This window comes from Accipiter gentilis, chromosome 18, assembly GCF_929443795.1.
Source record: "Accipiter gentilis chromosome 18, bAccGen1.1, whole genome shotgun sequence".
NCBI lineage: Eukaryota > Metazoa > Chordata > Aves > Accipitriformes > Accipitridae > Astur > Astur gentilis.
Window position 1 is genome coordinate 3,537,606 of NC_064897.1, and position 72,089 is coordinate 3,609,694.

The window sequence follows — 72,089 nt, forward strand, 5'->3', positions numbered from 1 at the left end:
TTGTTGGGGGAAGGGGGGATTGTTTAATTTTCTTACAAATAAATGACGGAAGTAATGTGGGCTCTAGATGACAACTCTGATTTTGGTATTTGGCTTCAAAAGTTTTTGAAAAGCAGATGTATTTCTAATTGAGTCAGGGAGAGTTCTCTATTTTGAACCAACTCTCACTGTCCTGTTGCCAAGAGGCAAAAAGTCTCTCTGTCTTCTTTTCCCCGCACAATTTTCTTATTAAGTTACTTGTCTGCACTGGAAAAAACACTGTGCAGTTTTCTTGAAATTTTTGGTGGACCAAGAAAAATTCATTGCATTACACTTCTGTCTATAACATTTTCTGGGAATATGAATTTTAAGAGTTGACCTTTAACATTTCAGTGCTTTTATCATCTATCTAAAATCTCCAGTGAAACACGCTTACGCCCCAGGAAAAAATGGTTGAATTTGAAACTTGAAATTTCCATGGATTAGTCACTGATATCCCCTGGGAATTTTCAGTATTCTGAAAAGGAAGTGTTTTTAAACAGCTGAAAAACATAGTTCACTGAATAAGTCTGGAAGCAGCTTTTCAGTTCTCCATTTATTTATTTTTTTTTTTTTTTTTTGGTGATGCCAGTGTTATCTTTCATACTGTACTTTTTTAGTGTAGACAGTACATAGTAAAAACTCCACTGAATGTTTTCCTTGTAAGAGTGTTTATATTTGTTTTGTCAGGTTGTAATAAACTTCATTAAAATAACCTTTATTAGATTATGGCACACATTTAATCTGCATAGATGCTGATTCATCTTTTAAAAAGCAAAATGGGAAATCATAAAAAAAAAGATCTTTTGCAATAAACTTCTGGTCTGCAGGCAACACCGAAATTACCCTCTCTTTTTAAAAACCATTTTACGTGCCATGTAACGTAACGTAGTGAAACGTAAAGGTCTCTTCTTCCTACACGGACAGAAACGGTTCCTTTCAGAGCGCGATGCTCTGAGTTGAGGCCTTGCTGCTGCTGCTGCATCTGCTTTGGAGTCCCAGAGCCGTCACTCCACCGCTGCAGCTGCTGGTAGTGGACCCAGTTCGAACTTCTACTGGTGCACCCTGCCTAATGCCGTGCCTTGCTCACAGGCTGTATTTGGGAGCTGGGCAGTTGTCCCTTCGCATTCGCTAACGTCCGTTCTGCGTGTTCTGTTGTTTTTGTCAAATGTGAACTGCGTGTGTATAGATCACGGAATGCTTAAATGGATCTCTCTGTAGGAACACGTCTTTCTGGACAAAGGAAATACAGAATCCCGTGCGCGTGTGACATTTTGTTTACTAAAACTGAGAAGTAGCAGAATGCTGTTAAAGCTGAATATGTAGATTTAGGCATCCCTTCAAAATGTAAGAAATTTAATAATGCAAGTGTGACAACTTTAGTAAGTATAACATGACAGACGGGAAGAAAAACAGTTCATGAAACACAAATTCTATCAAGTATTGAATTGAAGATGGTGTTCTTTTTTCACAACTGTAATTTATACCTGCAACTGATACAAAGAATGTAGAAGCCTGTATTATCTGTCCAGATAAATACATGAATACTTTCAGTAGGCTCATTATTCTCTTGATGTTATATTTTATGATAATAACAATAATGTGTCAATATTGTTCATGTTAGGAATTCTGCTTTTGGTGGGGTTTTGGGTTTTTTTTTTCCAAGAAGAGGGATTTAAATTTACCAGTGCCAATATGCTCTGTTACATTGTGAGGTTCCAGTGGTATTTTAGATAGCCAAGCTAGATAGACCAATGTAAGGTGCACCTTATGTACCATATATTTTATCTTTAATGGGCTAAAGAGAAATATTAACTTGAACTGTAAAACTGAAGTTGGATACATAAAACAGATACGATGCTAATATTCAGCTCATTAAACAGGTCCCATCCCTGTGAATTCTGTATCTACAACCATTTTGGATTAAGTGTCTCTGCGTGTACTAAATAATTGCAATTATACTACGAGTATGTTACCATAATGGACATCCCTTTTTATTTTCTTACGATTTATGCAAACTTTTCATCTTTGCTAACATTTCACTACCAAAAAACCACTAAGGAATTTCTGTATGTCTTGCCATTTCAGTTCACTTTGTTTGGGATTGTAGCACTCTGTTGTAATTAAAAAATAGATACTCTTAGTATCAGAGAACTTGGTCACTGGATGACTCTTGACTAGTTTAAAAGCCTCTAAGTAATTTACAATATGAAGGTATTATAATCCCCTTTTAGACCTAAGAAATTTCAAGTTTTCATTGCAGATTTCATCATGTACATTTGCTTGCTTTTTGCAGCTTATCGTTCTCTAAAAATTAACATTTTCTTTTTTTACAATGTGTTGTTTACCATTCTTTTTCTTCTTTTTATTTTTTAAAGTTATCTCACTGTTGGTTTTTTTTTCCGCCTCCAGTGAGGCATCCGCTTTTAAGCAGTCGCGTCCATTTAAATAAACAGAGGGCTGCGTTTTAAAATCCAATAGCTTGTTTCAACTCTGTGCTCCTAGTGATAACCAGGACAAGAGTATTACCAGGACAGAGCCTTTACGGCGGGAGACCTAGACCTGTCAGTCACTGCTGAAGGTACAGAAATGCTGGATGGTAAAAACCTCTTAGTATTTGAGCTTGTCAGCTTTTTGCCAGCACAGTGCAGCCTTCGCGCCGTCGTGTCCCCCCCCCCGAGCCCCGTCTCCAGGCAGAGGTAGAACCGCTGCAGCTTTTTGCTGTGCTCACCGTGGAACGGTTCGGAGCCTTCCCGGCCCCCGGGACCTGGAAAGGTGCTGGATGGAGCCCGGAGGACCGAGGCCGGCGGGGCAGCCCCTCACCGGCCAGGGTCTGGGGGGGTAGCGGCGTGGTGTGGGCTAGCGGGAAAGAACAAGAGAGAGTGATCCGGAGCGTGGAGCTGTATTGTCTGCTCTCTGCGTGAAGAATAAATTACAGTCTGTCAGAGCATGACTTAACAGCGCCAGGGGAAGCTGGGCATATTGTAAAGTTTAGTTACTTTTTCAGTAAAATAAAATTGTGGTGTTTTACAGCTGAGGAGCTTGCTGCTTAGCTGGCCATAAAACTAGACGTGAAAACTATGCCATGGCTTGGTTTCCAGCTTGCGCCTCCTTTGCAAAGAGGTATCTGCAGGATCCAGGATCTGTGCGGCGTATTTGGGATAAATAGGTAGCAGCCAGTAAATAAAATCTTGTGTTGGGCTTTGATTTGCTGCTGATGATGTAAATTTTCATCAGCAAGAATGGTATATAAGCAAAATATTAATACCATCAGTTTCAAGCATACAGCTCTGTACAGTAAAAAAAAGAAAAAAAATAGTCGCAAGATAAACAAAATCGTGTTGGTAACACCATTAAAAAAACTGCTAATGCAATGCACTGTTTAATGCCTCCTTTCTTTAAAAAAAATAAACTAAAAAACAAAACACTTGTCCTACTGCCAGAGTTTCATTTACGTTGATACCAGTTTAATGCCAAGTTTGCTATAAAACATTACTGTTAAAATACAGCGTACTGAAAGAAGTGTTTTTGCAAAATGCTTCATTATGTTTTGAAGGGGAGAATGTGGAAATACATCCTTGTTCAGCTTGCCTTTACAGTTCAAATCACTTACTTCAAAATTGTCTTTATTTGCTATTTAAATGTTTTTCTCCCATAATTTAATATGCCACTGATCCATTGGAGTTAATGCGAGTTATTCAACAGTAGAATAGAACTTTCCCAAGTAACATGTACAATGTGTAATTACTGTCCTTTCTATGAAGCGTACACCAGCTATAATCTCACAGAGCACCTTCAGTTCCTTTAGGGAATGGTGGACAAGACTGCTTTGCTTTTATGTTTGGGGTTTTTTTTAATTATTATTTTTAATCCCCGGAGAGTGTCTTTAAAAAGAAAAGCTCTCTAAATGTTAAGTAAGGCTATTCTTGGTGATGGTTTTTATAACATGTACTGGAATTATTTTAATGATACGATTAAAAAAAATCCAGAAATGTGAATTCACACTTTCCTGAATAGCTTAATCCTGAAAAAAGAAATATGTCTGATTGGATTATTTTTTTAAAAATCATGTACCTGATCATTTTTTATTAAACATTTCTGGAGGTTGTTAGATTAGAAACCACCCCATATTGAAAATGAGCTGCATTATTTAGAAAGAAAAAAAACGACGATCCATTTAGAGCTGACCTTAGTGTTGATGTCTGTATCACACAAAACTGAGATGAAAGAACAAGAGATACCACTCTGAGTTAAAATGTAAGCAAATGAATTAGTGTATAGTAGGAGTATCTATAATGAGTTTCCAATAGACATAACTTGCGATAAGGGGAAAGAGAGAGGTTATAAAATTATGTAACTGTATAAACTGCAGTTGAAAATATTGGCTTACGACTATTTACATAATTTGAATTTATTCAGGCATGAGGAATCTTAAAATAATTCCTCCACTTCCCTTTTTGGAATTCCATTTCTGTTAAGTGAAGCTTACAAGTTGGACTTCACGTAATTGTTTTCCTCTTTCCTGAATCCTTATTTTTTAGTACTGTGGTAACCTAAAGTCAGATGACTTTCAATCATATTTTACAACTGTGGTGACAGATATAATGCATTTATATATCTCCTTGAAGAAGGATAACATTCAATGAATGAATCTGAGCTGTAATTGTGTAAAGGCGATGCACTTTTAACCCTCCAAATACACCAGAATTATCCCAGTTATGAGGCAGGCAAAAGCAGAGGTGAAACTCAGCTGTTTCCACATTTATACAAAAGGTGAGAAAGGAATGGATAGGTATGGAGGGTAAAGAACAAGGAGATCTATTTTTTTATATGGAAAGTACAAAAATAAATAAGGAGCTAAACGTGGTGTCTTAGGGGAAAAAAAAGGAGAAAGTCATTCAGAAAACCGATTAAATGCAAGCAAAACACTATCAGCTAAGCTATTCATATACTTGAGTCTGATCCTTCCCTAAAAAACAGGTCTGTCTTTTACATTACGCTGGCATTAAAAATTGTTGAATGCACTATTGCATATAATGTCTTTTTTTCTGGGTTAACATTCTCATCTGTGCGTGTTCTGTTAAAATAAATACTATCACAAATGTCATGCCATTATTTTTAAACGAAAATGATAACAGTTTTAGCTGGACATTATGGCTGGCTGCTGCTAAGTCTCTTATCCAGAAATTTTGCTTGCTTTTACTTTGTAACCACCCAGAATTTATGCATACACATCCTCTGCATCCACAGTCTGTATGCAATAGATACCAAAGTTATTAGAATAGGTCAGAATTACTAGGTGTCATTTTACTGAAATAAAAATTTGTGGGAAAGTAAATGTTTAAATATCTTGTCAGCTGTGTCCTGATAATGTCTAGTATGCTTTTATTATAATTCCCTAAAAATAAATATTAAAAAAATTTTGTGGTTTCACACCATTAAAAAAAAAAAAAAAAGAGTTGGTAAGGGTAAACCATAAAACATATATTTGGCTTACAAAAGAAATGTTTATTCTCCTCAGAATGCCAGCGGTTGAGCATTTTCTTGAGATTTGAGGGTGGATAAAAATGTGTAACAGAGGTTCCTTAAATATTCCACTGCAGTAGTCATTCAAGATGTGGCACAGCCAGCCAGTTCCGAGAAAGCCACATGTGCCACCCTGTACTTTTTAGATTTGGCTAATACTCTGCATTTTAATAGAGCAAATGTGATTGAAGTCAGGCCTGAAAACAATGGGATGGGTTTTCCTATACTTGACGATGTATAGGTAGAAGGTGTGTTCCATCACAGACAGTACGTACTATTCTTAGTGGTGCTCGCTTTTGCCAGTCTTACCAGTTAGGCAGAGTACATACAGCTCTTGGAATGGCTGTATTACAACCTATAGTATATTGTAAATAGTATTAAGTCTTTGTCACTATCAGTACCACAGCTGATCATTTAAATACTGCATTTTTAAAAATTATGTGAGTTTACGTAAGGAGGAAATGCATCTTGGAAAAACCCTCTGTGATTCTGAAGACCTCTGCTCCATTTTGCAGGATAGTGTGTTTTTAAGCAGAGGTTGGAGAGCAGCCTCTTTGGATGGGATCTGAGAGTTGCAAGGGACAGAAACTCACATCTACCCGTTTTCTTTTTCCATTGCATTTTTTTCTATCACCTTATGATCAATTTTTAGAGGAATACACCATCAATTAATATCTTTTTTTCCTGAAGAATATTGTACAAAGTCTTAGAAACGCCTGGTATTGACTTTTCCAATTAGTTGAAACTGCCTAGCTGTTTTAAAAGTACATCAGGAAAGTAATGATAGCATAAGCAAAGTAAATATTAAATGAGAGGGACAACTATGACTTCCCTTAAGTAGCCATGTAATCCCTTTTTTCTTATGGTAACATATTTTCCACAAAGACGACTCTTCAAGGTTGAATCCTGTACAGCCCCCCCACCCCCCACCCCCCCCCCGCACCCCCCCTCCCCAGGCAAATCAAATGCTTTGACAACGTTTTTTGTTAGGAAGGCACATAAAAATTTTTTTTGAATATACCAATAACAGAAAAAGTATATATATTTTTATTGCAACAAGGAGATTTCATTGGTTGAGTGAAATGGCGAGATGTGACGCAAAAGGACACTTGGACGGGTAGAAATGCTGATGTATGCCAAAGCAGGCGTACCAAGAAATGCTGTTGCTATGAGAGAAACAGAGGGAGAGAGAGGGAGAAGGAGAGAGAGATCGTGAGAGAGCAAGTTGTGGAGGCCTTATTTTTTCCTTTTTGGCTTACAGCAGAGAGACTGCAACATCTCCCGTTTCTAGCAGGGAGGATTTAGAAGCTTTCGGTGGGTATTTTCAGTAGACTGAGCATTTAGAGGAGGGGAGGAAGACGAGCGAGATGCGGGTCACCTTAGAGTACAAAAGCGATTGGGAAGTAGGAGGCTGTATATACTGAGCCAATGATCTGTGCTATGATAGATACACAAATTAGTACGACAGATGAAGCAGCTTAGCTCATTATCTACCTGATGGTATTAAGACTTACGATTCAAAATTACAAAATTAAAATGCACGCACACACGGACACAGACAGACATATATTTGTAATGACCCCACCTTTTCAGCTTATGAATTATCCAGCTGGGATGCCGACGTCTCTTGTGTAACATTCTTAAAGAGCTGCAATCAATTCACCTCGTGAGTCCATTAGCCAGAAAAGGGGGAAAATAATTTGCAGGAAATTTTTTTTTGTCTTTCTTCTTCGGCAAGGGGGAAAAAAGTTTGTGCTATGAACTTAGCCTAGCAGCTTCTGGAACGTGAGCCAAAAGGGGCAGGAAGTTGTTTTACAATAGCGTTACAGTGATCTGCCACAAATGGAAAAAGCCAAATGTTGGACTCGGCAAAGAGAAAAAACATCCTTCTCCCCCTCGTTTCCCTCCTTTTTGCCCCTTAAGAGAGAAAAAGAGAAAGGAACGTGGAGCTAGGAGTTCTTTTTCTTTTTTAATTACTTCTCGTAAGTAATGGAAAGATTATCTTACTTGCATATTCCATGGCAAGCACGAGGGAAAGAAGTATCAAAGGGACGTTTAAAAAAATGCACTTGGTAACTAGCAACGGGACTTTTGGCACAATTCCTTGAGTTTGCTTGAGGTTATGGAGGGGGGATGGGAAGAAGAAAAGCAAGTCAACGCAGTACGTTTTCTTTAAAAAAGGGGAGGAGGAATGGAGGAGAAACTATATAAAACTTCTTTTTTTTTTTTTTTTTTTTAAAGGAAATGTGTGTTGATCCTCTGAAGCTGAATCCTCAGGCATTTGTGGCCCGTCTTTGCAGTCCGATATGTTTTTTTGTGAGTGTGTGTAAGCGCTCTCAATCAAACAGCAATCATGGCAGCTGTTTTTCTTCCAGCACAGCAGTTGAGCTGTCTCGCCCAAATGCTTATCAGCTTTTGACTCGGTGCCAAGATAGTTATAAGGGCCAAGCAGCCTGAGCTTGGCTGTGCAGCTGGTTTAGAAGTAAGGGCATGAGAAAACAAAATCACGAAGTTTTTTTGTCACACGCAGTATTTACTTTTTCAAATATCCATTTTCAGCCCTGTGGGTTTGGGGGTTTTGTGTGTGCGTGCTGCAGTTTCGTGGTCCTTGCGGGCTGCTTTGCTACAGAGAGACGTCTAGGTATGTGTCAATACAAAGAGGAGCCCTCTTCTCTCCGTTTTAATCCCGGAAGATATTTCCATAGGACCTTCCTCCCCCCCCCCCCCCCCCCCCCCAGTTAAAACCTTCATTAGCCGCCCTGCACTGTCAAGCACTATTGCCACAGCGTGGGTGCATTTACATTCCTGCGCAGCGCCTTTCCTCCCAGTTGCTCTTTTTTTTTTTTTCCTCCCTCTGAGTCCCCTCCCGGCGGGACCGTCCCCATCCGAACCCCCGGCCGGAGACCGACCCCCCCCCGCCCCTTCCCGGGCCGGGGCCGGGGCCGGCCGGGCGGTGTGTGCCGGGCAGGGCGGTGGGTTCATTGCGGTGTGCAGGCGTGCGGGGTGCCCGGCTCTGTACGTGTGTGTGTGTGTGTGTGTCTGCGTATGATGAAAACGAGCCTGCTCACGCAGGGCCGTGCCTCTCTTTCATCATCAGCTCTAGCCCTCTGCGTTTCGCTAGCTCACGTCCTCCTCCTCCTCCTCCTCCTCCTCCTCTTCCTTAGCCAGATTGCTCCAGTCGCTCACAAGGGGGAGGCTGGGCTCTGAAGAAAAAAAAAAAAAAAAAAAAAAAAAAAAGGTTGCTGCTGCTGCCGCTGCTCGCATTCCTGCTGCAAGGGCCTCCCCTTCAGACGGCCTTTGCCAGAGCAGAACTTTTAAAAATGCTGCAAATAGGCTCTTCTTTTTTCCTCTGCTTTATTTAACCCTCCTCTTCCAGCGTTTAAGGACCGGGCTCTTTTTCCGTCTCTCCTGCGCTGTGCTCGGCTGTACTGTATATCGCAGTGTTGAGGTTAAAGCTCCAAGTATTTTCCCCTCCGCTGATCCTTTTTTTCTCTCTCTCCTCTCTCTCTCTTTTTCCTCCCTTAAAGAAATTGATTTCTTTGACTGAGCAATGAATCGGGCTTTGCTAGTTTGTATGCTGGGAGAACGAAGGCTTTTATTTGTGATTTTTCTCCCCCGAGTATCAGTGCACAGGGCTGCTTATGGAACAAGCCTCTTGCTCTCGCGGCTTTCTCTTTCTCTTTAATAGAAATATATTTTTAATGGCTCTAGGTATCTGCGCCATGTGAAATAGGGCGGATGATAGCACTCCAAACCCCATGTAATTTGACCATGGCTGAAATGGAAATATTGGGGGGGGACGGACAGACGGACGGGAGGCTGGGGGGGGGGGGCTGCACAGGCTGTTTCGTCCTTGCAAACCTCTCCCCCCTCTTTCTCTGCTGAGGAGGGAAAAGGGGATGTGCAGTAAAATGCCGTCTCTGGGACAGGTGCCAGCTCCTAGACAAAAGAAGTAAAATAGGCGGTAAAGAGGGGAGGGGGGGGGGTGGTGAAATTAATAGCCAACAAAAATAGGAATCGAAAATCTCCGAGAGGCAGCACTGGCGAAAGCGATGGTGCCTAACCGGCCTTTTTGCCGAATATTTTCTTAGCGATGGGTGGAAAGGAGAAAGTTGCGGCATACTTTTTATTCTCGTCTTCTCTGCAGACGTTTGAAAGCGTGAAGGGAGGGTGGAGGGTGCCTTTCCCCCCCCCCCCCCCCCCTTCTTTTCCCTCCTTTCTACTGAATTATTCATAGTGTCAGTGGTGAAGCCAGGACTATTAGCATGCATCAGACATGCTGTTTGTCTGTTTGCTAACATTCTTCATTCAAGACTTGTTAACTACCAGACAAGCTTAACACGCTTCTCTTTTTCCCCTCCCCTCCTCTCCCTCTGTCCCTCCGTCTCTCTCTCCCTTGCCTTCCCTCCCTCCCTCGCCTCGCCTCGCCTCGCCTTCCCTCGCCCCTTCCCTTCTTCCCTTCCCTTCCCTTCCCTTCCCTCCCTGCCACCCCTCGCAGCCGCCCATTGTTGCCGCCGGGCGCTGGCAGCCGGGGGCAGTTGTGGCAGGGGAGCGGGCGGAGGAGCAGCCGGCGCCGGTTGCTAGGTAAGGACCGCCTTCCCCTCCTCTCCCAGGCCTGCATGCACTTGCAAGGGCGAGAAATGCCACAGAGCTCTCGCTCAGTGCCTTCTGCCTGCTTTTCCAGGAGACTGCAGAGCTGCAAGGTGAACCACCACCACCACCACCACCACCACCACCACCACATCGGCGGCTCCCCGAGGCTGTGGCTCCCACTCCCGCGCAGGGTAAGCTGCTTTCCCTGCTCCCCCCTTGACGCGCGCCAGCCTTTCGTGTTTGTGCACCGCTACGATGGATGGCACGGGCGGCGAGCGATTGCCAAGTAGGAAAATTAAGTTTTAGAAAACTGCCCGGGTATCGGCAAATTGGCTCGCCGTCTGCCTGTTAATTTGTTATTAACCGGTAGTACGTTAGTAGCCCGGCGATGTTTAGGCTCCTTCAGGATGGTCGCTTGCTGGCTATTAGGGATGGGATATACTAATATTTGCCATTGTTGCTGGTTTTTAGGTTCTCTTCTCCCTCTCTATCAAGTCTGCCCCTCCCTTCGCTAGTCTGTTTAAAACCAGCAAGCTTCATTTTCTTAGCAGACAAAGGTCGATCACAGCTTTTATTTCTGAATGCAAATGTTCTAGGACTTGTGCCAGTCTTGCCTTCATTGATTACAATATAGCTCCTTTCTTGAATGGCATTCCCCCCTTCCCTTTTTTTTTTTTTTTTTTTTTTTTTTTTAAATAAATAGAAGCAAGCTCGAGAAAAGAAACAAAGTTGGGTGGTGCAAGTTTTCATATTTATTTAATATTTCGGTACGTTTGAAACATTATTAAACATCCGTGTGCAGAGCAGTTCTAACGCAGCTGCTAACAAGTACGTAGGGTTTTATGCCATTTGTGTGTGTATGCACGAGGGTACGTGTTCACGTTTCTGGACTAATATTTTTTCAGGTAACTATGTGATGATCTTCAGTAATTGTATCTCATTACAATTACGTTTCCTGATTGTCTTAGCAACGTGAATTTGGACATAAATATTTCCAGGCTTCGTATTTAAATTTCATAATACCTGGAATTCGTCAGGATTAGTTTATAATTACCATTTTTATCATCTATTTTAAAAATAGTATTTTTCGTGGCCTTTAAAGGTCCATAAGTGCCGTAAGTGTATTTTCTTCTTTATCTTTTACGTGCACGCACCGGCACATGCTCACGCACACTCCCACTCTCTTTCTCTTGCTCTTCGGGTGTTAATGAAGGAATTTATTTTAAGTATAATACTTAAATATTAGAGTAATGCCATTTATAGATCAAAGTAGCGTGTGGATATAGATGTACCGAGTTAGGCACGATTTGGCAGACTGTTATACACTTAAGATTTACTACTACTATGGAACTGCCAGACCTATTATAATACTTACTTTGTATTCTTTATATAGACAAGTGCATGTGCAAATTAAAGTATCTGGAAATAAATATATTTTAAAGACACTTTATGAGGAAACTAGTCCTTTCATATGTTTTTTTAAAACAAAATGCTTTCCTCTACACTGAAAAAAAATGGGACACTTATGTAAAATATTTTAATCTTTTCCCTTTAATTTTATTTATATCCAGGAATTAAATAACAAAACAAATCCAAACAGGTTTGGGGTTTTTTTCTCCACAAAAAAACCCTCATAAAATAATTAGAAAATACCTAGTGACTTGTACAAAAATACTTTTAAATTCAGGCCATTGACAGCATTGTATCAAAACCATCTCCGTATTGGCATTGCATTTGAACTGTTTTATGGCAACATAAACTGAAAAACAACTCATAACTTTAAGTAGTAAAGCAGTATTTATTGGCCGATCAAGCTTAAAGTAAGTAGAGAATGTTTCAGTGAACTGTGTAGACTAAGAAAGGAATTTAGGAACATATGGCTTGGTGATAGTTAAAATTAATTTCTTCAAACTACTTTTTAGAGGCCTGTAGTAGCTGCATGGTACAATGCAAATACAGTATTAGTTGAGGGGTTTAACTTGGAGTTGGTGTTACAAAATCACAAACTGCTAAACACTCCTCACTGAGAAATTTCAGAGTACTCAGTGATACTGCTCCTAATGATGCTGTTTATCTAAAGAGGATTTTTTTTTCTTAGGTTGTAATACTTGTTGGGGTTGGTTTGTTGCTGAGGTCTAGCACTTAAAGGAATAGAAGATTGCTTCTGGTGTATTAGTTCATTATTTTGTGGTGGCTTGCTAGAAATGATCTCTGTGAAAGTAAAAGAAGCGGAATTGCCTTATTACTGGTTTATTTCACAGTGAGGATTTCTATAAGCATGCTGAAAATGAACATAGCAGTGCATAAGATCACGTGTATGTTAATTGAAGAAGGATTAAAATCTGTTCATTAGATTGGTGAATTCCAGGTTTTGGATTTAAAATTATTTTTAGTCTGTAACTTGAAATATAACTGCTGATAGAAGTATTCAGCCCCTCAGATGAATGCCTTCAGGAATTATGCACATGAGCTAGGGCATTTACATTTTGAAAGTGTTTTGTGTTGGACTGCCAAGATTCTCGTACAAAATGTTTGGTGCGTGGAATGAAAAATTAAAAGCGTAGATGATACTTTGCTTAATTAAAAGAATTCTTTTAAAGCTGGCTAGGATGAAGTTTTCTGTATTTTCAGATAGTAATAATAGAGTGAAACACAGTGAAAATAATCTGAGATGCACCGATTTTGCTCCAAACTCCCTCTCCTCCTCCCCCCCCCGAAATGGATTTTTATCCTCCAAAAGGATATGTTAGCCATTGCTGATAAATGAACAGTTTATTCTTAAACTCCCACCTGTCTCGACTAAAAATATGGCTTTTACCAAATGATACTACCGCCAAGAAAGCGGGGAACACGAAGGAAAGGTACATATGTCCTAGGCCCGTGAGTCATACGAAGTGCTCAACAGAGAGCAGTGTTACGTGCAAGGCAGGGAGCAGCCTGCGGTGAGACGAGGAGCGTGGTCCACAGCCTTGTGCACAGGGAGGGGGGTTACGCTGGGGTGGTCGCTTTCAGAGATAATAAACGGGGTGCGTGGCGTCCTAATTCGGGCTAAACTTTTTGAAATGAAGTGGAATTTTTCCTGGTTGAAAGCTGCCAGGTTTGGATCAGGTTAAGGGAGATTTTATTGTGGGTAAAGGAGAGGGAAGAGGGAGGAGGTGGAGAGAAGAAAGGGGAAGGGAATGGAGCAGGAGTCACCACTTTCGGATGTGGGTGCAGTCCGGAGTTCTTGTCTTCACTGAACGTAGGAGATAACGTAAGACTCTGGGGCTGGATTATATTTTGTGTGGCTGTATTGGTACAGCGCTGCCTTCTCCTCGTGTGTGCCAAGTATCCACAAACATTTTGTAGCAGCTGAGGAGAAATAAAAGGAGGAGTGGAAGGAATGCCTTGTTTCATCCAGTTTTCTTTTGCAAAAAAAAATTTTTTTGGTGGGGGGGGGAGGTGGCTGTAATTCATATCCACCCAGTGTTGCAGTAGCTCCCTTGCAGGCAGAACGGTTTCGCTGTTATCGGCCTCCGTCCGTGTGCCACATATTCCTGTGGCACGATAACCCACGGCAGGGCCTTGCACCTCGCACGGCAGCGTTCAAAGTCTCCTGTGCGCACGGGTGCTCGGGGCACGGGCAGGCCTGCGATCGTGACACCTTCCCTCAAGAAAATGGAAATGTGCTCTAATTAGGCGTTTTTCCTACTAACTGCATCAGTTGCTCTCAGCTTGAAACAGGTGCAGGTAATCAGCCCTCCCTCCTCCTCCCCCCGCAGTGGTGGTGGTTGTTGTGGAGGTCTAATCTATATAACAAAGCAATACTGCCATACGGTTTTAATTTTGATTTATGGTGCCCGTACCTGTCTGAGAAGGAAAAAAATAATTTAGAAATATGATTGCACGTCTTTGTTTTTCAAATAAGACATGCTGTAGAACCTTTCTTCATAGCTACATACACGTTCATACAGTGTGTGTGCTTCTACAATGCATTTGATTTTTGCAAAGATAGGTATTCATTTATTCAGTATGCATGCAGCTAGCTAGATTTATGATTGCAGCCAGAAGACAAAAAGTTGAAATCCCTGTAGCCAGCACAATAGACATTCATAAGTAGAGTGATCCCAGTAGATATAAAATGGCGGGGTAGATGTTTTCAAGTGCACGCACACTTTTGCAAGTCCTGAGTTTATACTACTGTAAACTGTACTGGCTGTGCAAATCTGTACTTGTTTATTCATTTGACTCTGTGCCTGATCCACGATAGGGTGAATTCTGTTGCCTTTGCTAGGCTTTGGAGCAATCCCCCTCTACCCAGATATTCACTAACGTAGTATGTATACATATTTGTGGAATCACTAATAAATCTGGCCTATAACTTCTCACTAGTGAGCAAACCAATTTGTGATTTTCCTAGGAATGATGCAGAAATTTGTCCACAGGTATTCCTGCACTCACACAGAATATTTTAAATCTCCTAGTGACCCCAGTACAAATAGGATTTCATTAAAATTTGACTCACGATCTCCAAAACAGAACGTAATTCTGTTTAAGACGCCTTGATTTGTAGGTGGATAGGCAGGAATAAAATGCCCAGAATCAGGCCCTTTGCAGCTTGTCATTTAAAAATGTATACCGTCAAATGTAAGAGCTCGTGATTTTGAGTTGCCCTTTGTAAAAACAGTCTTCTTCCACAGCAGATTAGCATTACCAGTTGTTTAGTAGTTGTACACTCTTCCCTCTTGCATACATTTGAAATTTGCTATGCCGTACCTCTGGAAACAAAGGATCTGATCCAAAGGCCTCTGAAGGCGACGGGGCTTTTTCCATCGACTTCAAATGGCATTTGGATTAAGCCTATAAACACAATAGTTTGCAATAATGATCTGACTTCTATAGTGGTTTTCAGGGTCTTCCACAAAACTTTTCAAAACTCATGAAAATTGTCCAGGCATGATAGTCCAAAATACATGTCTAAGCATTGATCGTGTTTTGTTGTTTTGTTTTAAAAAAAAGGAGGGGGTCTCCAGAGAGCTTCATCTCACTGATGCTCCAAATGAGGGTTTTATGAATAAAAAAAGAGTGAATGTTGGTTCCGTATTTGGTATGTACTTGATGCATTACCTTATGCATTCTCTTTTTTAAATTAGGGCAGTCTTTTTGGAGGTAGTCTATAGATTTAAGATGGCAATGTACTTATTTATCCTTACGCATGTAAATTTAAATTAACCTCACCGTTGTATCCTGTTATCTGCCAAGGAAAACATTTAGCTCCTGTCCAATCTCTCTGAGTTTCAAAGTGATTTGCTCTTTTCAAAGTTGTTAAAACACAAATAGAAAAGTAAATTGCTTTGAATACCGATTGAAGATTTTGCAAAGGGGAAGGAAGAGGAGCTAAGGAAAAATGAATTTATTATTATAATAACCAATATACCTTTATTAAATATTAATTTAGTCATCATTTTCTATAGCCTTTGATTGATTGTGTTTGAATTGCTGACTGATATTTTGCAACACTTCAAATCTGAGGTACACTTAGCATGTTGCCCATGTATTCAGATACCTGCATACAGATATGTTTACTGTGGCATTCATTCAGCTCCTGAAATTCTTTTGTCAATGTAAGTGGACATTTCCAGAAGGAGAAGGCAGCTTCAATTTTAATAATAAAAGAGTGCACGTGGTTTTATAACTACAGACACAAATATTTTTAGAATGCCAAATTAGAAAAAATAGCATTATTTGAAACTGGTCTTGTTTTCTTTATTTTACTCTATTTTATTTTTGCTTGGTTTAGGTAATTTCAAATATAGAAAAGTACAGTGGAAACAGTTGATCTCAGGAGCTAGAAAACAAGAAGCAGCACCATCAAGTCTATTTATTTTAATGCTGGGGGAGGCCGGCAGTGGCACTGAGTAGCTTAGAGAAATACGTGATAGCATTTTTGTGTTTTACAACCATGGTAGGCCAAGATACTTCACACTGAAGTTAATTCATCAGAGAGAGAGGTCAGTTTGGGGTTTCTGTAAAGGCAATACACTTAATACTGATTTTTTGACACAAGTTACATTATTCTTTCTAATACATTGCTCACACTAACTGGTCTTACAGAATCACAGTAGGATAGGTGATAGAAAAGATTTTGTTCTGGCCAGAAGATAAAGCTGGAGAAGAATTCATTTACATTATCATCTGCAAGATGTAATAACCATAAAGAAGTTACAAATATTTACAGTGTTTTAGATGGACAGTTACTTGTTCTAGTTCGGGAAGTAACGAGTTGGTGAACAAAAACCTTTGACACGGACTTTTAAATGCATTGGCAATCTTTTCAGAATTAGTCTTGCTTTTTATTGGAATTCAGTGTGCAAAAGGGTGGGAAAGCTATTTGACTGCATCCAAGAGGTTTTGATCACGGTATTTGTTTTGCTGCCCATACACAAAGAGCTCTGGTATATTTACTTCTACATCTGTATATACACCAAGTATGATTTTCAGAAGATTTTACTCTTTGATAAATCATTCCTTTCTTTTTTCTCTTTTTTTGATATTTATTTTTCTCTCTGGCTGCAGATTTTTTTAATGTTGTTTTTTTTTTTTTTTTTTTTTTTTTTTTTAAAGAAAGGAGAGTTCTCATGATATTCTTGTTACCTTTGGCAGACGAGATGTATTGTCTTATTTGTCTATAGGAAACTAAATAGTATATCCAGTCCTGAGTCAGTGGAAAGTCTCCCACAGATAGCAGAAAGTTTTGGATTATACTCTCAAACCAAAGTAACACTAATTTAAAAACCTGATACAGGAAGCCTGAACTCGAATGACTCTTAAAGTGCATTTAAAGAATGCTACATTCTGCATGACCTTATGGACTCAAGCAGTTAGCTTTTTTACCTTCTTACTTTGCCTAATTTAAACCAAGGAGTGTCAGAGTCTTGCTTTCTTGTTTTAAGGGACACAGCATTGGTATTCTTCCTACTCCGGCAGACATTTATGAATTGCAGAGTGCATGGGAAGGAATTGATCATATTATCCCAAAATGGATGGAAGCTCTGTTCCAGGCCCAAAGGGCACGCACGTATAAATTTTGCTGCCAGGGTTCATCATGGGGTTTGGTTTTGTTTTTAATGCAGTGTGAAATATGGGGGGGGGGGGGGGGTGGTGGTGTTGCTTAGTTATTACGTGAATAAACCATTTACATCTTTAAATCTATTTTTATTAGAAACCATTTTTTAAAATAGTTTTCCAACTCAGTCTGTTATGAAGATAGTTAGTTACCAGTTTTTTAATGGAAGGTTATAGATTTCTCATTCTATAATTATTATAGAAGGAGGAATTAACATGATCATATGGAAATTTTGTTTCTTAAATGGAGATTTACATTGATGGATTGAAGGTTTAAGGTGCAGATTTACATTTAAATTACATATTACATGACATTTACATTTTAAATTATACTAAAACAATTATTTCTACTGTCTCCTTGGTGCCTTCGAATGTCTATAAAATTATTTCATTTAAAGTATAACCCACTCTACAATAGATATGTTTCACCTATGAGATCAGAATATTTTCTGTATGGATGCACTCCTATCTGGTGTAAATAAAAATGAAGTTGAACATGTAATATTCATGTGTACACATCGGAGATGCTATTTAGTACTTTATTTAGAGTGGCAATTGCTTTCTTCTCTGTAACATAAAATGCTCTCGGGGGGTTGTGTTTAACAGGATAAAAATGGTATCCATCAGGTGCTTGTATTTTTTGCCCAAAAATGCTTTCAGGAGTCAAAACTTACAGTGTTGCTTAAGGCAAGTGGGTAAGGAATAGCACTTGGCAGCAAGTAACAGCCAGCAAGGAGCAAGGTGGTCTAGAGTTTCTAGAAAAAGAGGACTGATTTGGGAGAGAAAAGCAAACTGAAAGGTAGTTGTGCCTGTTGCAAAGAGTGGGCCAGTGTTCAAGTCAGGAGTGACAACAAAATAGTTACAACTTTGTGAAGATACTTACCATGATTGTGGAAGGTACCGTAGGTGCAGTCGACGTCTTGCCATCAGTTTTAGCAAGTTTGAAGGAGCTTAAAGTATGAGCATATTTCTCTTCCCAAAATAGATTTCTTTACACTGTCAGTTGGATATGGCTGTTTTGTACCCATATAAGGTTCTGGGTTGGACACAGAAGCACTAAAATGCCATTATTGTCAAAATAATTGCTGCAAGCCTTTTAACTTTCGATGCCTGCCGAGCTGAACACATGAAAGAGTACATACCCGCCTGGGGGGGGATTGAAGTTCAGGGTGGAAAAGGGGGGTGAGCGAGCCAGTATCAAACCCCTGAGTTTTGTAACTCTTCTTGTCATCCCTGTGTTCCTCCTGAGATACAATCTAACCTAAAACACATACTAATTGCAGGCTCAGCAGAAAGAACTAACAGGCTTTCCTGAAGATCAATTTGTGAAAAATCAGGCCTGTGCCTTAACTGTGTATATTAAAGTTGCAAATAGTGGAAGAACAAATAGAAGAGTCTCACAATTCAATGAACATCAAAAGATCAAGCTGAAAAATTACTTTGGCAGTGCACTTGCAGACTTCATTACAGCTCTGTATGAGTATTTTTGAAAAACGCTTATAATGAAAAGGTTTATCCAGGTAATCAATGGCTGTTCTTCACATCGCTGTCTAGTGGGTATTACTTCTAATGGCAATTAAAAAAAGTTAAGGCATTCTTCACAGAGGGAATTTCACCTCTTTGCAGGTGACTAGTTCAAGGCCTGCATAGAGTTTAAGTCCCACTCAAACCACTTCAGATAGCACAAAGCTTTTGTCTGTCCTTTATGTACCGCGAGCTACTACTGTAGAAGCCACTGGTAGAAATGCTGGGTACAAAGAATAGTTTTTATTGTGCCATCAAAATCAATGGGGTTAACTCTTCCTGATTAAAATAATCTGCGGTCCTGAGAGTTTATCTAGTCATTCCTCTACCATTCAAAATAATATCCTTCAATTTGTAAAATATGTGTCTTCGACATGCTATTGTCCAGAAATTAGGCCTTGATGAAGTATTCATATGTGGGAGTCGTGGTGCCCTTGTCTGGAAAAAACGAGTAAGAAGTTGGGAGATTCTTTTGCACTCAACCTTGAGTGTAACAGTAAGAGCCTCTTCAAGTTTCCTCCTCCTTCTCTGCCTCAGCACCTCCCCTTGAAAGTTGGAGATAACTCTGACATTGCCCGTGAGATTTCTTCTGTGAGAAATGGTTGATGTCTGAATAAACCACGTACAACATATGCGTGGAGAACGCAGAGCTGAGAATGGAGAAGTTGTGAACAGTTTTGAAACGCAGTGCCTGCAGAATTCACGGGGTTAAATACTGCTTTGCGCAAGGCGGCATCTCGTAGTCCAGATCTGTGTTGCAGCTGCTATTCTAGTCCTCGACTTCCTTTGCATGGAGACTTTCACTCATAGCGTTAGGAGGTGACTCCTCTGCCTCCCAAAATTCAGTAGTGTTCTCTGCTGAAGTGGAAGGTTATGTGCTCCCTTGCTTACTTGCCATGAGGTTTGTTTCATCACCACTGTCTTGTAAATTAGTTGCTCTGTTTTATGCATTCTTAACTAATAGGAGAGATTGCAACACACAGAGCATCTGCATAGATATGCGCCAAATCAAAGTCTAAGTCTGATCAGAGCAGCTCAATAGAAAGACGCTGTGAAATTGCCTGGTCTGTTGCCCTTCCAGTTTACAATTCTGCTGTACAAGTAATTAAAATCCAATATGTTGATAGCATCTTAAGGTTGCAGGGGGAAGTTAATTAGATCATTGAAAAAAAAAAAAAAAAAAAAAAAGGCAAAAACCCAAACCTTTATAGAATACTAAACACCGACCATGGAAACTAAAACTTACAAATCATAACATTTTATGTGCTCCCTGCAGAATAGCAAACTGGGAGGGAACTTTTTCAAATAAAGGCACTGGCATAATTTAAATCTTTTGTTAACTGACTTTTTTCTCGGATAATTCCATTCTTTTTACCCTACTGCTTGCCTGAATGTAGTTGAGTTTAGGATTTATTTCTTTTTACACCAACCTATCCTCTGTTCGTACTAAAAGAGTTTAGTTTCTGGAAGACAGGCAAGCATGCCTGGTTCGTGCAGCATTGGCATTGTGTGGCAAATTACAGTCGGCTCAAGTGAGCAGGCTTTCTCAGTCACCCCGTCTACAATTTTCATTCTCATCAAGAGCAGAGCTACACTGGAGAGTGCCCCAGACACACACGTGATGCACAGAGTTTGGGAAGCAGGCGAGGGTTTGACTGAGCACAGAGAGCCACACTGGTTCCACCATGTGGACAGCTTCAAGCCAGCTAAAGCTGTACTGCCTTAGTTACTGTGGAAGGCCAACTGTGTTTTAATAAATACTGTAAAAACGTGGGGTTGGTTTTTTTTTTTTTCCTTCCTTTTCTAATAAGCGTGCCTGCGATGATCAAATCCTGCAGATGCTCATGCGTAGGACTTACTTTGCTCCCACTGGTAGTCCAGTGAAGTTCATAAGCAGGATTATCATCACATTTCCCAGACTGTGTTGCTTCCATGTCCTCTCCCTGTCCTACCACCGCTTCCCCTCTCATCTGCAGCTGGTAAGGGGCTCTGTGAAAAACAGTGCTTTGAACCCAAAGTGACACTACAGGAGACCTACAGCCAGAGTTTTCTGAAATGTTTCCTCTGCCCAATTTGAGAGCTTTACAGCCTGTTTATTAATGGTTCTGAAAACTTTCAGGTGAGTGCTGCTGGGCCCCACGTGTGTTCTAGCGCTTGCATTTAGGCGTCTCTAACTGGCCCGTGAGTGCTTCTGGTAGCCGGTCTTGTTCTATTCTCCTGACCTGCGGTGTGAGAGCACTCCTGGTCCCAGCTGTTTGTAGGCGTCCTGAGCACCAAGGAGTGTAAGCTAGCCAGGGCAGGCCGTTTCCCCCTTCGGTTTACAGTATCGTTGGAGGTCAAATGGGAGAAATTCATGTGATAAACCCGAGGAGAAAAAGAGAAGGGACAAATGTCCTAGTTTGGACTGTTGAGCAGGGCTTGTAACTGTCTAAATGGAGTAAGTGCTCCATTTTTTTCATGCTATTTGCACAAGATTTCAAACCTTCTGTGTTTGATTTTTGGATTTTCACCACTTTTTCTTTCTTTACCCTTCAGGTCAATTCACATCCAGTTTTTCCAAAATTACTGGTAGGCAAGGCTATGGTTGTAGGAATTGTTTTGGCTTGTGCATCTCCTGTGTAGTCAGCACCTGCCTTTGGCTGATGCTCAGATCAGAGAGTAAGACAAAATGAGAAGTTTCCCCTTTCCTTCAGCTCGGTAAACAGTACGCCTAAAATGATGAGCAAGTCTCAGCAAACTGAAGCAAAGATCTGGGAACTCATTGTGTCACAGATGAACTGACATGTTTTGAATGCACTTTTTGAGAAACAGAGGTGTTGATTGCTCCAGGAGTTCATTGTCAGAGATAATGAGATCTGCAAGTACATTAGAAATTTTCTTTAGGAAGAAAATCAATAGTAAAACAATGTTTCAATCTGTAGTCTAAGTCATTTAGTTTTTTAAATCTAATTCTTCTCAGAGGTGAAAACTTTTCTGTTGGTGTTTTATTGAAATAATTTGAATAGTAAGTATTTGAATAGTAAGTCAATGTTGGGAAGATTTTTGTTTTGTTTTCATAAGAAGCCCTTGCAATATCTCCCAAAACTCTTCACAGCTGTTTTCTTTGTGTCTGATTTAAAAAAAAGAAAGGGGGGGGGGGGGGTGGATTTTTATAAGATACATTTTCATTTTACCTCGCAATCAGTAAAAGGTTCCTCTTTAGCATGGACTATACACATTACAGACTGTGTTTAACTGGAAGCCAATTTTTATTTTGACTATATATTTTATGAATAAATTGCTATTATTGGTTATTCTTACTGTGGATGTACTGCTGCAAATGATGTGGTGACTTGTACCTCTGTAGGAGTTTTGCAAAGAGTAACACCATGAGGCATTAAACCTCTCCCTAAAAATATCTGGACACTGAAAAACAGTAATGACATAGAAAATTTTTTTTGGAGAAAGAGACAGAGGAAAAAAAATAAAGATAGCTGGGTGAGACGTGTCTTTCTGTTGATTTAAGAGTTCATATTTTATTTTGTGTAGCAATCAAGATGCATTTTTTAGGAAATAAAAATGCATCATTTTGAGTTCCAATTTGAAAAAACAGAAGCCCTAACTTTACCTATTCCACACGGTTTCATTTTTCACTAGTACTTTAATTTTGCATTTGTATGTCATATTTTAAATTTAAATTTTAATGTTGAAATCAATTACTTTTGTAAATTATTATTTAAAAAGGAGAAAAAGATATATTTCATTTCAGATATGTAAAGTAAAAGACGTGACTCCATGGCTTCCTCTGGTGAAAGAAAAAGCACGATAGCTTCTGTAATTGCAGCATCAGACCCAGAGTAGCTGTCTCTGTAGTAGCATTGTGATGGTGCAAACTTTGCCAGTGCTGTACTTTTTAGCAGGTTTCTGTTGTGTCAGAAGGTGAGAGAGGCTGCTATAAATAACCATGATTGATTGTATTGTAGCTAGTGATTTTCTTGGAGTTACTGCAGAAGTCGGTATGCTTTGGTTTTTTTCTTCCATCTTAAATAGCATGCAATGCTATACCATTTAGTATACCTTTATTTAATTTGTCTCATCTGTGACACAGTCTCTTCTAAAGAGCTCAAGCTTTAGATTAAAATGTAGTTCTCCGGCAGAAAGAAACTGCAGTAAAAGTAGTTGTACTACTAGTTCATCCTATGATTAATAGCAAGACTTGCTTAGAAGTTAGTCTTTGATTTCCTCTGTTTAATTGTAGCCCTAAGTGAAATGGGTTTTTGATTTATAGAAAATGCAAAATTGGGTACAGAAAGTTTTAAATTACAGTAACAGTAAAAAATTTCCCACAATAATCATCCCATATTGTTTCAATTCAAAAGAGCTAAGGCTTGATTTGTGTGGGAAAGAACCCATAGCAGCCAAGTTCCACATTTGAAACTAGGGAGAGGGGAGGATCAATTGCCCTCTTTTGAGGGTATAAAAATATGTCTGAACTTCACTATGTAATACTTCTAGCATCTATTCCCTCTCTGGAAGGGTGCCTGCTAATTAATTAATTTAGAATAGCTATTTTCTTACATGGATACCATGTAAAGGTAAGTAGAAAAATTGTGTTAGGACATACAAGAACATTGGCAAAAAAAGCAGAAGCTTTAGGAAAAGCAATGGTTGAAAACGAATATATTTTGGGGGTAATATTTGCATTATACAGATTGGCTCAGTATACTGCTAAAGTTTTAATAACCATAGTTTAGTAACAGTAGCTTTAGTAACAGTAGTCTAATTCCTGAACTACTTTTGGGAAGTTCTGCATGGCTGATCTTGCTTTTGCTTCACCACGTTTATGTTGACTTTTTCCTTCATTAGACTGCAATCGCTATGTATGCTTACAGCACTAATCCTAGATGTTGGAATTCTAGATAGTTAAAAGATATTCAGTATCATTGAAGCTATTCTGAGGGAAAAAAACCCACTTTGCTTTAATGGGGCAAGACCAAATTCTGCTCTGTTTATAGGGGTAAATGCTGAAGAACACTATTCTGACCCATGGAGGTTTACATCTCCTGAGAATATGAGTTTTGGCCTTTCATATTTGCTTTTTTGTGTACCAAAATACAGTTTAAAATAATTTTGAAAATAATAATGCAGTTGTTATTCTTTTGGCCAACTTGCTGATTTTTAAAATCCTGCTTCACAATCTCTCCTCACATGCAGTTTTTAGTTGGAACATACTGAGTTTACAGTTTGAATATAAAGTGCTGCTTCTATTCCATTTGTTTTGGCATGACCAAAATTTGAAATCTAAACATAAAGTGTAGTATTGATCCATTTATAAGCATTTTCAAATTGTACTGCACTTCTTGGATAATTTATTGTAGGAGCATTTTAAAGTCAGGTAAGCTCTGCTTTTGTGCTATAGTCTGACAGTTTAATCAAGATACAAATTTAGAAACAAATCAGCACTGTCTTTTATATAGTGCCTCTAAATCCATGGTAATTGGTACCAGACCTTGGTAAAAGGAAAGGATCGCCGTTTCATGCTACCAATACCAGGGGGTGTTGCTCCACAGCTGCATCATATAAGAAGAGAAGATGCAAGAAAAATTAAAGGATCCCCACATGCATTTTTCTGTAATATACCTTTTCCAGAGTACGAGGCTGATGGAAAATTCCCTTGAATTCACTGTGTTAGCCTGCTGTAAATAGTGCCATATGTTCTGCACGCTTTAACTCTTACCTTTTGATATCACTGGACAATTTTTAAGTCAGCTTTCTTTACTTTGTAGTTTTGAAACATTTAAAAAACCTAAAAGCCTGTACTTAATAAAATCAGAACAGGGAGGGTAGAATAAAAGTGCTGCTGGTGCATTTGGATGGTGCGGATGTAAACTGGCTGACTTCGGGCTCTCTACAAAGGCCCGTTTTGGGTAGTTTCGTCATGTCAGAATGTACCTTGCAATATGAGCTGCAGTGCAGGTTATGTTCCTGCTCTCTCCCCGTTTCAAGGATTCGTGCTCAGCTAGAGCATATACGAGCTATAGACTGAGGCTGTATGCTCTGGCAGCACAGATGGAGTATTCTGTCATTAGGACTGTTTGTTGCCTGTTGGAACACACAGCATATTTCTACCGTGGCATCAACAGTTTCTAAGAACTGAGGTCAAAATAAACAGGTTGCAGTTGGATACAGGAACAGTCTGGGAAACAACTTAAAATTCCCTGCTTAGGCATAAGCATATTCCTAGGTACGTGGATAAAAGGGCATTTTTATAAGCAAGGGCTCGTCTTAATTTATGCTAGCATATACAGATCAGCATAGATTTGCAGGGGTACAGTTAGTAAGTTTTCTATGGATATTGTCATACGTATGCAAAATTGACCTTATTATAAATAAATCAGCAAAATTAAGCAGAATGGTCTTGCACTATTTCTCCCAGAATTTGTAGGACTCTAGCAAAGTGCAAGCGATGTCATCGTGCACACTTAAAAAATACATGTTTTAATTAGGCTTCAGTCTTCTCTGCAAGTGTGGATGTCTCTAATTGCGCTGGTGCACGCAGTCCCTTTGAAGTCGATAGGACTCCTTACAGGAGTAAAGCTCGAGCGCTGACAGCCAAGCTCTGGCAAACCTTGAAGTGGTTTAAGTTGATAACTGCCCCAAACTGCCTGCTCCACCCTTTTACTGGGGATTAGTGCTTCCTTAGCAGAATTCGTCGAAGGGACCGTGTGCCCACACCTTGGCTGCTTCCTTGCAAAACCCACAGGTTCAGCTCAAACCCTTCAAAATGCATCACTTTCTGCTAAGCTGCTGGAGCGTGCCTTAGGTCTGTGTTTGCTGATTCAGCATAGAGAGCCGTAATCTCCAGCAGCTAGGTGGAGCAGACAGCTGGGAAAAGTGACTTCAATGTGTGACGGCAAGATTCACCGGAGCTCGAATGTCAGTGCCCCTTCCATCACGGGTAAGTATTTGCAGGATCAACCCATATATAGACCCAAATTCCAGGTGAAATCCTGGCCCCAGAGAGGTGAGTGGAATTTTAGCCAGGGATATCAGTGAAACCAGGGTTTAACTGGTAGTGTTTAAAAAGCCAGCAAATCTTTACATAACAGGACAAATACTTGTGATGTTTTTGGCTTGAACAGAGATGTAAATAGATCTGTTTCCTGACAGAATCAGCAACAGTCACTTCGAAAGGTTTACTCATATTTACCTAGTTACAGTTCATTTATAGCTAATGTAACTATCTCCTGTTTATCGAACTGCAAACACATAAATGCATAGCAAGCTGCTAGAAGTTAGAAAATGTTCTCATGGGTTTTTTTTTAATTGGTGGGAGGGTTAAATGTAACTCCAGTTTCAGTGGTTAAAATTAAAAACAAGGTGGTTTTTTGCTTTTCAGAAATGAAACTTTATTGAGCTGTATGGCATGCATAATAGTAAAGAGCTGATATGGATATGTGTAGTGGCAGTACTGAGAAGAGGTGTCAAGAGAATTAAGGAAATTTATAAGACTAATATGGAAATGTGCATTTAATTCTTTAAAAGAAAGAGTAAAAAAGAAAGCCGCCCCAAATTCTTCATTGCTACCAGTTTACTGCCGTTGTCATTCTTAGTTCCCATGTCATGAGGAGTTCAGTGGTCCATATTACAACCCGAGTAATGATATTATCATCCCTTCTTACCTTCTGTATGCTCATTCTACCACAGTGACAGGGAGAGGGTGTTCCTGGAAAACTTTTTATGGACTGATCTTTTTGTCTTCACCAGGTTTTCTTTGTTCTGATTGCTCCTCTCTGTATACCCCGAAACACAATATGTATGTAACAATGTTTTTTTCTATCCTTTACAATGATGGGTCTTGTACATCCTCGTTCATCCTAATCCACCGTCTCTTTCCTACTCACAAACAGCTTCTGAGTCTCAGGCTCTTTGCTGACTGTGAATGCAGCTGGGAACGCTGCCCTCCTCCCCCCGCTTCTTTTAAGTTGGCTCTCGGAGCCCACTGCAGATGGTCTGTACCTCATACATAATAAAGATTTTTTTTCCTTTTTTTCCTTCTGAGGCAGGTTTCTATGAATGTAAGAGGCAGACACTCTGGCAAGCTTAGACCTGTGTTTTTATATTTTTTTCGAAGTGAGCCTTGGGGGACTTGTTTGCCATAGTCTGGAACCCTTTAATAGCTTATGGAGCTCAGTAATATCTTGGTGCCAGAAGCAGGAACCTGATTTGTCCACCTGATCTTTTCATAGGGAAAATTATTTACGTTAGCAAAATGAAGTTGGGGCACAGCTGGACAAGAAAAAAGAAATTAAGCAAAAGCGCTCCAGGAACTGATAAAAATCGGTTGCTTTAGGAAGGTGGTCTTCTAATAAAAGTACAGCAAGTTTGTGCTAACTGTGTTTTAGACGTGCTTTGGGGTGGCCTGTTACAACTTACTACTCCTAGTAAGCTTTCTCCTAGTGAGTTCACTCTGCGTTATTTTTAGACTTGAATAACAAACTCAGTGTACCAAAATGTACCAGGACCTCATGTAAGAGCCAAGTGAGCATTTTCAAACATCAGGTGGTTGATGTTCTAGGTAGCTCAATGCTGTTGCTTCCCAGTTCCTTTGTATATTGTCAGATTTATGTCGTTAAACTCTGTATTATAGTAGTCATAAAAACAGGTACATGTGTGGAGGTCTATTTCATGGGTCTTGCTGTGCATGTACTTTGATTTTCTGTTATGTGTGGAAGCTGCCTGCCTGCACAGGGCCGTTCTTCATCTCAGCAGTATGCTTTGAGAACTGAAAATGTAGAACATATGCAGGAAAAAATAATGGAAATACATTTATACTGGTAGTTTTAGCAGCTGATTTGACCCCCATGAGAAAGGATATGTCAAGGTCAGATACGGGGTTGTGATTTTTGAAAAGATAAAGGAAAAAATGTCCTGAACTGAGTTGGATTTTGTTCTTGATGAGGAAAATTTTTTACAGGTATTTTGTTCCTTCTCTGTTTTGCATGTTGATACTGTAGGAGGGTTACTCATTAGAGAGTAACAAATACAGTCCAGAATCAACTCGTGGATTTCAGAGTATTTGCTAAAATACTTTGGGATTCAAGTGTCTGAAATAATAGTTGGCTCTTAGAGAAAAAAACCCACTGGTGTCAGATAAGACACTCTTTTGGGGCCTGAAGGGTGTCAGAATATGGGCTCTAAGGAGTGAACAGAGCAAATAAGATCTTGTGAGAAGAGACTCGCTCCAGAGTACGTGCCAGTTAGGCAGCAATGACCAGCAGCACAGAATGATCGTAGGATCGTCCTTCAGGTTGGGAGGGACCTCAGGAGATGTCCAGTCCAACCTCCCACTCAAAGCAGGGTCACCTGTGAGATCAGACCAGGCTGCTCAGGGTTTCATCCAGCTGGGTGGTGAGGGCCTCCAAGCATGGAGACCGCACAACCTCTCTGTGCAGCCTCTCTCATTGCTTGACTGACCTCACGGCAGAAAAGTTATTCCTTATTTCCAGCCTGAACCTCTCATATTTCAACTTAACGTCTCTTGTCTCTCGTTCTCCCACCGCACCCCGCTGTGAACAACCTGGCTCTGGCTTCTCAGTGACCTCCCCTCAGGTATGGAAGGGCTGTCACCAAAGCCTTCTCTCCTCCAGGCTGAGCAAGCTCAGTTCCCTTAGCCTCTTCTCATGGGGCTGATGCTCCAGCCTCCCAGCCCTCTTGGGGGTCCTCCTCCATAATCCATCTACGCTGTGGTGGTGCTCAGCAAGCTGACGAGTGACGCGGGAGACCTACCTGGACGTTGCCAGGGCTGTCACGTGCAGGTCCACGGGACGGTTGTATCCAGGACAGGCTTGGGGGCTGCACGTGCGCCCTGCTGCTCTCCCCAAGCTCGTCTGAGGTATATGGGTTTTTTTGCTGAGCATCAGCTAGAAACGCTGCCAGGAGCTAATGCTGTTGCCTGGCCTGGCCTTGGCCTTCACAGCAGATTCCTGGGTTAATAGTGTGGCGTTACTAATTTCAGGTATTAATTTAGAAAAATATTAGCCTGGATTAAAAAAATCATGACATAGTTTAAATGCTGTAAGACGTTAAAACACTGGTTTCTTTTACTTTGCTGGGTGGGTTTTGAGCTGCTGAGATACACATTTTAAGCACAAAACACGAGGGTTAGAGATATACTTAGTCTTAAAAATTGTTAAGTGTCTTGTAATTGCATAACTGCAGGAGCCAAGGCTTTAAGAACAATACTGAACATCATGAAATTTGTGATTTGATTTTAAAATTAAGCAACATTGATAAGATCAAGTGTCTGTTGCTTTTGTAAAAACTGTTCATCTAAGAAGGGGTTTTTTTCAAATAGTGAACCATGTCTGTAAAGTTCTAAAATGATAGCTGCTATTATGTGCTCATCTGCTTGGCACAGTAATTAAAGTATACACTAATGCTCTAAGACATGCATTTAGAAGTATGGATTGAAATTAATCACCCTGCCACTATATAAATTGCTTGCTGAGTATGACAGCATATGTGCGTTTCCGTAGAAGGTTGTATGTTTGTGTATTCTACATGGGTACAGAGAAATTTAATATTTCATATGTTTAATTTTATTACATATAATTTAAATATAAAAAGACGTTTGCTTTTATTAAATATATGTGGGATTTTATTTACATATTTAACCTGTCTGGGACAAGCGTTTTTAAAGGTAAATCTTGCACTGTAAGAACCACTGAAGATTGATTAATCCAGATACTCAAATACTGCTCAAGGAGTCTTTGAGCTGTCCACAAGCATCTGTGTGAGCAGGGCAACAGGAATTCCTGTCTCTGCAAGATTTGAATCATCCAAGATGACTAGTTTCCACATACACACTGCAGATGGGGATGAGTCTTTTGCAGCACACCAGGCTTGGCCCCTCTCTCGCAAACTGCAGAACGGGTTTTTACTGAGAGATGAGCTTTGTGGAGGAGGCCCTACTCTACTTAAAAAGCATGATAATTCTTCAGCCATTAATTAGTTTTATCTTAGATTTAAGCTTGCGATGTTGATTCCGTCTCTGGCTTCCTGAACACTGCACAGTGTCCTTAGGAAAACTCCAGCGTGAATTTACAGGCTGTACAGTTGCGAAGAGAGGTACTGCCGCTGTCTGTAACACGATTACTCTTCATACGAGAAACCCCTTGTAATAAGTAATCTGCGAGATGTTGGAGAAACCGTTAATGTTACTTCTATACTGGACAATTCATCAGATCAGGTTTACTCTGTTATTTTACAGACTACGTGACTTGTAAGTCAAAAAGCAGGTGTCTGTCCTTTTCACATCGCCGAAATGCATGCGGCACACAGTTCAAAACAATACTGCTGTCCTGCTTTACAATGCAGATAACTTCTTTTCTTTTACAGTTTGTCTCACTGTATAGAGAGCAGTTGGAAATATGTGTGCACGCTGCTCGATCTGTTGCTTTTCCCTTGTGGTACAGTGCAGTCTCCTGACAAAGAGTGTCGTTCTGTGCGGTGTGATCGTGAAGCTAATGGATTAAGATAGAGAAGTATCTAGCAGCGTGTTGATAAAAAGGGCACAAAAAGAATAAAATCGTTGAATGGGGAATTGTCTGAGAACTGCTGCCCTTGCGAAGTCAAACTATGTGCACTAAAAACGTCTTGTTCTTCCCTGCCTATACTCCAACATAGGACCCAGTTTTTAAAAATGGGTGTTTCTGGACTCGCGCTTCTGTACGTACCTCTTTGTATGTTTGAGGTCTAAGTGCAGGGTTCAGACATCCTTTCTTTTACAGCAAATATTGATGATCCCGCCCAAGAGTTACAAAAGCAGAAAAAAGAAAATCCTTACAAACGTTTCCTGCTTCAGTTGTTACATACTTACATGTTTCTGCGCAGTGAAAGATTTTCTCTTTTTCTAATTATTTTTTCAGTGTATCAGCCTGCATCTTCCCTGTAAGAGTGTGAAATTTATACCAGAAGAATTACACTTCTGAAAAAGCTTTTATTCGTCTGAACCATCATCATTCAAAACGCAGGATGAAAGTAGCTGAATAGAAGTTTTCTATCACATTGTCTGCAGGACTCCTAGAAGATTCTTCTGAAACTTGGGGTAAGATTAAAAAAAAGAACAAACAACTTAGTTGTAAAGTAGAAGCTGATGTGAAGTGTAAAGGTATAATTCTAGGGCAGAGAAGATACTGTTTGTGTATTGACCTCTATGCTGAAATGTCTGTAGGAGCAATTCCATGTAAGAAAATTTCAGTGCAATATTTGTTCAAATAATGAAAACAGAAACAAAAATAAGCCCAAGTTTACTACCAGGATAAAAATATATATATATATATATTTGAAGAAGTTGTTTGCTATTGGAAAATGAAAGTATTTATTATGTGTTCTTTATTCTTTTGATAATATATGTGAAAGTACAGAAATTTATAACTATGAAAAAGAAGTGTTAGTGTAAGTATGGAAGGTATGAATCGCTGAGTAGTACAATATATTTTGGCTTGCTTAGCTCCTGAGAAATAGCTGAAATATTTGCACTGTGTGTAGTTAATGTTGTTGCCTTGTTCTTAGCATTTTTGTTTTGTATTCAGTAGTGGTATCCATTATCTTGCATGTGGTGAATTAAATTATTCCCGTTTAATTCCTTATTGCTATATCAATTTAGTACAGGTAGTTGGGGTGTCACCAGGATGCCTTCTCTGTGACTGTAGTCACAGTATTTCATATAAAGAGCATTTTCCAAAGGATAGCAGTACTTCCTCATATACATGAATGTTTTTCTCCTGCTTCTGTTTCAAGTCATACATATAACTAAAATTCATGCCAAAGACCTTGTTGTCTAAATGTACTGGGTGCAGTTCTTAGTATTGCAGGTGTTTACATTCATGGCAATATAAAATGCTTCTTGTGACAAATAATGGAATGCTCACTTTATAGCCTTAGGAATTTGGCCAGGGCATACAAACAATTTATTTTTCATTTGTTTATAGTCAGACAAGTTTATAATTAAGACAGTAACGGGCATAAGCAATCTTGCAGCCTTTGTGGCTCATCTTTCTTGTTAACATCAAAGAGAATATTTGTGGTAGAAGACATAGCAGTCGGTAATAAGTGTGGGAGAGTCAATAGCGTGCAGATTTTTATTTTATTTTTTAAATCTGGTTATCCCCTATCCTCCTATCGTCTGTGTATCTGCAATAAAGGAAAAGCATGTGTACTTTTCTTTTTTTTATCATTTCAAATGCTGTAGATAAAAAAGATAGCTATACACTGGTACCTCATTCTGTGCACACTCAAGACCACCAGAGATATCAATGAAAACGTGCAAAGACTTACAGTGTCTTATTTCTAGAAATGGCTAGTGTAAATTAGCCTTTTGCTGATTAATCCATTGTACTGATCTGTAGCCACCTGCAAGGTCCAACTGTGGATTAAATCAAGAACATGATAAAGCTGAACAGGAATCCTGGCATAGGATGATACTACTTTGTTTTGCATAGGAAACATATATGTGGATCAATATGTATGTGTTCGTGCATACCTGTGTATAAATATATAAAGCGTTTTGGATTTACTGTGTCTGAAGACAAAGCCCTATATGTGACGGACCTTTGAACTTAAGGGGTTGGTCATCTTTTGTGTCAGTTCTGAGACAGCTGAGATCAGCTGAAATATCAGTCCTGGAGGGTCGCTGGTGTGTAAGAAAGAGAGTTGCCAGCAACACAGTTTCTCTAAGGGCCCTTTGAGTCTATAATTGGATGCCTCTCACAGCTTTGTCCAAAATAGTGTCTATTTGTTGGCTGTGAAGTCCATTTATCTCTGCAACAACTAGGGACATTTGTTTGGGGCTGTGCACATCTACCGGAAAGGTACTGGGGGGTTGTGAGTTTCAAGGCCTTAAAATAGTTATATAGAGTAATGACTTCTGTTGATGAAATGTTACCAGTTTGCTGATTTTTTCTTGGTTTATGTCTTTAATTATGTGCCAGTAGTGTGAAAAAGCTGAGATTTGGGTGTCTGTATATTTTATGCTGAATTTAAAACATAAATAGCTCACCATAAGAATCTTCTTATAAAAAATGAAGAGAGGAAAAATCACTCTGATTAAGCGGCTGTTGTTCTTATTAAGAAAATAGTGAGTTATTATTCCAGTGCCTCACCACCCCCGCCACAGTGGTGAGGGTGGCAAGACACTGGAACAGGTTGCCCAGAGAAGCTGTGGCTGCCCCATCCCTGGCAGTGTCCAAGGCCAGGTTGGATGGGGCTTGGAGCAACCTGGTCTAGTGGAAGGTGTCCCTGCCCCCTGGCAGGGGGGTTGGAACTGGATGATCTTTAAGGTCCCTTCCAACCCAAACCATTCTGTGATCCTATGATTATTGCTACCTCTGATGTACATAAGTCTAGTAATACATATATCTCTTTAGGACTAGACCTCAGAATAAATTGCAAGATCAGAGACTAAACTAAAATCTTCTAAAACTTGATCCTCATGTATTTTTAAGGAAGTGGTCTTTTCTAAAAACTCTAAGGTACGAAGTCTTGTTAAGGTTAAAGTCTCTGCAGGTTGAAGGTCATTTTTTTGAGGAGGAAACCCAGCTAACAATAAAATCAGGTAATGCACAATGATACTATCACAAATAGTTAATTAAAATAAATTTGTAGTCAGAACATCTTCAATGTATACAGTAAATACTAGCCTCTCTTTTCATTGCTATGTTGTTTAACAATTTTCTCAGTAATAACATCATTTATTTTGGAAAAACTAACCTTTGTGTCTTGAGCTAACTAACATTCAATACTCTTCTGACTGTTTTCTCATTTTGTTGGTTCTCACTTATGTATTCATAGCAGGATTTTTCAGAACATAGCTTAAAAGTGTTTTAACGCCCAATAAACCTTCCTTCAAATACGTGTGCTCTGGGTACTCTCAGAGGGAGGAGAAACTGTTCTCCCATGCTTCCCGTGTCCTGGATATGTGCAGCTGACTCCGTCAGCTGATGCTGCATTGCTCCAGATATAAATAGAAAGAGAAATTAGTAAATCCAGCCTTGTCTTACCTGTCGCAAAGTGAGAAATGAAGCATTCTGAAAACAGGTGCAAACACAGGTTCAGATTAAGTTTGCTTATTTCTAATTTCTCAGTTTCTGGCCAAGGGAGCATGGTGTTTGCAAATCCTCAAACCAGCAGAGGGGATGGGCTGACACGGTGCTTGTTACATTTCTTGAAAGTTAATTACATGTGTTCAGATGAAGAAAGAGGTTTGGTTGTGTGGGGTTTCTTTTCTCAGCTGCAGTTTTCTTTGTAATTCCACAAGAAATGGAGTAATTTGGACTTCCTACCAAAGCTTTAGACCCACCTGTGAAAAGCCTATTGCCTTATATACTGGAGATCTTAACTCGGCTGGTGAGAAATGAATACAGAAAATGGACAGTGCAGTTGCTCCAATATTAAATTGCTCTTGCAAGTCTTTCAAGTCAGGATTTCTTTTCAGTCCACAGGAAATGACTGATAATCCTTTTTTTTTTTTTTTTTTTTTCCAGTGAAGGAATGTGCTGGAATAGAAATACAGTATGTAACATAAAGATTAGGGCATATCCTCAAGCTAGTTAATTCATTGGAAAAGTATTGACTTTCTCCATCCAACTAAAATGATAGTAGTAAAGCAGGGAAAGTTAACTGTAGAAGCAGCTGGTTGCTTCATCTTTGCATTGTTATCAGTTCCTTAGAATACTGCCAACTTAAAATATTTGGGATGAACTTCCAGTGATGAGCATATTGTTCAGACTTACTGTGGGAGGGCAATTTCAGTCAAAACAGTTAGCTTTTTCTGAGAAGAGGGCAGTCTTACCTTTGGCATTTTCTAAATTTTGAGGACTTTACGCTTTAACTGCACCATTTTTCTATTCAGTCCCCTAAATACAAAACTTTGAACACTCACTTGGCTGATTGAATCTCCAGCTGAAAAGTGATTGTGAGATGAGTGTATGTTCCTTATAATTCAAACCTTTTTCTGATAGGTTCTAAAAAATGTCTACAGGCTTCAATAAATATGGCAGTGGTCTTCAGTATGTAGCTCTTTTTCTCTGTACGTAATTCCTGTGCAAGAAGTCCTGTAAGAAAAAGTGGCTCAACTCTAACATTGAAAAAAGAAATTTTGTTTTGAAGATTTAAGGAACAAAAGGAGCTTGCAAGGAGTAGTGTAAGAAAGTAATTAAATTCCCTGGGTAACCAGGAGAAAGGTAGAAAGGCAGTAATGTTAATTTAGAGTATTTTGGGTAAGTCACAGTATTTCTATTAGTTTGGTATAAGTCATATTCTTTATTTTCCATAAATACTATTTTCTTACAAATTACCAAACATGTTACCGAATATTTTCATAGTCTCATAATATTACTCGAGCACTTCCAGTAACTTTTTTATATTAGTAATCAATGAAACTGCATTTTTAAACAATGATTAGTTTATATGAATTCTCATCATTGGAAGCTACATACGCAGCTAAAGCAATATCTGAGACAGATGGACATCAAATAAGTTGATAGTTCCTACATTTAAAGCACTAGCAGCACAATTTCTCTGTAGGTGATGAAATGAGATGGGTGATTTTTCCCACCTAGTTTAAAAACCTCTTCTGGATGGAAGGGTTGTTTCTGTAAGTGCCTATATCCTCTTCATCAGGTATGGCGGGTGCTGCTCCTGGGCACCCAGTGTCTAGCAGGTTGAAATCACAGGAGATGACCCACACACCCATATGGCTTGGGACTGGAACCAGTGCCCGTTAAATTGACTGGAAGGAGGTGTGCTGCTTTTAACAGGAGAATTCAGGACAGGTCTGTCACATGCATAAGTGTCTTCTGTGTTCTTGCTTTGCAAAATGCATCAGGAATTATTCTTTCTAATAAAAAGAAATTTCTTCATTTCACTGTCAGAAATAAGAATGGCCTAGTTATTAAAAACTATTAAATGTATAGAAGCAGAAAATCAAAATTAAACCTTATCAGTGAGGTTTTACTAAAAATGTTGACATTGAAGGAGATAAAATAAAGTCGTCATATACTCCGGACATGTTAGTCAGTGCTGATTTTTGAAGAGTTCTGGTGTTGAAGCTTTTTATTTTTATTTACACCAGGAGCCTAATCACTACAGCTCAGAAGAGCATTAGCAACATGTGGCTATTCCTGACAGATGCCACGCTGGAGATCAAATTCCTTGGGTGATTGCTAATCATGTTTTGTACCTGTGTATGCAATTGATGGCAAAGCATCCTCAACCAACTAGTGGAAGCAGAGGTGTATAAATCTGAAGCATAGAGTCATTCTTGTATTTTGGGACCTAACGCTCTTTCACCATGGACATCCCTATTATTTCTAAATTAGACACATTGGTATTTCAGCTTATTCCTCTTGGAGCAGGTCTTGAAATAGCAGGGTGGAAGATTGACTCCTGTTGCAATTTTTTTTTAATTGTCTCTGCTAAAACAGCTGATTAAAAACTGGAAGTCAGTTTTATCTTTTTAGGAAGTATCATAATTTGTTAACATAATGGTTTTTCTTTTTCATGCATATGTGTTTATGTATTCATTTCTTTACAGAGAGTGGTCAAAATCAGGGTAGAAAGGGGATGTGAAAAAGGTGCCAGTACTCTCATTTGAAATGTTAGTATGACATTGCAGTTCATGAGCGACAGACAAATCCGTTAATACAATTCTGCCTTTTCATTGTATCAGACATTACGTTACTCAGTCTTTGGGCTTCTGTGTGGTTTTGATACTTTCAGGGAAATGGATTTGAGAAGCGTGCCTTTTTTCGTAAATTAAACGCACCTCAGAGAATCAATAAATGGATCTTAAAGACGCTTTCTCCCCTACGAAGTAGCCACAATTGTAAATGCAGTCGTCCCGGACTTAGCTCTGCGGTGAGGAGTTCCCCTGTTAGGTGTTTGACACGCTGTGGGGCTTGCTGTCTTGCATCCCAACGTGACTTCTGCTCTGCCTCGGCGTACTTGAGACGTAGTATTGCATTAGTGCTAAACTGGCTTCAGGTACGTCCCGTTGAATGGACTGCACAGCTTTCATTAACAGTTTTAGTCTCTCATCTAATGATTCTTATGGCTCCCAACATTTTCTCCAGCCATGCCCCAGTAGTTTGTAGGTATGCTCAGTGATACGGCTGGGTGATAATGGCAAGTTTTGTGTGAACAAGTAACAGGTACGAAACCAGATCTCAACACTGGTATTACTGCTGCAGAACACAGATCAGGTGAACTGTTAAAGCTGATTTAAAACTCACCGTTGAATTTCACTGTTTTCTAGAGGTCTAAAATCGTGCTCTCAGGTAGTCCCTTAGGACTCAGAGCAGCCCGGACAACCTGTAACGCAGACATGGAGAGGTTTGATTAGGAAACTTATCTTTGCTCTCATTTACCAGTCGGTGCCTAGCACTGACGCTTGCTTTAGACAACCTGGCCCATAAGCACTGCTTAGAGGCCAGTCTTTAATTTTTGCTTTACATTGGACCTTGAATGAAGAAGCACATGTCTCTTCAGCTGGCCTGGGAGGAGGGACATTTGGGGTATGCTTTTAAGAAACTGGGTTGAGATGCTGGGTAAAAACCCTGTTAGTTTTGAGGTCGTTATCTCTCTTGTCTCATGTTTTTGAAGACTTTAGATGGTTCCAGCCTGATGTGCCTATCAGGGGACTGTAGCAGTTCTTGAGATTGATAGCAGAGTAGGAGAAGGTGGTATGTTGAAGATATCGGAGCCCTTTATGGCTATATCCGGTATTCTTTGATTAAATCTAAGCATGTGATATTCAGGATATGATTCTTATATTTTGTTGGGTTTTTTTTTTTAAATGATTTTATTTTTTTTTTAATGGGAGAGAACTACTTCTGCTATATGAAAACTCCAGAGTGCACACTATTATTGAAAAGCAAATTTAAGGGCATGTTATTTCTAATGTAATTGTGGAACTGCTGTAGTCATGGGTGCACAGACTGCTCTAAATTCATAGGTTCATGCAGCACTACTGCTCTGACTACAAATACTGATTATGGGGTAATAGTGTAAAGACAGTGCAGTGTGTCTGTCCTTTTCCCATTTTTAGATACGGTTTAGCAGCTAGACATGAAATTAATCAATGCCGTTTGACCACTCAGCTCTCTGTGGAAGAATCACAAGTGAGACTAGGCCTACTAAGATGGTTGACATAATCAGAAGGTACATCTATAAAACTGGTTTTGTACAGCCTGGGTTCAAGCGATTATCTGGCTTCTCTGCTCTTTTTTTTTAAATTTCAGTTCTCCTGAGTATTATTGGACAATGAAATTGTGTGTCCACAAAACTCATATTTAGTAAACTAACTGGCCACGATAAACAATTATTTATTAAAAAAAAGGCATGAAAGAATAAATAATCTTAAGTGTATATTAGATTTAATTGTAACAGCTGTGCAATATATTATTCTCAGACTCTGGAATGAGGCACTAGGACTGACGTAAATCGCTCAGAGTATTCCCTGGATTAAAAAGTTTTGCTGTTTGGATTCTGTTGTGAAATGGTTGGCCTCTCAACAATCATGACAAGGGTATATGTTGGCAAGGAATTAAAAATGGTGGTGCCTCTGAAGTTTTGCAGGAGGTTTACTGCCTGGGGATGGAGACAGTGGTAGCTGTTACTAATGGCATTCTGCTGGCTACGTTGCAGCTGTTTTCTAAAACAAAGCAAGATTGGTCGCATGTTCCACTTGGGAATAGGAACTGCTACGTTTGGTTTTCTTTGAGCGTTTTCTGACACTGGAGTTTTCATGTGCCCACTTCTTTTTTTGCTGTTGTTTTGATAACAAATTAAATCTGACTACAAGATCTCTCTGCTTTAAACTGCAGTACGGGCTACTTGAAAAAGCATGACCCTGCTAAAATTTTTACCCTCAAGAGGAAATACCTGATTTTTCGTTTGTCTTTGATCCAGTCTCATCAATGCAATTTTACTTCTTCAAACAACTGAGCCTGCAGTTCATTATTAGTGCAAGACTGGAACCCTTCTATTATCTTATTTTTAGCAACAATTACATGGAGCCTTAAAATCGCATTAGCAAAAAGAAAGGCCTGCACCAATCCCAGATCTTAGCCCTTAAAATTCTCTGTCACTTAACGCTTCCAAGAAGGGCACCGGCAGATTGAGTTCCAGCACCTTTGTTCTGCTGAGAGAAGACCAGTTGGATGTGAGGCGTTGTTTGGTGGTGTGGCTTGATGGTATTTCTCTATGGCCAAGTCAAATGAAGCGTAAGGTAACCTCGCAAACCGATTTCAATTCTCACATCTTTGTTTGCAGTATTTTCATGTACTCTCCTCGAGCACGTTAAACAATGTTTTTGCTTCTTTGAAGCGCAGCATCGTTTGGCTCGCGTACTTGACCTAAGGATGCTGCGTCTGGTTTACTGTGTAAGTCCCCGTGGGGGCGGTTGCGTGACCCGTTTTGCAGGGCTGGCTGTCCCACGGACGTTAATGGCCACCTCCACCCATGACCGGAGGGTGGACGGTCGGAGAGCCTTGCCGGGGACTCGGGAGGGCTGCTCGGCCCGAGGCAGCGAGCACAGCACCCCACACCTGCAGAGCAGCCCAGCCCGGCGGGAGGGACTGCCGGGGGGCTCTCTTCCTACGGGTTTCAGCATCTTCCCAGAGCAGAGCCTCTGACTGTTTTTCAGAGCTTATGTACTTGATTAAAACATAATTTGCCTTCAGCTTACGGAGCTGAGAAGCTCTTAGAGGCATGAATTAATGGGGAGGCGGGTTGTGTCTGCTACAGAGTCGAGGAGCTGTGCTGCAGAAGAGAAAAATCATTCTGCTAGGTGATTTGTATTTGTTAGGTTCAAGCAGCGCTTCCAGAAACGATCAAGCAAGAATGTTTATCTGCAATTGGGACTGACCCAGTCACCACTTCTTAGGAAACTCTCCATTAGAGAATGCTGTAGTTTCCTTAAACATGGCCGGTAGGAGTCTAGGAAAAGAAATGTGATACTTTACTTAGGCAGGAGGGAGGTGAGGAAGAATACTTCAGAAGATTTGGAGGTGCCTGCCAAGCTTGTCAGAACAACCTCCTGTCACTGTGGCTGTGGCAACCCAACTGGATCTTGGAAAGAGGAGTATAGTTTGCCAATTTGAAAAACAGGATATTTTATTCCCATTGTGCCTGACTGAAATATCCATGTATTATAACATGTGGTGAAGCTCCCTGAATACCCATATTAAAGCTGGCTGCAAAAATATGGAACCCTCATGTTATTTACCTAGCATACTGTGCATGGAAACATGGTTAGCATCAGGCAGGCTGAGAGAGACCCACAGAGGGAAAAAAAATCTGATTAACAGCACCTAGAAATGGGCAAATTAATCCCCTGCATGGAACCAGACCACTAGGAATGCAAAACTTCCAGGCCAAGATTTCATGCATATGTGGAAGAATTGTCTGTATATGAACCTGACAAAGGGAATAAAAATGACAAAATGAACGTACAGCTTTTTTACATTTTCACAGGAAAAAATGAAGGAGTGAAATAAAATTGCCAGGAATGAATACACGAACCCTGGAACAGCTGAGGAAAATATTTGAGGAAATATACATGAGGTAGCAGAGGGATACTTTTCTCTAAATCCCAAAAGCAAGAAGCAGAGAAGAGGATAGATGCTTGCATCTTGTTGCTGAGAATTCTGGCATGCACATGTACTTTAGAGACATAAAAGATCTCCTAATTAGAGACAGGATCATTTGTGGGACATGTGATTCCAGTTTGTAGGAGGAATTACTGAGAAAAAGACATCTAACCCTAAACGAATGAATCAAAGAACAAGAGCAGCTGAACTGTCCAGGGAAAGGAGCAAAAAATGACGGCCACTCTTGCAATGCACAGGCTACGCTTAAAATGAATCCGGGAAACGGGGCAGAGAGGCTCACGAGGGATGCCCCGTGGTGGTGAGCTGGTGCGCTCCTCCGAACGCGTGCTGGAAGGGGTGTGGAAGTCATCATTCCTGAGGTCTCAGTGCTGCGTGCAGCCTCTTTTGTGAAAAAGCATCTGCGCTTCAAGTTGCGGAGAAATTTCCAAGGTACGGGAGGAAATTTACAGCCAGACTTAAGCAAATTCAACATCTTGTAGCACATGTCCACTGCAGAAAGCGGTCACCACGTATGTTTTCAGCTACTGATTGCAGCAACTGTATCTGCGCTACGCCGGTGGATCGGCAGCCGCTCGGATGGCGGCGGGGACGTGGAGCCGGCCGGCGGCACTGCTGCGGCTGGTGAGGGACAGCAAGGCGCCGCTGGGAAGCAGAGGGCAGGATGAGTGCGATGGGGTTGTGGAGAGGCAGCCGTCATGGACCAGGGGGGAGATGAAGACGGTGAGCAACATACGAAAGCAAAGTAACGTCAGGGACTGGTAGGAACAGAGTCAGAAGAGTCTAATTCGGTCGTGAGCAGCAGGACTGCGCAGCGTGTGTCTGGCTGGCGCCTCGTGGGCTCTCCCGTCCTCCGGCAGAGATGGAGGAGGCAGAAGGAGACCAACAGGCAGTAGGACGGGGCTTCGGCAAGGTGAAAGCAAGTCCTGTTCCAGCAGAATGGGAAAGAAGAGGCTGTTCTGGAGCTCAACGTGTATGAAGGAATGTGAAATCAAACTGGTCCGAGTGGGCTGGCAGTGAAGGCCAGCCTGGAGGTGTCTGTCTTTGGGTTAGCAACCTCTAGTTAGTCACCAAATGTTTGCGTGAAAAGCACAACAGCTGTCCAAAGGAAAGTCGTGGTGACCCGTCTGGTTCAGAGAGAGGAGAAGTAGGAAGATAATGTTTGAAAGAGGCACCAGGAAGTTAATCTATCTGAGCATGACCTGAATGTTACCCCCATTTTTTGTGTTTCTGTACACTGTTCTCTAAAGAAAAGCCAATTATATTTTAGAAGAATAGGGGCCTCTCATGTTGTTATTCATCATGTGGTACATGAAACACTGACACTAACTCAGAAATTGTGAGTTAACCTTGTCCTTTCATCACGTATGATCATCTCATCACTAGACTGGTGACTGCTCAAAGCTGCCTGAAAATGGTTGGGCCCCAGACAACTAAACTTTTATGCATCAGTACAAAAGCAGCAAAGAAGATGAGAAGGAAAACTGATTGTCCCAAGGGACACAGCATAGTGGTTTGGGTAGTTCTGCTTAGAAAGTCGCTTGTGGCTTTTATAATGAGGAACTTAAGGTTTGAATTTTCAGACTTATTAGCTGTACATTTGTTTGTCTTTTATTAACTTAATATACTATGTGCCACATTTTCTTTGGGGTATTGAGTCAAGTGATGGATTCATCCAGTTTAGCTCTAAATTCATGGGCTTTCTTTTTCAAAAAACTTTGAAGAGATTTGGGTCTCAAATTTCCTGAATTATTTTATTTTATGCCTGTATATCTTTGGTACAGCAGCTAATGTTTTCTGTCCCATTTCCTTTCTGAGAATATGTGCTTCAGGCTAATGTAGAAAGGTAATGTAGTTTTTGTTTGTTCTCTTTCTTGACCCATGAGAATTAGAGTCGTCTTCTTATATGAGCAGACACGGTTAAACCACTACACTCTACGGAAGAATCACTGGAAGTTTCCAATCCCCTAGCTCTCTGCTCTAATAGAAAAGAAAAACAGGTTTTAAAAAGTCTGAGAAAGATATGGCTATTAAGCTAATACAGTATACTTCACCCAGCTGCTAAAAATCCTGACTGTTAACAGTGATTAAATGTAACTGCATCAGTAAAGGTGATGTAAAAAAAGAAACAACAACCAACCCTGACTTTCATTAGAAGCTATCTTTAGGAAACTGAATCCTTGAGTTAAAGTGTTACGTATAACATTGCTGTTTTATTCTGGGTAGTGCTTTAAAGGTTTCTAAAATCTAGGAATATTTAGAAAGAGTAAATAAACCATAGCAGAACAAATACACAGTTCTGAAGTATTCTTCTATGTTTCATTATATATCTGCAGTACATGTGGTTTATTCGAAAAGAAAATTGGGCACAAAACTGAAAAGTTAATGGAAAAATATTCAACCATCTTAAAGATCTGACCAAATAATAAAGATATTTTCAAGAAAAAACAATGAACAAACCACCAGCTTTGTGCCAGATAAAATTTTCATTGAATGGAATGGAAGGACTCCCAGTAATTTCAGTCAAAGCTATTGAATGAATTTTTTTTTTTTATTTTTTTTTTTTGCTACTCTTCAATTTGGAAGGGAATCTGTTCATTATTTTAAGAGCTAGAAAAAAAAAGTTGCTAACCTTTTTCTCTTTATTTTCATGTATTTAAAATCTGAACTGTGTTATGTCCTTAACACTACTTAATCTTTATAGAGATTTAAAATTTTCTCCAAGTTATGTAATCTGGAAAAGTTCTTCCTGGACAGTAAGATGTTAACAAATTAAGCAGTTTTGGTATAATGCAGAATACCCCATGCTGTTCTGTATCCTTGGAGCTGAACTGGATATTTGCAGATTTGGTTTTATTCTGTAGATTATGAGAAATGATGTAAACTGAAAGAGGACTGTAAAACCTCCTCAGTGCAATACTGAAAATTATGAGATAAGCTGTTTCCTACATAGCTTTGTCACTGCCAGTGTTAAATATTACTTGCAAGTATTTATTGCAAGAGCCCCAGTTACTACCGAGACAAAAGTATATCAGTAAGTTCTGTTTGCTTAAAGAAATTATATACTCAAAATGTGTTACAGAGGAATAATCACGTACTTTTAGGGGGTTTTCAAGAAAAGTGATAATTCTGAAACAAGGAATGCTATTGATAATGTTTCCACTGGGAAACACACTAAGACCATATTTATTCCCCTAAACAAAGTTTAAGCAAAGTTTAGGTCCAGATCTTGGTGGCCTGTGGCGAGGTGCTGATCTAAACTTAATGCTGATGCGTCTTCTCCACATACAGGTACTTTCAGCTTTTAAGTCATTAAAGATATTAAAATCATGAACATGTGCTGATATTTAGGGCTTTTATTGAAATATTCAAAGAACGTACATGTGTAGATACAAGGTAGATATGCACTATACAAAGCAAAGATAGTGTGGATGATGACAAACTAGTCCCTTGTGAATTTATTATTCCTGTTCTGCTTGACTATTTGCCTTTTATTTTGAGAATCCCAGTGTGGAAAAATATTTTTATAATCTGTGTTTGGCATTTTTGGCCCTCATGCGATTTTGATTCATGAGTTGAAATCCTGTTTCCATGGAATCAGCTGAATTGTTGATCAGCTTTGAATTTCTCCCACAAATGAAGGCAACTGGGGGACATCATCTAGGCTGATTCTGTCCATAATGTTGGCCACAGTATTTTCCCTTTTATCCCATATGAATGGGAACTGTATTCCAGTGATGATTTAAGTCAAGATTCCCAAATGTAACTGTAACAAATTTACCAAAAATGCAAAAAAACAATAGTATGACATGTACACACATGCTTGACACTCTGGCAACACACACACGCGCAAAAAACCCCCGGGGACAGCTGCAGTCATCGTCACGACTACCTTTTAAGTTTCCATAACCAACCCACCTCATTTGTAGTGAGACTGAGTTGTAGCTGTATAACCTTCATTCATAGCCTGTTTCTCTTCCAGTTACTGCCAGGGTTTTTGACAGACATATTTAGGTTGAAAGGGACTGAGCATCATCCACATAAATGCCCGCTGGACATAAACCTCCTTCGTCACCTCCCAGACCTACCGAGCAGGAGGAAAAGCAACATGTGACAAGACTTGTCGAAGAGAATAGCAGCGGGGTTTTTTCCAGATTTCTAGAAGAGAAAAAGCAAGTCAGCAACACTTAAGATTTGTAGAGGACAGGACAGTGTCTGCAGTGCCTCCAGATGACCAGTGTTAAAAGCTCATAAATGTGCTGCAATCACTTAATACGTGCCCATCGCAAGTTCTCGGGAGGATACCAGGGTAATAACAGAGCGCTCTGATCTCTCCGCCTCTGTCCTTTGATCAGCTTGGGCAAATAGAGCTACTCTGTTCATACGCTTGAACCTGACCACATTCTCAGTAATTTTGTCCAAAAGTGGAAGTTCAGTCTGTGGGCAGTTATGGTCCAGTTGTCAGCGTCAAGTGACTTCTTGCGCGACAGCTGTCAACAACTTCCTTAGCAGGAGCCAGCAGATCTGCCCCTGCTCCCTACTATCACCACTATTAATGGGTGTAGTTTTTCTCTGATGACTTCCAGAACAGCTGAAATAAAAATAAACACTATTTTTTAGAAAGTCAAAAAAAAAAAAAAAAAAAAAAATCAGTGCTTGATATATAGCTTGGGAAGAGGGGTTGAAGCTAAACTTATTTTAATTAGAATAATAAGTGAAACGCAGAATGTCAGCTCTGTTGTTTCCTTAGCTCTAACTCATAACTCAAAGAAATGGATGCTGTAGGAATTGGCTACTGTGGGGAGGGTGGGACAAGAATATAATTGTTTGCTGCTTTGAAAGTGTTTGTTCGTCAGGCATTCGGGTGGGAGGGTGGCAGTGAAAACAGACCCTTCCCCGCACTGGAAATGCCAGGTGCTGTACTTCAGCAATATTCAGATTCTGAGTGTATTTCTGGCTTTCCTAATCTTTGATCCTGCCATTGAATCCGCGGGGGTGCAAAAATCCACCCACACAGATCCGATTTCGAAATCCTGGCCTTAATTATTTATGGTTTGGTTTGGACAAATTACTGTTCTCTGTGCAATAACCACAGTTATTACCAGAAATACAGAGCTATCTAAAACATACATGTATACAATTATGTATGTATGTATGTACATACTTTTTAAGATGTTGCCTTTATTAATGTGTTTCGAGGCTTAACTGAAATTCTGATTACTCAGTCTTGCCCTGTACTGTTTTTCACCTGACCACACTGGCCTGGATCTATAGCAATTGATTTTCAGAAAAAACCAGCTCATAATGTTTATAACCTGAAAGCAGTCCTAGAACTAAAAGAACATAATCTGGCTTTATACACCTTGCAACAAGATCCTAGTGTTTTGTTAAGCTGCAAATGGACTGTGCTAGTTTTTCTGCACAAAACAGACCCCCGTTTTTTTAATGTCTCTGGGCCCTATTCATAAGACTAATCCATCTCAAATTAGATCATTTTCATCTGCATATAAATAGAAGGTGAATCTTTTATGAAAAAAAACCCTTTTAACCAAGGATAGTAAATTTCATGAAACAAAAACAAAATCAGAATTTTACAGCAAAATCAGACAAGCCAGTGCCATTACAGAGCCTGGAAATGCCAGCCAGGACCATTCTTTAACTAGAATAAGGCAAATGTGGTGACTTTTATGTGTTTCCCAAAGTCTTTTTTTTTTCCTTCTTTTTTCCTGAATTTTTAACCATAAATTAAAGCTGATATATTAGCTGTCATAATGCTTACAAATAGTTTCCCTGCACTTGAGTGTTGCTTTAAATTTGGATTCTTGTCTTCATTTTTGTCCCTTAATAGACCCGGGTCAAAGAAACATGCTCTCTTCAAATGTTCATAGGTAGGATATGGCAAGCTCGGTAATTTCAGTTATTCCGTGTTCTCAGTTGGAATTCAACTGAAAACTAGCAGAAGCTTTCAGGTAATTCCTGTGCCTGCTTAGAATTGTGTAAAACTGAGTTTTATTTGAAGTTAGAAATCTGCACCCCAGCTTTCAGTGAGGTGCCGCCCAGGTACTCTAAAACACATTCCTAATTCCCAGCTGTCTCGTCAAGTTCTAGATCGGCAACCAAACCTGGTAAGAGCTGAACGTGGTTTTCTCTCTTCCTAAGATGTCAAACAGTTGTCGTACCTAAAAGGCGGGGTAGAAGACCTCTCTGTCGCACCTCCTACGTGCTTCTCCCACCCGGGAGACTGACCTTGGGCTTGAAGCAGAGGGCCGGCGCCGTGGCGGTGAGGGCTCTGCTCCCGGCTGCGCCGCAGCCTCCCTGCGCGGCCTCGGCACATCGCCCGTCTCTCCGTACCTTCCTTTCGCCATCACGTAATACACAGCCACCATGTGAAAGGCCTCTTTGTTAATGGTTGTCGAGCACGCAGGCGTTTCAGGTGGAAGACGATAGAAATATAAAATACCACTCCTAAACGGGCTGTGCTGCCCACGATGCATTGGGAAATCATGTGCGAGAAGGCCGTTGGCATTTTATCTAGTGGGATAGTAGCACTGGTTTTGATTTTCGTCAAGTTAATGTATGCTTTAGGATCAGAGATTTCGGTCCAGTGTGTTACGGATGTGGATTGCAGGCCCGGTCTCAATGTCCAAAACAGTCTCTAGAGTCACAGGACGTGTTTGTTTTGCACATGTTATTATTGAGGAAAACTAATGGCAATAAAAGTATTCTAGAATGGAAAAAAACCTTTCTAGTAAAAATCATGTTTATATGAGTAACCTATCTGAAAATTATAGAACGTCACAAAGCACTGTATATTTGTCTCATAGGAAATAGTACACTTGCCTTTCAATAAATGGTATTTATAATTTTAAAAAATGAAATACAGCATTAGTATTTTGCCAGGTTATTAAATAATGCAAAAGACTTTTTCTAGTTCGGTACAGTTAGTTCGTTTTTCCAAGCCGTGGTTGTGTTTAGTGCTTTTTCAAAAATAAGATTTCTCTAGCTTTCAGAATTGCATGTTCCGGAGCTTTGGTACTATGTTGCAGCCTGTGTTGGAACTAACTGTTTTCTAAGCCTGAAATAAACCTCTTGAAGGGATCCGCAGTCTTCTCCTGATGGAAAGTAATAGTAAGCTAAAGCAGAGGGTCTATTTAAGGACTTTAATGATGAGAAGCCAGTTATACAATGGGGAGGAATTTTGCCCTTAATATAGTGTACAGTGGTTTTTTCCCTACAGAATTACCAGATTCTATAATGGATTGTATGGATATTACAAAACTTTTTTTTTAAAGCTTGTGAGCCAAGGTTTAAAAATTACTAGTAATTCTGGAAGTGTCACTTGTTGGAGAACCAAACTTTTCCCCTGCTGATACCCCTTCCAAAAGTTTCAGAGCATTCAGCTCTGCACAGGAGATCCACCTATAAGGTGTCTCGGGTTGGGGTACAAAAGTCCAAACTTGTCACCTTTCAGCCTTTGATCTACTTTCATTTTTATAAGAGAATGCTAGAAATATATACTTGCCCGTTAATGCAAAGTGATGTCTTACATATTTAGTAGTTTCCCACAGAAAAAAATAGCCTGCACGTATTTCTATATGGGAAATGTGGGGAATGTTATACAAACAAGAAATGTGTTTTCATCTTTCAAGCTACAAGTAGATAGTGGCTTTTCAAAATCTGCAGCTTTTCTCTGTAAATTAATCTTCCACTATCTTTTGTTGGTGTCTTTCAAGTTCTATCAGCTTCCAGCTAGAAAGCTAATGATAGCGCATCAGAATTGCACCCTTTTAAAAGAACAAAAGCAGGGTACACATCTGTAATAATAGTGTAATGACACCAAATCTGTGCATGTATGGTTTAGTATTATTTACCTAAGTGCTCGTTCATTGGCATGAAGACAATTTCTTTCATGCTTTATCTTCATATTATGTTTTGCAACACCAGTCTGGCATCATTAGACATCCACCCGCAAGCATTTTAAAGATTTTTCCATACAGCCATAAAATTGCACCTTCCTCGTTGAATATAAAATCAAGTACACCTGTAATAACAAAGCAGTGGAATAGTATGCATCTCTTCCTGGATGTTTAACTGCATTGCAGTAGAGCCGTGGTGGTTTGCCTTCACACAGACTCAGTGAAATTAAAGGTCGTGTCCTAATGTTATGTCTTCCTGTTTAAAATGAATAGCTTGTAAATGTTTATCTCAAGTAGAAGTGAGAATGTGGTCTACGTTTGTGCTCTCCAATTCCCCTTTTGAGAAACTGTGCAGCAAAACAGCTGCATATCCTTTCATGGCCTTCTTTTGCTGTTAAACATTTACATCTTCGATTTCAGTTCTTTGCCAGGTTTCCCTCTCGTTGCGTTCGGATTTCTGGTTGAAACTTGCAGTAGTGCCATCTAGATTTATAGTGGGTTACATTGTTTTCTGCAGAAAAGAGTGAGAGAAAGAAAGAAATCCAGCACAGAAGTACTGAGAATTCATGTACAGTGTCATACAGTATATAGTTTCTTTGTGTTCTGCCAATATGTATTTCGGTTTAAAATGTCTTGAGGCTGGTTGGGACTATTTCTATAGAGAGAGGACCAAAGTACACAGTATATTGGCTTCCATTTTGCTGTTTTTGGACAGTCAGGGCTGCTTTCCATTTCCTACAATGTTCCAATATAACTAAATCACATATACTCTGTAATGGAGGCTTCTGAGACCTGGGGCTTCTGTAAAATGTAAAAGAGCAAAGTAGTATTTATACAGTATAATATTTTGATTCGCTAATGAGCTGTGAGGTGGGTGTTATCATGAACTACTGTGCAGCAAGAAAGGTTCCTAAAACATGCATCAACTTACTCCATCTCTGAATCACTGCAGATAACACAGTGTTTAGTTTCTGATTAGACTTGTGTTGTGCTAGTTCTCATGAGTAGTGTAAGTGGTTGACATTCTGCATTTTAGTGGCAAGTACCAGAGCAGCTGACTTCAGCTCCGTGATGAAGCCAGCATACAGCTGCTGAGAAAATCAAGCCGTTCAGAGACTCTGATTTGCAAGATTAACACACGCTGATTGGTACGGCCTTGTTCTGAGGAGGAAGGAGGAAATAAGGCACGTAGTCTTGAGTTGGACTGATGATATTCTAGTCCTAAAAGGATTAGGAAAGAAATGTTTAACAGGAAAAAAAAAATCCTATGCATAATGGTTCACAAATTATTTATTTACTTTGGATAGTCTTTTGCACTGTTTCTTAGGAGAGAATGAACATTCTTCTTCTGCCATGCCTCAGTCCCCTGTATTTAAAATACAGTCAGTTTGCCCTAAGTCCTGTTTTCTGTACATGTGAGTAATTAAGTGTAACCTTCGAGGCAGAATCTTGTGAACTGTTTCTTGATGGAACATGCCAGAGCAGCATAGGCATTTTATGTGGCTAAAATTATTTCTGAATAGTTTTTGTTAGCATGTTTTCTTCGTGGCCATCTCAAGACAGTATTTTTGGTAGTGCAGTTCCGCTGTGGTAATAAAAATAGCAATAAGGATTTGATACAGACAGTCTCATTGAACTAGATGGGGTTATTGTAAGGTACGTCTTCTAACTTAAACCCTCCAGTCAGGTCCGAATCCCTTCCATCAGATTCTAAATGCTAAGTTTGGCTTTTTCAAATCGTCATCATAATTGCATTCAGCGCTAATGAAGACTGTGCCTATGGCTCTTGGTTGTTATTCATGTAGCATTTGAGTTTTTCACAGCCTTTAAAGCCATTGAAAGTGCCCTGTGAGGTAGAGCAGTACTGTTATTCTGTTTTACGGACTGGAGACAAATGGCTACGGTTCGGTCCCTTGTATGTGTTGCATTACAGGTAAGGGGCTGGTGAAGGAGCGGCATTTTCTCAGCATGATCAAGCTGTGGCTTGCTGCAAATCCCATCTGCCCTCTCCACATGCAATGTTAGAGGCCCTTCCTGGAACAAGCTCCTTGGGTGATTTATCTGCATGAGGTTGCGGTACCGGATCACTGCAAAGGCAGATGGGACGCATGATGGCAGACTTGGACCACTTGCTTTTGGCAGAGAACAGATCTATGGAGTATGATAGTCACTTTATGGGTCAGAATTTCTGTTTAAATGGTATTCCTTGTGGATTTCATCACCCAGTCTAGTATAAATATCAGTGGTATCATGCAGCTGTTGGATTTTCAGAATTGTTAGGTGTGCACCAGAGGCTGCAGAGGGTGTGTTCGGACAAATCATGAAACAAATAACGGTATTGGCTTTTGTCTGTGTTCTTCAGCCTGCCAGTAATACTTTTTTGCAGGCTATGTAAATAAAGGTCTGATTTTGCTTTGTCGGTTGATGTTGGGGTGAATATTAAGTTAGACTTGAAAGCCTCAACAATGTGCCAGGTAATAAAACTTAATCATGAAGTAAGGAGGATAAAATTTGTCATCCGCTTGAGAAAGGAAGGTGTTGGGTAACCCAAACCTCCCATTTACTTCCTCTCTGGCCCTGTTTCTTTTTTTTTTCTCTCAGAAAATGCAAAAAGAAGGCTCTGGACCTTGTGGGAGCATTAGGAAACTTGAAAATAACCCATGTGGTATAACCACTCTCTTGACCCAGCTATGGTCAACGTGTTTTAACTATATGAAATTGCAAACTGCTCATGCTTTAGTATACCGAGTAAAGATCTTCTGCAGCTTTCTTTGAAGATGAAACTTGTCTTGGACTTCACTGGCAGTGGAATCAGGCTTGCTACAGATCCATGTTGTAGATTAGGTCATTTGCTTATATTTCAGTTACGGTGTTTTTTCCAGTTTCTCTTCCACCGCTGTTCTGTTAAAGTAGTGCAGCTGGCTGGAGGGCTGTAGGCACTGAAAGGGCTGGGGCATTAAAAATAGAAGCTATGGGTCCTTTTTCATAGTCAAACAAGTTTTTATATCCCAAGTGCAGTATTTTATGCTGCCCAAGGATAAGGATATTGTTTGCTGCACTTTAAAATAACACAAAAGCCGTTCCAGCTCTCCTTGAAGCCAGTGGCAAAATTCCACTTGCTTTCAATGGGAATTTGCAAAAGACCCACGATGCAGTTTCTGTCAGAGTAGAATAAAGCTGTGAGTCCAGAGTACCATGCAAATGTAAAATGCATACATTCCCTTTCGGTTTTAGTATAACTAATTCTTTGATTATTTTCTTCAGAGAATATGGAAGTGGTTGGTCACAGAAAATAGCTGTAACAAGGACTGCTGAAACACTGCTCTTCCTCCAGACAGTTGAAGGGATGGCCCGTAAAACAAGAATTTGCTGTTTGTAGAAAATTAGCCCAATGGCTGTGTAGGACGTTGCAGTCAGGACTCACTTGTTAAAGCGTTTGCCCTGCTTATTCAGCAAAACGTTGATGGAAAAGGGGAGCAACTGTGAACATTAGGAAGAAACAATCATATCATGTCTATTCTAGTTACCACCATGCCTTAAAACAGAAGGACAATGAAACTTAAATCTTACAGATAGAGATATATGATCCCTATCAATTTGGTGCCATATCATTTGCATGTCTCAGAGAGAAACCGCTCTGGTTTTGGAGGAAGAGTCCCCTAAACCTCTTACTCAGGCGCTTACACATCATGAAAAAGACGTGAAGTGTGTGACTGCATTCCTACCTGGTAGTATTTTGTTTGAGTTTGTAGTAGAGCATAGGGAAGGAGGGACCACCTTCTTTTCCTGGGTATTCCCTTTGCAAATGGTTTGGAAGGCGAAGTGTTTGTATGTGTAATAATCACCAATAAATCTCTCAATCTAAATATTTGAATCGAAGAACTGAAGTATCCTGAATATGTCTTGTGCAAAGCAAAGATTGAAATGTAAGAACTTCAAGGAAGACATCTCTCTCTTTAAAGTGGGTTTTCCCTTGGGCTTCCCTGCCACAAGACAGCAGAAGTTTGGCTGCCCCAGAGGCTGTTCTTTGTGCACCTACTGCTCACCGTGCCTCAGCAGACGTGTGAACCTTTCGAATTGCTGTGGCTTGTACGAAGGGAGGAGTGTGTAGATAAACGTACCTTCCAGATACCTGCATCAGCAGCATGGCAGGAAAAAGAAATTCCTCATGTTCTCTCCACGTGAGATTGTCCTTAAAATTCTCCAGAACAATGAGGCTTCTCTGCAGCTGTGAAGAGCCCTAGGGCTTTGTCGGGCATTCTTGCGCTTCTCAGCTTACTCTGTTGCACCTTGATAGAGATAAGACTAATTATTAGATCCTCAGCTTTAGACTCCCTGCAGTTACTCAGTGCACAGAGTTTTCTTTATCTGTCCTTTTCCACTCTAGCCGAACAGTTTACTTTAGTGAGATTATATACTTGCTGCTAATGGCGGAATTTGGCTACCAGGAAAGGACGTGGTTTTGAACTCCGTGGGATGTTACTGATGTGTAAATCATCTGATCTCTGCCAAATAGTGGCCACTCTATCACTTTTCAGAATATACCTTGCCTTAAGATTGGAAAATAATTAGTGATTTTGGGTGGTCAGCTTCAGGAATCTTCAAAGGGACTCAAAATCTTCAGAAACTGCTGTTAGCGAAGATTGCATCTTCTAAAATCACATTGCCCCAGGTTTTGAAAATTTCAGGCTTGCATCAATATTCATGAGAGATCCAAGCTCAGCGTTATCTAATGAAAGAATACCTTTATGGAAAGTACTTCACATGCGCAGTAGATGCATTTTAGAACCCATTTGAAATGTACGTGTAGATTCTGATGTTACCAGAAAGGCAAAACTTAGCAAACAGAAGCATTTGAAACTGGGAACTAACATGTCAGTCTTCTGCTACTGGAACTGGATTTGAATTAGATTTATATGCTGCTGTGTGACCTTTGACCACGTAACACATCAGTCTGCCATGTCCTGTAATTAGTATCTAATGATAAGGAGAGGTAAAGACCTGAAGAAGCAGGGGGTAGTGGAGACTTGGACTTGTGCCTGTTACGGGCCCATGATAGCATCTGGTTGGTAGGGCTGCTTATTGTCTGTGACCACTAACTTCCATCCAGATGTTTTCTGAATGTAGAAGAAACTAAGTATTGTACACAACTACTAATTGTAATTCAGAATATGTATTTTTTTAAATGATGCAATCACTTGCAGTAGATATAAGAGTAAGAAGTGTTAAAATTCAGATCATACCAATTGTTATTTTTTACCATAAAGGTGAACCTTACGTCGAGACAGTGTGTCAGCAATTAACTGCTGATATAGGTAAATTGACAGAAGCAGACTAGAAGCAGTTGTGATACACATGTGATAGCTGGACTAGCCAGATGACCTCCAGTGACAGTGTTTCAGTCCTGCACCATGTATGTCTACTATGTACTCCGTATCTTTGGAAGAAGCAGTGAGAAGGAGAATGCATTTTATTTGATGTTCAAAATTTTGTTTTGAGGAGGCCATATCCAAGTTGCTTCAGCGAGGGAGAGGCTCATAGTGGCCTGAGGTCTAAGGATGTTAGAGGGGAAGGCAGTTTTTTGTTTGGGTTTTTGAAAGATGAGCAGACTCAAGGAGAACACAGAAGAACTGAAGTATACTTTGGACATTCTGTAACATTTTCATTCTCATCCAGATCTATTTGAAGCCGCAATATTTGTGTGTGTATGTTGATTTATCTTCATGTTAATGTCAGTGAAGTGACTCTTTCACAAAAATAGAGCAAACATTTTCCTACTGGCCTGGAGAGAAGAGGGTTCTCTGGTGTTTATTCTGATGAATTTAAAGATATTCACAGAGTTTTTTACGCATGCAGCGACCGAATTCTCTGCTTGTATGTACTGGCACAGCATCACTCTACTCAATGCAAGCTTATGCCAGTTTGCGTGGCAGATGATTTGGCCTCAGTGCACGACAAATGGTTTGTTTCTCATTCTCCCAATTCCTAAGTAACCAACAGAGGGAAAGTTTTCATTAGGTTTTGAGTGTAGTTTTGCTCTAATGTGTATACTCTGGGTGAGTAGTCCCAAGCCAGTGAGGTGTCTGTGTATTGTGACGGATATGTTGTCCTTGAGCTAATACGCTTTTCTGGTTCAACTGAAGAAGAGGAGAAGGAGAGGGGTTAGCAAAGAAGCCACTAAATCCAGCAAAGCATCGAGCACTGCCAGTAGTCTTGAGTATGGCTCAGTTAAAAAAGTTCAAACCCACTGCTTAAAGGAACAGTGCAAATATTTTCCATCCTTTTCTATGAAATGACAAGGTTTGTTTACTGGGTCTTGTTTATCTGCTCTGCATGATACGTCACATTTATCAGTAAAACAGACTGTAGGGGGTAACAGTACTTAAATGTTTATGATGTTTTGGCTTTCACTGTGTTTATTCTGCATTTTCTGATGAAATTCATACTCAGATAGCTTCTTCTTCTGCTTTTACAGTGTATCTGTCTCAGGCTGACCCTAAAAAGATGAAGCAGTAATATGGCAAAATGAACTCCAAACACACAAAGAGAAGACATTCAAGACTAAGCTGCAAGTTGTTCAGGTATTTGTGCTTTCATTATGTATACCAGTAATTGGTACACAATGTGGGGTACTCTGCAGCTCATGCACTTGAAGGAACATGTTCTTATTAACTTACACAAAGTGGTGAGAAAATACCATCAAATAAATGAAAAAGTCGCAAGGATTAAAGCTGTTTACTCAGAACGGCACCATGCAGTTTAAAGATGAAGCCAGGGCTGAAAAGGTAGTGTGTCGGCAGTTGCAGCTCAAAGTTCAGCACACATTGACACATCTGGATGTTCCATCACATCTGTTAGCTAAGTCAGATTTTACCATCTATTACTACTCAGAGCATCGGTGGCCATCCAAGGAACAGTGGAGAAAGCAGATTCTTCTCTGACATTCACTGGAACAAAGTGAACATGCTCTCCTCTGCCGATGGGCAGAACTCCCAGTGACCTCAGGAATTAGATCCTGGGAACTGTGTATGCCCTGGGTTAGGCCTACAGGGAAGGTGAAATTAATTTTGGTTCCCAGAGATGATGGAAGGTCCTGTGTACCTCTTGCCAGGCCTCAAGGATTTTTGTGAGATTTAAATCATGTGTATGTCCTGTGTGCAGCTGCAAGGAAATAAGGCATTTGCAGTTCTTTCCAGTGCAGAAATGGACTTTCTAGTTTGATAACAAGGGTGACCTAGAGAAAGATTGTGAATTTCTAGATTATAGGAAAATAGATTTTTGTTTTACAAGTACATACAGGGAAAAGTAGTACAGGTCTGTTTAGTCTATGTAATGTGTCTGTGAAGCAAGAACAACTGTGTGATTACTTTTCAAAGCTCCTTGTGAGCAGGTGATGACAGACGAGCTATAGATGTGCGAACTGATAACTTAATAGCAACAAGTAATTACATACATTTTTGTATTGTGATAGTAGTGTGGAGATATTGACTGTACACAGCTAGGTCCCTTTATAGCTGATTAATTCCGTGAAGCAAATGGGATTGCTAACGGGCGTAAAGGTAAGAATTGTGTTTGCAGAATGCATCGATACAAAGTGCATTTGGAGAAAATGTTTTACTTGTATAGTCATTACAATCTTATGTTATCTCATTACAATTATTAAATTGTTATGATAAACGTTGCAAACTATTGTTCATAATTAAGTATTTTAAACAAAAGCACAAAAGCAGAGGTACTTCCTAAGGGTATATATTTAACAGTTATGTCACTAATATGTGAAAACCCACTCTTGTTAAACGTTATACCATATGTGACTGTCTGAAAATCAAATATGAGTAAACAGCAAAGGCGCTCTGAATATTATTTTAATTCCTAAACTACACACTTCCAGATATACATCAGCTTCCAGATATTTATTCAAGTTCGTATTTTATTATGTGTGCATTCCCGTGGCTTTGGCAGTGTGTTCGTAGACAGCATTGATGTACTCTTTCAGATTTTGCTACTAAACTGCTGCTTTGGCTTTGTGCAGTTTGCTTCATCTGAGTGAACCTTAGATAACTCGTATGCAAAATTGATATTAATTCCCAGAGCACCAGGTTTTGCTACACATAATACAGATGTCACACATGGGACCAGCGAATGATGGTGTAGCATTGTTAGTACCTTTCATTTCAGTATTTTATCTTCACTGGCTGTTTTTTTGTAACATTGGTCCTCTGATACAAGTAGTTGCCAGCAGTGGCATTGCAAAATGTAAAGTCAGTGGTGAAAACTCTTGGTTTTCTTCCAAGTGTTTTTGAACCTTGAGTCAGATGATTTGCCTTCAGAAACACCCTCAGTCTCTCTTTGGAGCTACAGTTTTCTGTCTAAGAAGAGGAAACTGCTGTCAGAATCTCCTAATGTAGATTTAGGAAAGGTTTCTCTTCAACTTTGAAGAATGGTACTATTTTACCGTAAGAAGATTAATGGTATCTAAATAATTTTAACTTTTAAGCGTTTTGAAAATAAGTACACTGGAGATTAAAAATTGTTCAACTACTCAGTTATGCAGTTCCTGTGGAAGAGTCAACACTCTAAGACAGGAGAAAGGAGCCTTACACAAATTTTATTGACAATAAATAGGAAGAGTAGTGCCTGAGAATGTTCTATAACCTGAAATTAAGCACTAATTCTGTACCCAAATGTGGAGGTCACATCAAACACCCAGTAATTTATATATGAATTACTGACCTTACTTAATGTTCTAAAAACTTATAGTTATGGGGAAAATAGGCTTAACTTAGAATTTCAGGTTGTGATCATGCCAGTACTTCTAATTCCCTCAAAATAAGAAAAATCTAAAAGTCAGATTTTTGTCTTAGAAATTTCAAACTATATATGATTTGAATAACTGTAAGTAACAAGCTACTTTTAGAAAGGAACATTTTTTTCCTTCTTTGGGGGAAAAAATTACACTTGATACTCATTGCAAACCTTTCATGTTTCTAACACTATTCCAATACACTATTTTCTAAATAAATCACAATTATAATATAACAAAGCTACTTACAAGTGTAGCTGTATTCGAGAGATGGAGATTTTAATTCGTTTTGGTTTTCACAGACTATTTCACAGATTTTGTGTAATTTGGGGACTTGAAAAACTTGAAATCGGTGTATTATCACCGTACTTCTAGAAGATAATGGCATTTTAAAAAGGAACTTTTCCTACTTGGATAACTTTTTTGCAAAACTCTCAAAACCCTAGCCCTTCTCATTCCAAAACACTCTGCATTGAGTATAGGAAGAATCAGTATCAAAATACTAGTAGAGGATGTGATACAGGATTATTCCAGTTAATTGTGTTAACCACTTCTTTCATTCCTGTTTGCTGCTTCTTGTAACCAAGGCAATGGTTTCAGAAAGTGCAGGAGTATTGGTTACTTTTTTTTGAACGTTGATTCTGCATTGAATGGTGACAGTGATGTCTGGGTGCCGTTAAGTTGATGGTGATGTTTGGATGCCTTTGTTTCAGAATGACAGCTTTGCACCTATTATGCAGCCCAGGCATGAGCAGCTCCTACTGCAAAATGAAGACTAGGTAGCAGTGGTTAGGTGAATGTCAGCTGTAAAATCTAAATGAAACAAAGACACTGGGGAGGAAGAAAAGAAAAAAAGTAAGACATGATGATGATTTAGTTGACAGCCTTCATGTTGGAAGTTCCTGAACTTGTTTTCTAAAAGTTTGGTTTCCTTGATAATGTTCAAAAGCATACATTGATTTTTTTCATTTTTCCTTTTTCTTTTTTTTATGGAGGCAGGGCATTCATTGGACCTAAGTAGCATATATTGAACAGTAACGTGGGGAGGGAAGAGCGTTTCAGATGTGAATTAAGCCTGTGTTCTAATGAGTCATAACGGACAACAAAACACCCAAGAAGAGACATGAGACAGGATGAGATGAAATGAGACAAGCCATGAAAGAAGGGGCAGATTTATGAGTTATTGGCCTACAGATGGAATGTGAAGATATATGAGTGGAGAATGAGATCACCACGAAGAAATATGCTAGGGGAAAAGGAGGGGGTTCACAGGACAGATCCCATTGGCCTCTTGTGGATAGTGGGAGGCTTGATTTAAGCCACAGGAAAATTAGTATTAAAACTGATATAAAGATGGGTTAGATCCCAAACCTCAGAGGGGCTTGATTTTTCTCTCGCTACACTTGAAAAAACAAAGAAACAACAGTTAGGATGACTCTGCGCCTGCAACAGTATGTGGAGACCATGCACCTTGATGGTAATCCCACCTAGCTAAAATCACATAAACATGCTTTCAATTTTGGTAATGCTAGGCAATTTTCAGCATTTTAAGGAAACTGCTGCATTGCTTAGAATAAAGACAGGAGGCAAAATTCTTGCCTTCAATCTAAACAATGCAGTAGTTTTCTTAAAGCGTTAAAATTTGCCTTTTCATTCCTGAAACTGAAAGGATATTTCCAAGTAACTACGTCCTTTGTGCTACGCTGCAGCCAAATCATTTCTTATGGATTATAAGTGGTGGAATTGATTGCCAAGTCTATCTGAATGAAATTTCAGTTGGCACAATTATAATCCATTTCAAGATTCAGCATCTTAAAATTTCCACCTAAAAGATGAAAATAAATACTTGGCTGCTCACAAAGTATTAAATGGCACACACAGATCTGTGAAGTTTCTGTGTTACTTTAGTCGTGTCCCCCGCCCCTTTTCTAATTTTGTTCTCGTATCCTGTAAAGAGTGATTAGGAGGATCTATTCAGAGAAGTGCACCGAAGTCTGTTAGTTAGCTGAATCTGCAGAATCAGTTGGCAGTCTCATGAGAAAAACTTTTCTGGTGGAATTTCTTCTTACATCTGATTCTGATAGGAATAGATAGGAACTGGGAAGAGGCAAAAGAGTGTTTCTCACAGATTCAGTCATTTTTGCTCTGTGTCTTAGCCAACAATACTAGGGGACATCTGTGCTGCTGGTCAGATTCAGTTAAAAGTCATTAAACTTGGTAACTGATGGGTAGAACTTGAGGTAATCTATAAAGCACTTTTGAGTGTGTTGAATGTCATTAACTTTTTGTTTGAAATTTAATTTTGAATATAAAAGTGAACTACATTAAAATTCATGAAACCTCTGTTATCCTAAAACTGTACCTGGAGCTATTTAGTTTTGGGTGGAGCTGAAGAAAATGGATAGTTTTTTATCCTTATAACAGGAAAATTGGAAAATGCTGAAACATTTTTGCTCAATTTGAGCCAGTAGGCTGAAACAGGATTTGGTTAGGACTCAGTCTGTAATATTTTACATTGTGTTTACCTACTGCTGATCATTCACTTGACAGCAGTGTGCAAGGAGTAGAGGAGTTCCCTTTAGGAAGAGCTGGAACATCTGAGTGTAAGAATGAGCACGTGAGCTGGATCCCAGGGCTCATCCAGCAGCGGGTGGATTGTCCGGCCGCTCAGACGGTCGCCTGTCCTCAGCACTGGCCACAGCCGAGCGCCTAAGGAAGTGTGTAAGAACAAGGAAATTGCGTATCATGTTTCGACTAAGTAATCTCTTGGTGTTCGGCCATGCCAGAGATGTACGCAGCCAGGGGTAGTTTCTTTCTATTTCGTAACCGCAGTGGATTTCTATTCCGTAAACTTGGCGGTCTCCCTCTGAGCCCTGCAAACTCCGAGCATCCACATTACTCTGTAGCAAAGAGTCCCACAGCTTAACGTGCCTGTTATGAAGAGCCACTTCTTTTTGTTTGTTTTGAAACTACCTCCTGCTAGGTCAAGATGGAAGGATGCTTTATGGAATCTGACAGCAAAGCTGGTAAAGGATTACTGAGATTATATTTTTGAAACGTGATTTGTTTTTAGAAGTTAGATTAGTGTGGTGGATAGAACACAATTAAGTAATCCAGGACAGGATTGAAGCCTTCTAAATGAAATAACTGCTAACCTAAAAGGTCTGTACTTCAAGAGGAATTGTGTCAGCAGCCGTATCAATTATAAGCATGGGCGTATTTGGTAACAGCAGAAAAACTCATGAGAAGTTCCAGTCAAAGGAAGCATTTAAGCATATGTTTTAACTCCACTGCCATGTTTCAGACTAAGTATATGCTAGGGTACTTTACTGAGTCTGGGTGTTATTCTTGAGGTACCTCTCTACTTCTAAAATTTAATGTTGCTGGAACACATATATATATATATTTAAAAAAAAAAAATTCTTGATAAACACCACATGCTTTTGACTTTGCTATCATGTGGTAAGTGTTGGATATCCTTCATTTTGTGTAGAGCACTGATCCTAATTGAGAAGTTGTTGAGATCGATGTGTTCAGTGATTTTCAGCTTTCCAATGATAAGAGATGAATGGTAGAGAGAAGTAGGAAGAGGAATGGAAAGGTGCATGAGGAACCCTGCCATTTAAAGAAGATAGGAAGAAATCATTAGTCTGTTACATATTGAGACACAAGATCTGCATAGAATGGGCTAATAAATGCTTAAATACTACTTAAATAGACAAAGGAGATCAGAAAGACTTCGAGAGTTAAATTGTCAAATTTTCCACCTTCTAAGAGTTCGATGGTACCTTTTCTCTCCTGGTAGAACACGTGTTTTATAAACACACCTGTGGTTAATGAGTTAGGATGTTGCCAGAAGTCACAAGGTGTGACTCATATGACTTACTGGGGCAATGAAAGATTAGGACCAGAATGTCCAAAATTGTGAAGTCCTATTTAGACAGCAGAATAAAAGGCTGGACTTCCAGAAATGCTTAGCTCTATTGGTCCTGAGCTAGTCCAAATATCTGATCATAAGAATTGAAGCAGGAACTAGCTGATGCTGAGCTCGCTTGAAAATCTGACATCAGTGGTGTGCTTTTAGCACTGGAAAATAGAGAAGCTGTTTTGAAAATCTGTTTCAGTGCAGGAAATAAACCTGGATGATCAAGCTTAATCCAGTATTTTAAACAAAACAAGTTTCTGGGTTTTGGTAGGTTTTTTAAAGAGGCAGATGGTAAAGGGCAGAAAACAGAAGGAACAAAAAGTCTTCACAACGATGGAGTGGAATAAAGACAACAGGAGAGGAGGTGCAAGAAAATGCCATGGACAGTACATTGCTGTCAGTGAAAGGTGGAACCCATCAAAAGAAATGTCAGAGTGTCTCGAGATGCCAGAAGAGGTAAAAAGTGGGAATTACTATTCCTGCAAAGTGTTCCTGTTGAGCAGGAATCAGAAGGAAACTGTGAGGAACAATACATTCAGAAAACGGTACTGCCCATCAAGGCATAATAAAAGGACAGCGTAAAACCCACCATTAGGAGATTGGTGTGGGCTGGCAATGACCAGCTTCGCTGTATTAGGAAGACCACTAATAACTGTATTTTTCAGATAAGGTAGGAAACCAGTGTATTTCTAATTTGAATTGACACAATATTGTTTATAATCAAAATGAATGCAGCCTAAGCAAAAAATCTCAAATATGAACTTCTGAAATCAGTGACTTTATACATCTTCCAGAGGGCATATATGTCTTGTGTATACTCAAGGTTCATACTGATACAATAGAAGTATCTCAACACAGAATACTTAAGTAATTCTGTCTGTTCATTTTCTTTCTTGAAGCTGTTTGCTGCATTTCAGACAGGTTAAAATGGAGTGTTTTTCTGACTCTTGGGACTGACATTCAGCTTTCCTATTATGTCTTATTAAAGGTTCTGTCAAGTTTGAAAATCAGTAATGTTAAAATAAAAACAGTGTCTGGAGAGAGAGGCACAATATGCTTTAGTTTTCCAGCCTGTTAATAGGTTAAGAGTGGGAGGGAAAGCAGGGTTCACCACAGGACAGAAGGCTACTTTAGTCGCTTCTTTAATTGAAGAGAGGAAAAAGGTGTTTATTTTTTAGAGAACAGCCTGTATTTGTGTGTACTCAAAATACTGATTGATTTGCTGATATTATTGACAGACATGACATGCATTTCAAGTCATTGAACAACAATTTGCAGTAATTCTGTTTTCCTTTGTAGAGATAATTAAGCCACACAACAGCTGTCTGGCAAACATTAGCGCTCTACTACCTAGTCCCAGGAGAGCAGAGGCAAGGCAGGAGTGATTTCACCAAGCGACTGCAGTTTCTAGATGGCAGAACTGGGGTGAGAATCAAATCTTACCAGCCCCTTTATTATAAAGTGGTGTATGTTATGGATGAGGAGGATGGACTCACAGTGGTTGTACTTACAACATCTCATACAGTGCGCTATCCAAATGCAGAAGAGAAAGTCATTTTAGGTGTAGAGAAAAAAGATACAGCTGTGCTAAATGCTCTACAAACACATAATCTCAACACTGCTCAGTCTTAACTATCTACAAGAGACAGAAGTCTCCTGTAAATTTCTTTTAAACCATAAAACAAGGTAAGCTCTGTCCCAGCTGAGCAAGATTTAAGCACAGGTCTTGATTTTCTTCTTGAAGCAAGACCGTATATTAGTTAAAGAGGACACCTTTCAATTATAGGCGTACCTTAATGCCATTTCTCAAAATGTGATGTACCTTGTATTATTTCACAGAATCACAGAATCGTTTAGGTTAGAAGTACAAGCTTCCTAAAACCTCATATGGTTTGTACAGTATCCTCCTTCTCTATAAATAAATAATATATGACCTTTGTACTCTAGAAGTCTAGTAAAGACCCTGGCAGGACATCACACAACCTCTTAATATAACTTCCCAGCTATTTGTGGAACTCTGCCTTGGTGTCACTGAGAAACAGAGTTGGAGGTGACAGTTCAGATTTTGCATCCTCCTTCCGGAGACCATTTTAATCATGAAGCCAGTTATTTATCTTACTGTGCATTTATAGCTTAAGGAATCGTTTGCAGTTGAAAACAGTCCTGGGCACAGCGAAGAGAGACATAGAATGCAGGCAAAGGTACAGCTCTGTTGTTGCTTTAAGGTACTGAAATTAAATGTATGTTTACTAGGTTTCTGTTTCAGTGAAAATGATAAAAATAATAAATGTGATTATGTACAGCTCAGTAAAGATGCAATTTAGAGTGTTAAAATATTTATGTGAACTCTCAAATACTATCCTAGGTAGGTGTTACATTAAAATTGCATATTAAAACAAAATACAAATTTCCCTTCCCTACTTAATGTCAGTTACTTCATTCCGATTACTGAAAATACTGTTCAGTCATTCTTCAGTTTGCTGAGTTTTCTCTGCTTAGATAAATAAACTTAGAAGTTTAATGAATTTAAACTTATAACCTTCAATACTTAAACTTCTTTCTGCTTTGACAATTAAAATGAAAAAAAAAAAAAAAAAAAGTGTGAAATGCAAGCATACCGTTTTCACATAGCCGTGCTGTTTTCAGATGTTCATCCATGTTGCCCTGCTCTGGAGTGACTTATTAATATTGGAAGAAAATACGCATCCAACTACAGGAAGGCTTTCTTAAGTCTTTTTGTCAGGGCTCAACTAAGCTGTTTAACCTGGGAGCATGAAGTGACAAAGCCTGAGCATCCTATCGCATGTGGTAGTTGATTAGCTTTCGTGTAAAGGAGTGTTTTTCAGACTTTTAAAGTTTGTGACTGCTAAACAAATTCCAAAAGAAGAGTGGGTATTTAGATCCTCTTAGGTCTTCAGAAAGGTTGGTTTTCGGTCCAACACGCATGAACTTGCTCGCTGAGCCGCCTGCCGTAAGATCTCATTTCTTGGGCCACCCCGGCGCAGGTTGTGAGCTGCAGATCTCCCACTACCGAGCTTTTTAAGCAGCGTGCTGATTATCCACAGCCTTTGAGAAACAGAGGCAAAGAGGATGTGGTTTTCTAGGCTCTTGCATACAGACCAGCATGTAGACCACCACAACTAGCTTTTCTTGGTGATGGAAGTGGAAACTGGATTTGGGCAACGGATACGCTCATCACAAGGACATTTGTTTTTCTTTTAACTAGGCTTCGGTGGTTTTGTGGTGACTGGTCAGCGTACGCTTCTCTGACATGTGGAGAACCACTCACATGCATAATTTCAGTCATATGCCTAACCTTCACAGGTCATTCCTGAATTGTGTTACTGCTGAAAAGTACAAAGTACATTGCGTTTGTCACATGCATTCTACTTTTTCAGGCCAGGAGTGCAATTTAGAAGTAGAGATGAGAATACAAGTTCTATTTGCATTGCACTACTCCAGTGACACTTGCTGAAACAGTGTTAGTTAGAGTGGATGTGGTAAAGCAGCCACTTAATTCAATGTAGGATTCTGGAAAATGCAGCAATATTTCAGGTGTATACCACTAGCTAGTAAAAAACAAAGGTGGTGATCTTTCTGTAAACTGAATTTTCCTGGATTTTAGACAGAATTTGTGGGTTTTAAGGTTATACCTGTATTAGTGGTACATATTAGTTGGTACATCATTTAGTTCACATATTTCATCTACATCCTTGGAGCTAAATACGGATCTGTTAGTGTCTAGTAAGTGTCTACTCTGAGGATATATTTATCAATGATTAGATAAAGTAAATTGAAATGAAAGACTTCCCCTTAGCCTTTGTGGTTATTCCACGTTTTGCTGTTGAATTAATGAATGCTCAGTGCAAAACTGCAACTGAAAAATTAGATGCCATTGAAAGGGAAACTCTTAGTTTTATGGATAGTTTGTTTTTCTTGCTGCTTTGTGATTACACAAAGACTGTATTTTGGGGAGAGTGAGAGAGAGTTCTAAGGGCAGCTGTCAGAACCAGGACAGAGGCTTGGTTTAGCCACTGGTCTTTGTGCAAATTGACTTCTCTTGACTTTCCTCCTTCCAGGGAAGGAGCCAGAAATGGTTTGCAGCGTCTTGGAGTCCCAGAGCTTGTGGCCTCAGTTATGTGGGTATATTCTGTGAGAATTAACAGCGCCGGTGGAATTCAGACTTGATAAATGCTACTATTATTTCGCAATTATATATTAAATGTTACCTGTATTACCCTCTCAGGACAGTACACTGCACTTCCAGGGAAGAAACACATAACATGACATGAAGAAAATGAGAACATATTTAAATAGAATGTCTCCAGGATAGTCTAGGGAGAGATTAAACTGGAATTCAGCTGAAGTCTTTTGTAGGTACATGCACTAGTGAAGAATTAACAAAATGGGAGAGCTAAAGGGATATGCTTAGCTTGCCGTTTTTCCCCCAGCTGGTAAAATCCGGTGTATCTTACATAATGTCATTTGAATATTGTGCCCTGTTTTGGTTTGCTTTTAGTTTCTTTGAGAAGATAATTCCAAGGCTTCTGTTCTTTTCCTGCTGTTGTTGGGCAAGGTTTCTTTCAGCAATGTCTAGCTGGTTGACTTATGATAGGAAAAAGTGCTGTGAAATGCAGTGTATAAATAAACAAAACCAGAAAGCCTTTTTATGTGTTTGTTCCCCACTAACTTCTTTCTGTGATGATAATCTCAGTGATTATTTATAACTGTATGAAAACAGTGTCTATCTGCACGAATACTGAGAAGACACGCCTGATTTAGTTGTGCATATGAAGAAAGGGAACTACATAAAATATTTTTCGTTCCTCTTGTTAATTCTTGATTGCAATCCATTGAGCATTGTTATTCTTTTGCTGGTAACGCACAGACAAAAGCGCAGGCTGTCACCAAAGACAATTCCTTAATTCATATTTCAGAGGATAAAAACGTAGAACGTATCATCTTATTTTATGGATATGTAAGTGCATAGTAAATGTACATCAGTTATAGTGGTTAGCGATACAGTAAAGCTCTGGATCGAGTAAGGCAGAAGGAAATCCCTAGTGCCATTGCAATACACAGATTGTGGTTACAGTTAGTGAAAACCTATTTAATCTGTGAAATTAGCACTTGCTGTGTGTAGGCATGCAAAATACGGCTGGCACCGCCTTTTCTCAGGGAGGCAAGAAGTTGTGGTACTTAACGTGCTGTGGGACACATATGGGATGTGAAGGAGATACCCAGAACGTAGCTGGCTGTGAGAGTTTAGAGCTAAGGCAAAGCATCTTATGTGCAAAGGATCAGGCTTATATTGGATTCTCAGTACTGGCAGCATAAAACTTTAATTTCCTTATAGAAGCAGAGCAGTTTGAAGTGATAGATTTGATGGTGGAAGCTGAGTATTGGTTTTCTTTTTAATTTATTATTTATAATTTAAGAAGTTGTTATTTATTTTATTTTATTTTACATTATCTTTTAAAAATAGTATTTATTACTTAAAATAATAGAGTAATGTTTGGAATACAGATTTACACAAATACATACATATCGATTGTAGGAAAATATCTATGAAGAAAAGAAAATAGATTAGATTTTGATCAGTTCAATTTGACATTGTATGTGTAAGAAGGCAGTCTATTCCTGGGAGCCTAATTTGTACTGATAATCATAAAAATAATTCTGGGGAGGGAAAGAAGGTATCCAAAGTGGTTTCTGGAAAATGTCATTAGCAAGACTAAATACTGCTCCTCCTTTAAAAATAAAATCACAGTAAAGTACCCTGCAGAGTTTTGCTCTTTGTAGCCAAACTGTAACTGTCCAAAGGCAACTGTCAGAGTCCGGGTGAGGAATAGAGGAATATCTCTCTGCATGTTAGGCATACTCACCGCTTTGTATGATTCTTTAGTTTGTATGTGCATTTTCAGTGCAGTACTTTGAAGAATAACATATGTTCTGCCTATTCAGTACCTGCGGCAGCAGGTGCGTAATGAAAACTATCATGAATTATACCTCAGAACTCAGCTTCCTGGTTTACACAACCGGGCTAATTGTGAATGGTTTTAATACATTTTAAGCTGTATCAGAACATATTTTTTTTCTTCTGGTGTTTTGGTGAATAATTACAGCAGCTACTATTAGGAGTGTTTTATTAGTACTACTTTGTCTTTAAAAATGCAGAAATATGAGAGAAGTTATATTTTGTTGCTGTAGTGTTATTTAAACCTTTTCCTTCAAGATAGCAAGCCCCATGAAAACTTCCTTTTTAATGAGCTATACCTTGGGAAAGGTGAAAGAACATGTGAATAATACAGCAACTACTGCTGGCTGATGGTATGTTAAAAAGTTGGTGCTTCTTACCAAAATGGTAGGCACATCACTACTTGGAATTAGTAAGTTGTGAAGTTTAAAAAGCGGTAAGACACAAATCAGATTCCATCATGGACTTGCATTCCTTCTTAATTAAAAGATATTTTGCCAATGACATTTACAGCCTTTTTCACTGTTGGAGATGCTGCTGCTTGTGTCAGCAGCGGATTTTTGCACAGCTCTTGCATAGGAAGAATGGGGAAACATATTTCTGCATAACGTTCTAAAGAGGTATCAAGTGAGAGTTCAGCCACTGAAAAAGGAATGCATCATGTCCTGAATAGAACTTAATCTGTTCAGAAGATGGTTAGAATTTTTCAGCGTAGATTTTGGCACCAGGTCTTTTTTAAAGCAAGGTTTGTGGAGGCTTTTTTCCTAACAAGTTTACAGATCTGAGGATGACAGAAAAGACCGTGATTATAATGCTTCCTGCTTACCAGGAGTGGTCCTAGTTTCCTGAAGCTGAAACTACCTTCTCAGCATCTTTCTAACAAAGGAAGATGGTGTATTTTTGCTTTTGGTACGGGGATGCTCAGAGTAATTATGAACATAACGAACATTATTATCTCCATGACTGGATTTTGCAGCTCAGTGATGTAATGGTAAATGCACTGAACAGCTCTGGTACAACCTTTGACCAGTCCTGAGGGGCAATTTGGGATTGTTCCTAGGTAACAAAGCAGTGTAAAAGGTAGATGATTTTTTTCCATCAGTTACTTTCTTGCATTCAATGCAACAGGATTTCTTTGCTTTGCATACTTTTGCTGGATCTTACAGCAACTGAGAAAGAGTCAATGATGAAAACCAGAAGGTGTAAGTTACATCATTGTTGCAGAGATCATCAGAATACTGTATTCTTTCTATGCAGTCTGTCGTTGCTGTGCAGTGACAGAGATTCATTATTCTATTATTGGACTTTTCCTTGATTTTGATAAAAACAGTGATCAGATTACTAATATATAAAATCAAGGCCGTGGAGCTTAATTAGATTGATACTTTGGGTTGCTGCGTTGCATGCTCATGAGATTCAGCTACAAAAACCTAAAGCTTTTTGCTTTTATTAAAGTACTCCAATCAGTATGAAAGTGCATGAGCCATGCCGTTCATAAATATGAATGCGGCATTCTTTCGTAAGGCAGAGTTTTTTAAATGGTCGCAGTGAAAATCTGAGACTCCAAAATAGAAAATTTTCCAGTTTGTTTAAGCAATGGTCATATTTTGAACAGCATGCCACTGAAAACAGACCCAACAAGAAAAAATTAAGTGTGCTTCAGACTTACTCTTGGACATCAGCTGAACAATAAGCATTATGGGGAAGAAGATTTTGTAGATGAGACCTTAAATTTAAAATTGCCTTCACTTAGATCCATCTTGTATAGAATCATTTGGTGCTGGCTTCTAATGAGTTGGGATGTTGTCTCTGACATCTCAGTGGGATTTTCAGATAAGTCGGTACTGAAGTTTGATGGTGCTTGTGTTCCTTGAGGCATGGAGAATAGAAGTCATTCTAAACAAAATTATTTTCTTTATTTCAGATTCACTGATAACATGCAAAACAGAGTCTGCTTACCATTGTCTGTTCCAGATACAATGTCAAAGACAACAAGGGAGACTTAGAAGTAGTGTGACTCAAAAAAGAAGTATTTTGGTAAGTCACCTAATGTACATTTAGAAGTTGAGAAAGTGATCTTTCACTTGAACAGATTTTTTTCCTGCTCCTCTGTAGTTAAAATATGCTTTTAAGAAACATTGCTAAAAACATAGTAGGCTGTCACATTTTGGAAAGTGTTTGTTCTTTCAGAAGGCTAGGAAATCAAAACCAGTACCTTCTTGCAAGGTATGCTTAGTTAGAACATCCTGCCACAGCCTAAACTTCTGGAAAGCTTTGCAGTCCCTCAGTGTTGCATTCTGGTTTTAGTCAAGTGTAACACAGTGCTCTTCCTATCTATGCAGCTTTCACATTCTTTCAGAGTTAATTATTCACATGTTTCAGTTAGAACATCTTTCTTGGTAAGCCTACTTTCCCTCAGCATGTCAGCAGGAATATTCTCATATTCAAACTCCATTGAAAAATTTCATCTGCCCGAGGAGTTTCTCATTGCCTTCCAAAATATGTATTGATTACAACAGAATTTAAATAAAACAAGTCCCAAAACACACAACTAATTCTTGTGTATTCACTATCTAAGTATGCTTCACAGGCTTTTAATCTCCTTCCTGAACTCTAAAAAGCTTGGTTTTTAATGTAGTAACCATATGGCTTTAATACTATTAGTTCTTAAATTTACTGATACTCTCATTCTAGCACGTACAGTTCTTTTATACCTCAAGGACTGTTTAGTTGTGCTAATGTAGCTAACAATATTGCTTGACTTTATTAAAGCTTACTAATGCATTTAAATGGGATTGAGAGGTCACACAGTTTCCCTTCATACCGGTAGCAGTCAGTTCTGATCTGTTTTTTTACATACTTATATTAATGTATATTACAGAATATCTATGCAGGTGATTAAAACAAAAAGCTGTGTAGCTCTTTCGTGTCACTGGAAAGTAGGGTACAGGTATGTACCCTACTCAGGTCAGGCTGCCTATGAACACATAGATATCACATAAAGATAAATTGCATATACATCTACAAGACAATATCTGAAGGGAAAATGATTTTATATTATCATGGGCTCCTGTCCAATTTTTATTAATGTCCCAAATTTGAGAATCCTAACTGAAACAAAAGGTAGTTTCTTACCATAATGCCTGGGCGTGAGACAGAGCACGCCCTTTCTGAAGCAAAATAAGAGTCTAAGAATAATTTGGATAAATTCTTCCTTATTCTTCCACTCTTAGAACTCTTGTATCTACCTCCCCCTCTTTTTTTTTCCCCAGAGTTTCTTATAATCTGCTGTTTCAATAACCGCTGCACTTTCTTAGTGTTCTTTATCCCAGTTGGGCCCAAGTAATAACTGGAGACTAGAGACTTTCCCTTAATCATTATATCTGACTGCTGACTTCTTTGTAAGTAAGAAACAAATTATGTCTAGTGTTGTACCACTGTTAAGACATGGGAGTGCCCTTCCTTCCTTTCTAGCCTTCTTGATGTTGTTCTAGTCACACTGTTCCCTAACCAATTCTGGTTGACATTACATGTCCTCTGGACTGGTGTGCACATGCCATTCCCTGCCTGTACGCGCCTTATCTGTTTAATTAGAGCCATGGAATTAGAGCCATCTTGTGCACCTCAAAATAATGCTTCTTGGCACTACAGTTGGAGGAACATACCTGACATCTACCATACGACAAGAAGAGCAGAGGCTAGCTAAAAGGAGGGATTCCCAAAATCTTGGTGTGTTTCTCATGGTACGCACTTGAGAAAAAGACATCTGAAAAATGTATCCAAATGCATTTATCTTCTGCAAATGCAGAGCCTGGGACAGAATTGGAAACAGCTGTAACCCCTTCCTCAATGAGGTACAATACAGCTCTATTTCTATAGGGATGCTATCCCAGCAAAATAAATTGGGTGACTCCTGACCTAAGGTATTAGTATTTTATTATCATGATGTTCTTCTGACACCCACACGTGAGCATTTACATTACCAGTGCATCAAAAAAGGTCATAGTTGCTTAAATAAATAACATTGGTATTTTGCAAATGAGCAATTAAGTTATGAAAGAAGCCTCTTTTCATATAGCTGCTGGCTTTGATCCTTCTTTGCATTATTTAACACCTAAGACTCTGGAGTGAGTTCCTTTTGTCAGACATGGAGCATAGCTTTGCTATGGTAACATCTCGCGTGACGTTGAGCAGGGACAGAGCAGACTGCAGGCTGATAGCCGTAGGTTCTGCCCTTCTCTATGGTGGAATTGCCTTCGTTGTCCTCGCAGCCTCTCTGTTTGCTCGCTCCCGTCCTTTCCCGCACCATTCCGTCAGCACTGGTTTCCTCTGGTTCCTGGCACAGAAGTCTGCTGTGGTCTCAGTGCAATATGTGCCCTCTGCAGTAGCTGATTTCTGTCTTGGTTGGCTTTTCCAAGGCTCTCAGAACATTTGCTGCCTTCCCTGCACCTCCCCATTTGTATCTCCCAAGTCAGAACACTGCCTGCACAAAATATTTGGCTTGACGTAGGTGCTGTTACATAATTCACCACAGACAAGAGAGTGGTAAGCCTAACTCTGAAGCTGTAAAAGCTGATTGACAAGTGGTAATGCCCCTTTATATTGCAGTTTATCAGAAGGGATTCCAGGAGGGGAAAAGTTAAAAAGGATCTCCTGTGAAATTCAGAATTGCATTCATTTTTTTAAAAAAACATAAGTTAAATGTTTACTGTAAAGTTCTTTTTTGACTGTGGACTGAACAAGGAAGGAAACAAAACATTTGAGTACTCTCTGTAAGGCAGCTACTTTCTCTGTGCCTTTTTCTTTCCTCTGTTTAATTCCCAATACCCTAGAGAGACGGTTTCCTCCCTCAGCAGGGACTGTGACCTTAAAAATAGCTGGTTCCAAAATAAACACAGAAAAAACCCACTTCAATTGTTTCAAATACGTGGTAAGTGACCAAAACTGCATCCATGCTAAAGCTGAAATTCATACTCTTTGGAGCTGCAACTGGGACTTTTGTTTCTCTGAGAGTCAGCATTCATTATTTTGTGTTCACGCTGCATGCCTGCCT